Below are 58510 nucleotides of genomic sequence, written 5' to 3'. Positions count from 1 at the left end.
TAGCACAGGCATGAAAGAAAAGCATATGCTGAATAATATGCTTCACCAGGAAGCATATGACAAATATTCCTGCGGTGGGTTAAAAGACGTTAAAAGATGTGTCCAGTCTAAACTGTATGAGCTCATTTTGTGTATAAAACCATCATGGCGCTACACATAATGTGCAGCCTTCTCATTTGTCATTACAATGTATGATCAACATTCACTCAAACCCAATAAAGTGTTTGGATCTTGCTTAATTACCCCAGCTGGCTGTTCGCTGCAGCACCGCCAGCTGGGTTTCCTCACCTCAGATACAAACGTCCAGGTCAGTGCCACCGCGCCCAGCGCAGACCACCGTGCTGACTAACAACTGAGCGCTTTTCCATGCTGCTGGTGGTCTGAAGCACAAGAGCTTGCCATCTGGTGGCCCAAACTATTTCCTCTCCTTTACTTTCTCAGCCTTGGGTGCTTACACATAGCATGCCTGTTCATGGGGGCTTCCCGCTCTGAGCCACAGTTAATTTTGTCAGCTATTTTTATGTTTAGCCCTGAGATGAAAAGTTCACAAGAGATCCTGTTTTTAGTCAGGATTTAGTGAAATGAAACTTTTTGGCCTTGCAGTAATTACGGAAACCACGGATATGTCAATCAAGAGAAACCCTTTAATGTAGTTTTAGACAAAGAGATTAGTATTTAGATTGGAATACATCCAGCCGATTTTATGAAGAAATGGTCATGGAATTAATCCAGAAAATGATTAACTATGGTGTTGTCATAATGTGTTTATTGTAATTTGTACAGTACATAAACTTTGGAGATTTAAATATTTGGAAAACATTTGCATTCAACGGAAGCTCAACATGAGATATGGTTCTCTTGTCATCCAGTTCACGTTATATCACAAAAACTGAATGGGAGAAGGCACTCGCATGAGTCATTGAACCACATAAATTCCCGCATCTACAGTGAACTTTGCAGCCAAAGAAAACAAAACCGGTCTTAGTCTCTCTAACTAATTTATTGAACTATTCATTACAACTGCACTGGGGTGAGCTTTTATATAACTCACTTGGTTCAATCGTGTTAAGGCTTAAAGTTATACCAAAGTAAAGGCAGAGCTGCTTTACCCCTGCATCACCCGCCTCAGCTCTGCTCACGCACCATGTAGTTGCCCCATTTTTGAATTAGCTGGGAGATAGGAGGAGTCAGGCACTGCCAATATGGCAGCCATTGAGCCCCCATTGGGCTTCAAAACTGCTCTTCAGACATCCCAACGGTGACATCATGGAGGGTCCATCCATCTTTATGTACAGTCATCACTTCCACCAAGGAAACGCTATTAAAACTCCAAACCAGATTTCCACATGACAAGCAGTGCATAGAAAAGAAAAGAAACACACAACATCTGGTAACATGTGATTATTAATGATATAAATGTTACATTTAAGTTCCTTTCATGTCTTTTTTTATTTGAAATGCGTTCTCCGGAGTCAGATAACTCATACTACGTATGCACGCGCGTGTGTGTGCAAGGGTTTGTAATGGTAACAGCCAAAGACGCGCAGAACATCTGTGCCTTTTAAAGATTAGTCTACATTTTCATGATACAATGTTGGCTTGCCACAAAAGAGGAGATTATCAAGGGTCTTTTATTGTGGTGCAGAATGTCTGCTATTGTTTAGGGGGATGGGGAAGTGGGAGGATTATGCTGCATTAATAAAAAAAAAAAAAAAGAGAGAAAAAGAACATCTAGCACTTTGTGGAAGCAAATTAAGTGAAAATAAACCTTTTCTGCATTAAGAAAAAAATGCCATAGGACCATAAATGTTATGCTCCAGCTGATTCAGTGAATACCTGATATTCTTCATTATGCCAGCTGTAGCTGTAAAATTGTCCAGTGTGCGTTGATTTTTGTTTTATCCAATATCGGTCCAATCATTTATTCCTTAGCTAGACCCCGTTTATCTCAACTAGAGGCTTGCCAGGGTCTGGAGCAAATCCAGGTGGATGCTGCGTAAATCCTGGGGAGCACACATGCTCCCCTACGGCCACTTTACACCGATCAGGCATAACATTATGCCTGACCGGTCTCCCTTGTGCCTCCAAAACAGTTGTGACTCATCAGAGAATGGACATGGGCCTTCTGAGGGTGTCCTGTGGTGTCTGGCAACAGAATGTTGTTAGTGGGGGCCTTTGGGTCCTGTGGATCATTGCGCAGATACTTGGTCAGTTGATACATTTCTGTGTGTGCGCCTGTGTCATTGCTATGGGGTGGGGGTGCCTGGTCTGGTCTAGGTGGGTGCTACATGTCTAAGTAACATCCACATGAATCCCAGGTCCAAAAGTTTCCCAGCAGAACACTGTATTGTCACAAGATGGTCAATGTTATTCACTTCTCCTGTCAGTGGTTTTAATGTTGTGGCTGATCGGTGTAAAGAGATGCCAATTAATCCATGCTCAGGGAGAACAAAAACTCCACACAGAAAGATCAGTCAGCTGGCAGGCACCTGCAGGTGACAGCCATTAGGGTGATATTAAATCGATATTAAATCCAAAACAGAAGGAAGGACATGTTTTGCTGCTGTTTTGTCTTCTAAATATGATTTATGCTTCCTCTATAATTAGTTGAAGTCGTCATCAAATAAAACATTATGCTGCTCTCACATATTTTTTTACTCACGCATTGTCCCCCCATTGCCCAGTCCAAAGACGAGACGCTACACACAAGTGGCATGATCTCACGGTACTCTCAACTGATAAAGGAAATGTCTATAAAGAGAGCCACCTAGTGGTAGCCACTACCTCCTTCATCTTCAATCTTCATACAGCATGCTTCATACAGCATGCTGTATGAAGATTTTCACTTCTCATCTTAAACTATAGGCTGCAGTTTGTCAGGATTATGGGTTACAAGCTAAGAAACTCAGATTCCCTTTCTGTGCATTTTTTGTACATCTGATACAGGAAACAACCCCCACGCCGCCACCCCACATGCTGTACTGGAACATTTCCTGTACAGGAAATCAGTCTGTAGCCGCAGCTGTGTTTTTTCCCACTCAGATACTTGGGTCTAATTATTTTATCACTGTTTATGATGATCCCACCCAATGTCACTGTCTCTCTCCTGTTTCATTTCCAGCGGAAGTCCCGGTGGACTCTGAGGTGAGCTTGTCTTCCTGTCTTCCATCTAATCCACAGCCAGAGCCGTCTATATTGCAATCAAGAATCTTCTCAGTTTTAGCCAGGTCTTCCAGGTCTGCGGAAGAAGACAAGAGGAGGTTATCAAAGATGGCTTTTCGTCCAAAACATTTCTTTGATTTATTCCAGCTCTTTCCTTTTTGCAGTGTTTAGAAGTAACCAAGTCTCCTAAAAGAAGGAGGAGACAGTTGACCTCTTATATTTACTATCTTTGGCCACTTTATGTTCATGAAACTGGCCGAGAGAACATTTTTTCAATTACTTACATTTGACCACAGTTCTGTTGACAAGAGTATAGCCTTTTTCAGGGTTCTTGCTCAGGTCGATGTAGTAATAGAACTTCAGTTCCTGGGGGTACTGAGAGTGGGACAGGTTCTGAATCAGGGGGATCATCCTATTGGACATAGGTCCCTCTGACAGAGCCTGGTGCATCATATAATTGCACCAGTCGTCCTGCACGAAGCTGGGAGTGATAAGCAAAGCCCGTACGTGGCTGTTCTGCATGGCCTGGCAAAACTCTGTGGAAATTGCACCTCCTGGACAATTGTCCCTCTGCCACAGGTAGCACCTGAGGTTGCGGGGTGAAGTCTCAAGGAACGAGACCAGGCGTGTGGCCTCTTCAATGTCACTGTGGGCAGAGCTGTGGCACACAAACACGTCATATTTACGCTTCCACCTCAGGTCAGAGCTCAGAACAATCGGCAACTGTTGCTTAGTAGGACAGGTGGTCTTTGGTGGTGAAGGTGTTGAAGATGTTGAGGCAGCAGAAGTCCCTGAGTTTTTTGTCACTTCGGCTTCTTGTTCGTGTTGTGTTGATAAAGATACTCTTGCTTTCAGTTTTTGGAGCCATCCTGAAATAAAAAGATCAATCTATATATATTTCTTTCACTTGATGTGATATCTCAGAATCGTTCTAGTTTAGCAGCCATAAAGGCTGAAACAATTCCCATAGCATACAATTACATGTGCAAGAAATGTTCAAAAAGATCACGTTTACATTACAGAGAAATGACGGGTACTTTAACTTACCATGCATGTTTTTAACATCATCAGCTCCTCTCAAAAATACTTCCAGTAAATACATGGTCAATGCTCCATTCGAAGGGTTTTCGTTGACACATCCATAAATACTCTGAGGCAGTAGCTGAGCAAATAACTGTTCCAACAACAGCAAACACGGAATCATTGACCTCACCATAAAAAAGAGGAAGCTACAGACTACTGAAAAAGACACCTCCAAGTCTGTAGTCAAATTTCAAATGCAAAGTCTCGCAAACTTGATACTTCACTGAGCAAGTAGTTAACCCTTTGTCAGAATAAAAGGAAACAAATTAAATTAACTATACCTTTGCCAGGGTGATTTAAATGTCATTCTGTGTGCAGAAGTAACAGGAAGAATCAACAACTGATCTAAAACTAATCATCCAAAGCCTTCTTGCAAAATCCCTTTACTACGAGGGGTCAAGCCAATCTGTCAGAATTATTACTATTACTATATATGTTTATTTACTGACTATTCATTCCATCGCCTTCATCATGTTTGCCAGGTTAGGCCTACGTCCCGATTCTGTCTTTCACAATTCAATACATGTGCAAGCAAGATAGTCCGCAGTTAACAAGCACGTTTACCCTTTTTAAGTACAAAATAATAAACGGGGAAGTATAAAGGCAATCCACTTCTCAGGGATATACACATTTGCAACTTTTCCCAGAAAGGCAGTTAATATTACAATGAAACCACAATCATATTTAGAGACAAGAGGAAGTCAATACATTTAATTGAGGATCACATGCTTTTTAACATGCTTTTACACACATTAAGTGGCGGTGTAATTAGTTACATTCACTTGATATATTTAGTAAAAATGATTACATTTAATATTTAGTTTTGGAGCACAAATATAGAGTGATGAAATATGAAACGCATGTCAAACAACCATACGGTCATTGAAAGCAGTGCGCAAGCGCTAAAATTAAGAAGAAGAAAAAAATACCGGAAGAGTGCGTCACTTCCTCATTCTGCATCTGACGTGTCTAAAACAGTTTTGCGCTGGTGGTGGGTTTCACTCGTGAGGGGATTTACTGTCAGTTTAAGTATTTTCTGGTAAGATTGGATTGTTTCAAGGGCAGACACGGGCGTTTTAAAGATTGACAGGACCATTCATATATCCGTCTCACAGTTTTGTTGGGTGTATGAGCTTTGTTTTGTTTTTAAAATCCAGGTACGTGGTGGCAAGATGCTAGATTTCTTCACCATCTTCAGCAAAGGAGGGATTGTGTTGTGGTGTTTTCAGGGAGCCGGGGTCTCCGAGTCTTTCACTGGGCCGGTCAACGCTTTGATCCGCTCCGTGATCCTCCAGGTGAGCCCCGAAGACGGGTCAACTCCCAGTAACGGTCGCCTCTGGTGAAACAAACTGTCACTCTGGCTTGGAAAGCTAACGCTAACGCTAGCGCTAACTGTTAGCAAACGCTAGCGTATTGCGCACCGTTTGTATAGTAAACAGTTTACTTTTTATTGTGTGAAAATACCGAAAAACACCTTGTTCTAATGTATGTGTTGAATTTGAATTGTTACCAGTGACATAGTGACTTATATTACGTCTAGAAGACCCAGACGGCTAGCTGTAGCATAACCGTATGTTTAGCTGTCGTTTACATGTCACCATTGTTTTTACAGGAGCGAAGTGGGAACAATTCGTATACTCATGAGGCCCTGAGTCTAAAATACAAACTCGACAACGAGTTTGAGTTGATTTTTGTGGTAAGTCTCCCAATAACACAATGAATCAAATCAAACACAACTGAGGTGTATGCTATACTATTTTTGTTATCATTGGCTGTGTTGATTATGACGATCATAACCTCATTTCCCCCCCTTCTGTTTTTGTCCAGGTGGGTTTTCAAAAGATCCTGACGCTGACATATGTGGACAAGTTTATAGATGATGTGCAGCTTCACTTCAGGGATCGTTATAAGAATGAACTGGAGCAAAAGGGAGCATTGAAGCTTCTCAACAACAGCTTTGAATTTGAGAATGACTTCAAGATGCTGCTTAGGTAAAGACGGAAAGCTTCGCCCTTCCCAACAGCAAATTTCTCCAATGTTTTTTGTTTTAGTACCCACTTAAATTACATTTGTGTGATGTATTGTTATTATAAGTTGCCCCAGTGCATTTCAAAATCTGTCAGAAGTGGCCAGTGAAGCTAAATCAAAAACTGATCTCTACCAAAACAAAGATTACAGATGCTTCGTTAACCTAGTTTTCTTTTCATCCTGCCCATGCAACATCAAATGTTCAACAAAAGGCAGGCGGAGGACAGCTGCAAAGCTCGAAGCCCCGCTAATATGCGGACCTTTAAGGAGTCTGAGAAATCCCAAAAAACTGTGAAGTCAATGATTGAGACGAGGGGTGGAGACAAAGGCAAGGAACAAGGTGGCAAGAAGAATAAACATACCAAAAAGGAGGGTATGTTCCCTTTGTTGTTGTTAAAATGCTTCCGTTAAATGGATATTGTAACACGATTTCAGTCCCGGTTGATTAATAATCTAATCTTGTCCAGCTCCTGCAGCTGAGCCTGCCAAAGGGGATCAAGTCAAGGCCGCATCCCCTGGCCAGAAAACGGTTGAGAATGGTAACCAGGGCTTGACTCCTGATGAGATAATGCAAAAGAAGAGAGAGGAATTCTTCCGCAAGCGCATGGTGGTACCTGCTGAAAAACCCAGGTAAGGCAGCAGATATGTTTACATACTCTTATATGTACTTAACTTATGACAATATGTACTTAACACACCAAAAGCAGCGTTATAAAGAGCAGGCTCATAACAGTTGTTATCAAACGGAGTTCATCCTTTTTATAACACAAGCACAATCTGTTATTATGACCTCAGCCAAAATCTGGCACTAATCAAAGCAGAAGTCACACTGTAGATAGATAGATAGATAGATAGATAGATAGATGAATCCTTTATTTATCCCGAGGGATAAATGAACTGGGGCTGCAGAGTGGTGGTTAGCACTGATGCCTCACAGCAAGAAGGTTCCAGGTTGTCTGCGTGGGTTCTCTCCAGGTACTCCAGCTTCCTCCCACCGTCCAAAGACATGCTCATTAGGTTCACTGGTGATTCTAAATTGGCTGTAGGTGTGCATGTGAGTGTGAATGGTTGTCTGTCTCTCTGTGTTAGCCCTGCGATACACTGACGATCTGTCCAGGGTGTACTCCGCCATTCGTCCGATGACAGTTGGGATAGGCTCCAGCCCCCCATGACCCTTACAGAGAATGAATGAATGATAAATGAAGTCTGGTAACAGTAAATAATTAAAAAAAAAAAAAAAAAATGAACAAAAAGTTGAAAAATATCCCTCCCACATACATTTTAAACATATTTTCAAAAAGTGCTATTCATTTCCATAGTAAATTTGCCTTAACTATGGAAATAATGCATTTAATCGCTATTAAATATTTTTAATGTGTTTACAGCCATAGTTTAGTTAAACACTAGTATTCAAATAATAGTCAACAAAATAATCTGAAGAAGAATACCTAATTTAATATTTTTAATAGAAACAGATTGGCCTGAATTCTCAATGCGATGGAGAGTGGTGGTGTAACCTGTTGATAATCTGATCAATAGGGTAATATAAATTACTAATAACCATGTAAAGGCTAGATGTGATATTTCTCTCTTGATGGAATGAATACATTCTTTGTAAATGGGGCAGACATGTCAAGTTTACAGGAGGGGCACAAACAACCAAGTCTTTCACAGACGTGAACGAGAACATGAACAAAGCCAGAACTGACTGGTCAGCACCACTGAGCATATGTGGGTCTAGAATCTCTAATTAGAAAGATTAGAAACGGGTTGAAGAACTATTGTCTGTGTAAAGGTGGTCAGTGTTACTGGCTTGCTTGTCTGCGCTAGAATTAGAACCATATTTTAATAGTTTATTAAATAGTGTATTTTTTTTATAATAATGAATCATAATAATTAAGACTGTAACTGTGACTTTAAGTTATCTCAACTTGGTTAGCTTAGAGGGTTTCGGTGTGGTCTTTATCAAGGTCCATTTTCTCTCTCACTCTCCAGTTGTAAAGCATGTTTAGTAGCTGACTTCCGAATTGCGTTATTCTGATATTTTGTCATCCTACTTACAGTAAGTCCCCAAAGCCCCAGAAGTCTAAGGAGAAAAAAATGCGTGTGTGGGAGATGGGTGGATGCAGCACCAAGGACCTGGACTACAGCGAAAGGAACGGGGATGGTTCCTCCAATGGTGGCGAGCAGTCACTGGAACCACAAACGGACCTGGTATGTACCCACTTCACCCCTAAGAGGTTTCTAGCTGAAGAGACTTCTGCATTAGTCACGTTAATAACGTTACAATAAATGATGTGATGCCAAGTACTCAGTCTCTTGGATGTGCTTCAGGGAATGCAGCCACTCTCTATGAAGGGAGACCTGCAGTCTGTGGACTACGAGTCCAGTGATGAAGAGGAGATGGAGGAGGAAGACGAGGGAGTGGTTGTCACCGAAACAAGCAAGACAAGGTAAAGAAGTGTTTCTTTTTATATATTAACGTCTTTATACATTTTTCCTCAAACGTAAGCCATGCTGTGAAAACGTACTCAGCTTCGTTTGTTTTTCCCCAGCTCCAAAAAGGGCGGTGGTTTCGGAGGGATGTTCGGGATGCTGAAGGGCCTGGTGGGCTCCAAGAGCCTGTCCCGGGAGGACATGGAGCCAGTGCTGGAAAAGATGAAGGACCACCTCATCGGTATGACCCCCCTTTCTCTCACAGTCTTCATTTTGCGAGATTGGAAAGTTCCTGCTACTCACTGCCCCCTCCCCCCCCCCCCCCCCCCACTATCCCACAGCAAAGAATGTAGCGGCCGACATTGCCGCCCAGCTGTGTGACTCTGTCGCCAAAAAACTGGAGGGCAAAGTCATGGGCACATTCACCAGTAAGTACCCATTCACGTTGGTTTAATGAGTATCGATCCCCGCTCACTGTCATGAATTACTTTATGGATTAATGTGCTCTTGTTTTGCTCTGAGGGCCAGTTTGCATGCAACAGTAATGTGATTAGAGTAATGGCTTTTCCCAAACACTGTGTGTATGATCACAACAACAGGTTGATTTTGAATAGGATTTCCCCGTCAGTTTCATATACACAAATGCAATTTACAGTATTGCTCAGACTTTATTTTTACAAAGGCACATACAAACATCCCACTTATTTTGAAGAGAAAGGGGAATACATATCGTAAGAAAGAAATGTTGTAGATGTTTAATTCAATCTGCCCCTTATTCAGTGCTTCCAAACTTTTCATTATATAGTTAATGTTTGGTCTTACACTGTGAAGTTTGTTGTGGAGGTGCAGACTAACATGTAAGGAACATGTGTCAGTTGCGCTTGTTAATCCTTTTTTTTCGTGTGTGTGTGTAGCTGTGGCCTCAACAGTGAAGCAGGCCCTGCAGGACTCACTGGTGCAGATCCTGCAGCCCAAGAGAAGGGTGGATATTCTGAGGGATGTCATGGAGGCGCAGAGCCAGCGCAGGCCTTTCGTCATCACGTTCTGTGGCGTCAACGGGGTCGGAAAGTCCACCAACCTGGCAAAAGTGAGTTGCCACCATCCATGCGCTGCAAATTTACCATTTCCCCAAGTCCCCTGAGGGTGCTGTGGTTTGCTGATGTGTTACCCGCAGGAGGCTCTAAGATGGGTACTTTTCCTGCGGTGGGCTGTTGTATGGTTTGTGAAAAAACATGTGTAGCTCCGTTAGGCTGAGCATCTTATTGCATACAATGTAAAGCTCTTTCTCACTGTGTAAACTATATAGCTGAATCTGAAACTTTATAGATGAATCTGTCAGCCCAGCACAGTTTTGTTTTTACCTAGCTCACCTACATTAGTGCTGAATAACATGGAAAAAGAACACATTTCAGTTGGCATTTGGGGTGAGCTACACAATGCAGCAGTATTTTTGAATTACCTCAGCTTTATAGTTCACATGTAACTCTATTATTTATTTATTTAACTGGTGATTGGCATCTATTAGACAAAAAAAAGGGTGTGTGTAACTGAGGAGAGAATCATTAACATCAGTAGTCATGAATTGTTTTGAAAGACTCACTGCTGACCGCGTCGCAACGAGCCCCTCTCTCACCTTCGGCCTTCATAAATATGCTTATAAAACAAACAGATCTACAGAAGACGCCATCGCCACTGCCGTCCACTCGGCTCTGAGCCACCTTGGACTATCAGGCAGCTGTGTCTGGGTGCTGTTTGGTGATTACAGCTCAGGCTTCAGTTGCATCATCCTTTGGCATTTAGTTGGAAAATTAGCAAACCAGGGTCAAGGACTTTCTCTCAAAACGCCCTCAAACTGTGAAACTAGACGCATACCGTTCCTCCTCCTTCATCTTTAGCAGTGGCTCACCACAGGGCTGTGTGCTATGCCCTCTGTACACACTGTACACATTACACACACACACAACCCACCAAGGTTTATAAAGTTGCAGATGACGCCACCGTGGTTGGACTCATCCATGGCAGCGGTAAGACGGCGTACAGAGATGATGCGGCATGCTGCCCTGCAAACAACCTGTTCCTCAACACTAACAAAATAAAATATAAAGTCTGCTGGTCAGCAAACACCTTCAACCCGATTACAGTCATTTTAATCAGAGGCTGCTACATTCTTTGCTTTAGGATTGTAGAGGAGAACAACTGTTAACTGTTTACTGGGACACTAAATAAAATAATCCAATCAGAATAAAACTCTTCTGACTCTCCTAGCCCGGTCTGATCCTATTGAGGTCATTACATGAGACATTTTTGTTCTGATTGGACTATTATTATTGTGATTATTTGTGAAATACTAGTATCCATATAAACATAGCCATAGTAGGGAAGGAACAGGTGTTAGTAATACTCAGAGTGTCAGTGACTGTGAGTTGGTTTGATGTCTTGAGAGCACATTGTCACCTCATCTCGTCTCTCTCTTGTTCCAGATCTCCTTCTGGCTGATAGAGAATGGCTTCACTGTGCTGATCGCGGCCTGCGACACATTTCGTGCCGGCGCAGTGGAGCAGCTCCGCACTCATCAGCGCCGCCTGAACTCTCTGCACCCCCCGGAGAAGCACAGGGGACGGACAGTAGTCCAGCTCTATGAGAAGGGCTACGGGAAGGACGCAGCAGGAATCGCAATGGAGGCCATTGCCTACGGTAAAAGATTTGCTGTCCTGTTAGCCGACAGGACTTGTAGTGAATGTGACATCTCGAGGAGAAGGTGAAACACGCATTATTAAATCGCCCATATGCTATATTAAATGTACGACTTCTATGTTTGATCCCCGTAGCCCGCAACCAGGCCTTTGACGTGGTGCTGGTGGACACTGCTGGGCGTATGCAGGACAACGCCCCTCTGATGACAGCCCTGGCCAAACTCATTGCGGTCAACATGCCCGACCTAGTGCTGTTTGTTGGGGAGGCTCTGGTGGGCAATGAGGCAGTTGACCAGCTGGTAAGACTATCTGAACTTCTGATGTCAAAAAGTTGTTAATTTACAAATTGCTGATGAACTAATAATCTGCTGATAGAACTTGGTACTGACTTGTCAGCTTAAGCTACATGGGTATATAGGCTCGTTACCATAGGTCTTTAGGTTAGGGATGTGCTGGTCATCAGTCAACAATGAGAAAATGCTGCAGAAAGTCAAACTCCCCACCAGGGGTCAGTATTGTTCAGTTGAGCTGCTGTTTTGTTAAGCGGTTTGCTCGGATGTGTTTTTCTCCTCCTCCACAGTCCACTGTGCTTAAAAGTAAGCTGGAAAGAAGGAGCTCTACATATTCACTCTGTCCTAATCAGTTTTCGCCTGAATGACTCCTCTTCCTTGTGTCCTCAGGTGAAGTTCAATCAGGCTCTGGCAGACCACTCCATGTCTGACAAGCCTCGGCTGATCGACGGAATTGTCCTCACCAAGTTTGACACCATTGATGACAAGGTACATTTCATATTTTCACTATGATTCTGGCCTCTAACAGTATTTTGGTGAGGTTAATGATTCGCCCGTGGCTGCTTCCCGACTTATGAATAATTTGCAGTGGGAAAGCCGATAGCACTCACGCGTCACCCTCCCTCCTTTCGCAGGTCGGTGCTGCCATCTCCATGACTTACAGCACAGGCCAGCCTATCGTGTTCGTAGGCACAGGGCAGACGTACAACGACCTGCGCAGCCTCAACGCCCGCGCCGTCGTCAGCGCCCTGATGAAGGCTTAAAAGTGGCCACATGTTCTGCTGTTTATTCATCATCGCAAGGAAGCCAACAATACCTTTGTCAAGCTGTCACGAGATGTTCCAGCCCTGCTACCCTGCGTCCCTCATGCTGCCGTTCTGCCCCCTCTACTTTTGCCTCAAATGAACGAACTCATGTCACGCACAGGACTTCATTATCTGAGTACAGGACAAATGCAGGACATTTTGAAACAAAATCAGTGGAGCCTCCTTTTTCCTTATTTCGAAACCTTTGGGCCAAATTAGAAAGTACCTCCCATCAGCTCGAGATCTGAAACAGTACTGTCACACTCACATGACATTTTAGCTGCCTAAATGGACCTGTGTCATCAACTTACTGGTTTACACAGTAAAGATTTAAAAACAAATCCCTACCTGGCATTTTCTTAGTCAGTTTTCCACCCTTCATTTTTAAAAGAGGTCAGGTCATGAAGGCTTGCTGGATGTGACATTTCAACAGCTGCCTGTGCCTGAGGAAAGCTTAGTGACCATAGTGCCTATCAGTCTCCTGTGTTCGTAGTTGAACCTTTCCCCACATGGATAGTTACCCATGGTAGTTAGAAACTTCTCCTTCTAGGCTATTGGAGGAAGCAGTTTACAGTTCTCCATGGAACACTTATCAGGTCAGAAGATGATGCTCATGCTCAGTCAGAGCTGATCCTCTCTAAGACAGGCCAGGACATCATTATCTCAACACACTGACAATTGGACTAGTTTCAGATTGATTCCTCTCCAAAAGTCATCTCCCAGCGCTCTCACCTACCTAACACATTCAACTCATTGCCATTACAAAATGGAGACTTTTAACTTTCAGTTTACAGCTGATGAAAAAGTTGAAAGGTATTGTATGATTTCTTTTAGTTTGTAGGTGTCCATGGATGTCAGACACTTTATAAGTGGTCAATTGAAATTCTGTGGCCCTTTTAATTTATTTTTCCCCTCCGATTTATTCTTCATTCATAAGAGGTAATTAAAGTCTTAAAATATATCTTGCCCCTTTTAAATTGTGTTAGTGCAATATGAGAGAATCAAGAGTTATACAGAAGATTTGAGCTAATTTATGAGAATGTTACCATTTCTAAATAAAGCTGCTATATGCTATGACAGCCTGTAAAGTGGAACTTGTTCTGTCGTTGCTGCAGAGGCACATGGGCCGCATCCACGTTACAGACTGCTCCGTTATGATCATTAGACATGCAAACAGGACAAATGGGATACCAAAAGCTTTATTTTGAAAATAGTACTTATAAATACTAAATCAGAAAACACATGCAAGTATTAAAAATACAAAAAAAGGCTTACAAAGAACACTTTTATTTTCAGCACAGGAGTGGCAAAGAAATTGCTACTGGCAGAAAACTGCTCTGCTATGAAAACATACTTTTCTGAACTTACATTTTACAACAGAATCATAACATTAACAGATTTACCATCTATGCTGTGATGAATTATTCCCACTCCGTAGAGTGCAAATTAGGTTTTCTTTGCCTGGCTGCACGGTTGAGGATGGCCGGTTCAATCCTTCAACACACAACTGTTTTCAGTTAAGAGCATGTGGTGTGCGTTATAGCTAGCCCCTAGAGCGTCTCAACTCAGGGCGGCTCGGTCAAAGTGATGCAGTTTATTTAGCTGCATTCTTGTTTACAGTACGTCTGAACCCAAACAGCGCGGTCAACGTCAGTGGATCCAGATCTATCGTTGTGGTCCAGCTGATGTGAGAACATTTTGTCATCTGCATACCTGAAACTGGCAGGTAAAAGAACTAAAGGCAACAAATAAAACTAGCTTCTGACAAATACTGACGGTTTTTAGCTCTCCCATGGATATTTAAATCCTTTCATTACAATCAGACTTGATTATAACACAGAGCAGACAGGTCTCTCTGTGGAGCTGTGGGGGAAATGACTGATAGTCATCCCGACTGTGTGCCTGTCAAGAATGGTAGTCTGGGGCAAAAAGAAAAGGAAGGACTTAAGTGAACAGCTGGAAAATAAAAAGCATCAACTGAAACATTGCCACTGACAATATTAATACTGCAAAGACAGTTGTATCTGTGTGTAAAAGAATACCAGCAGCTCTTTTGTCACTGAAATCCAAGAACAGGCTTGGATTTTGTTTTTTAATCTACCAGCATGCAGTGAAAACAGAAGAGTCTTGGAAACGGCATTGCATTATGCTGAGAATGTCTCTCACAAGTGGCCACTGCTTGAAGTCAAAGAGAAACATTCAGTCCTAACCTTGAAGGAGGCTTTTCTGTGTGCTAAAGCCATTCTGCTCTTCCTCCCCATTTTGTGAGGGAGATCCTGTGGATGAAGCCAAAAAAAAAATATGAAATGGAGTCGCATTTTTCGTATCAGAAGAAAGAGAAAGCATGATCTGCCAAATGAAGTGTAAGAATATTCCACATTTTCAGGAGAGACACTGACAGAAGACATAGTATATTGTGAAACCAGGACAATTGACTACAGAATTATTTGGCTTTAGCCCATCTCCAAACTAGTTGTAATGCTTCAACTCTGGTTCTACCTGTGCTATAAGGTACCCTTCACACTGAAATATGTCCCACTTGTCTTTAACCTTCATTTCTGGACTAGGAAGTCAATTACTGCTTTTTATTACTGTAAATAATAATACTAGGTTTTTACTAATAATACTAGGTTATTATTTACATTTAACAAACCTAGAGTATGATAACAAAAACTGCACACGGTTTAATTAACTTGGTGCCAATCTAACAGTACTGAAAGCAATGAAAGTACTTCTAATTCCACTAGTACTTCTATTAAAGGGGAATTAACGTTTTTTAAAACCTGGACCTTTTTTCCGGCATAAAATACGATTGTTTACTCACCCATATAACTTTGGTGTCATTTGGAGTCGTTCGGAAGATATTTAGATCCAGCGGCACCGAAACGCAGCCTCTAAATAACGCATTATCTGCCGCGAAACTCGTTCATTTTACCAGTATTTTGTTATGATGCGCTAGTGCTATTCCCTATTGAGTCCTGAGTTACCTGTTGTCTATTCATGGACGCGCATCAGTCTGCCTCCACATCCTCCTTTCAACGAGCTCCTCATCCGTATACTCTGGCTCAAAACGGTAAGGTTGTCCATCATAAACAAAGTCGTCGTCCACAACTTCAGAATCGGAAAAATATTCAGCCATGTTGCAAAGAACTAGCAGAAGCAAATTACAGGTAAACAAGCCGACCATCATCCAGGCCAGAAGATGATAACAGCTAACTCCAGACTCAACGCGGAATAGCACTTTCGCAGCGTTAATGCGTTACTTAGAGGCTGCGTTTCGGTGCCCCAGTCCCTCCCACTACATGGATATACGCAGATCTAATTATCTTCCGAAGGAATACGAATTACACAAAAGTAAACGACTGTATTTCATGTCAGAAATAAGGTCCAGGTTGTAAAAACCAGTAGTTCCCCTTTAAATAACAGACAATCCAAATGGTCTCTCTCTCTCCCTCCACCTCTGAATCAACATGTTGGCTAAAAATTTGCAGACAAAGATCCGACTAGTGCCAACAACCACTAGGGCCTTTACAGGGCTACTCCAGAGCTTGAGGACTGCACATCTACCTGCAAGTCCAGTTCCCTTTGTTTTAGCTTTGGTTTTTTGATATTCAAGGACACCCAATAGTACATTACCTATAGTGGAGCTCACCAGTGTCTTTCATAAGCTCTTTCTCCTAATCCTGCTTCTTTATTGTCTTTACTTCACATTACAAAAGCTCATTTAAATATAGCCTACCAGTCATATAGTACTCCTGGTGATGAGTTCATCATGGATAAAACTGGAGTCCCTCATTAACACTTACTGACCATACTGTGCACTGTACAATGTGAATCATCACAATTAGCCAAGGGAAGATGAAAGATGTGAAAGATGTGAAAGGGCTGCTGTTGAGATGACAAGCATGATTTTGACCGATTAGCTTTCATGCTCCTTACCCCAGCCATTGGTGGACACATCCCGGTTGCAGATCTCATTGGCCAGCCTCTCAAAGTACTCAGGCAGGTCAGCATACTCGTCTCCATAGGAGATGACCTTGATGCCCTTGTCCAGCATGTTGTCACGCAGCTTCTTGAACTCACCCACGTCCTCCCGCCGCACCAGCATGAAGTGTTCCAGGTCCGACTTGTGTTTGACTGCCTCCAAGAACAAAGCTTGGAAGGTCGTGTCGTCCACTGTGCGCCCGCAGCCGAGGAACACAAAGGATTTGGTCTCGTACAGCTTCTGAATCTCTCGCTGTTGAAACCACCGGTAGTATGTGTTATTAAACGAAACAACAGCTAACCTTTCAAATACATCAATGCTGCACATTAGCACTCACCATAACCTCAGTGTTCCTTAGTACATTCTGATAGCCAGCAGGGTGCAGTACTATACCGCTGGGGTTAGTGTAAACACCGTGGATATGCAGCACACTTAACCTCCGTTTCTCCTGAGCCCACTCCAACACCTAGTCACACACACACACATACAAGCGCACTTACTTAACAGTCCATTGCACAAAATCCTGTTCTGGCTGGGAAGGGCGTAAAATCACTGAACAGCAGTGAGAGGATATTAGCCCTGATGGAAACGAGGCATAAATACCAGGACTGAGGGGCAAAGCAACAGGTCTCTCAGAAAACTCCAAACAATTCTCGCAAATTTGTCTTATACTTAACAAGCCAAGTTTAAATGGACTAAGGCGTAAATTACATAATTGGACAAGTGAGTTTACGCAGAGAACCCTTTCAGCAGTGAATCAAACCTATGTGTACTAGGAAAACATGCTTCCTCTTCAGGCCAGTCTCAAACAAAAAGCAAATATTGTTCAATCTATAAAATTTGCCACCAGATGAGTGATAGCTGGAACTTTGCCTTTCTTCCACACCTCAACTGAAAGCGTTATCTGTTTTTTCTTCAAAATCAGCAAACAATGAACTTCACTAAAAGGCAATGTCATAAAAATAACTGAAATTCACCTGCGATGTTCTTGTGTGGGCAAAGTTCAAGTAAGGTTTCAGTTTGAGGTAAGATCATATGTAAAATCAAACTTGAATTCAAAATTATTCTGCTACAGTTAGAGTGCAACATAAAATGCACATTTTAGCAAAGGCTTCAATGAACTTTGCACTTGTTTGAAAAAAAAGCTGACGACATGTATTGTGGCAGGAAAGATCAATCAGTCCCATAGCACAATCCAAGCACTGTTTACCTTTTTCTCATCTGTCAGGTCCAAAGACTCCAGTTTGGTGCCTTGGTGGGCTGCGTAAATCTCCAACAGATTGTCGAAGTTCGTAGTGAGGACCAGTGCGCCACTCTCCATTAACTGCAGCACAGACCGCAGTAGATGTTTCCCCGCATGCTCCATCTTACACTCCAAATCGTCAAATACTTCATATAGACAGTCTTTGAAGAATGTGGATCGCACATTGCCTGTTCTCTGTAAACAAAAAAAAACAAAACATGAGCATAGCATATACTAATTTACAAAACTGCACTATTTTTAAGAAACTTTCCTGTTAGGACATTTTTCTCAAACCTGCCTTGTAGATCTTGTGGTCAGAAAATACTGTAGAGAATACTTCAACTAAAAGTTACACAATACTTTTTTACATGACAGTTTGACTCAAGACAAAATGTCTTCTCATAACTTAGATAATCAATTGTCACCGAAGCACCTGTGAATTTTTCCTGAGTCATCAGCATTTAGCTGTTCAACTTTCACTGAATATAGGCATATCTGACTTGTCTGAACAGGAAAGAAAAGTCTGTTAGCTGTAGGGGTAAAACGTACATATTCACAAACCCACAACAGACAGTCTTTCAACAGGATTCACTTATGATACCATGTGACGTGAACATGTGTGCATCAAGTTTCTTTACTCTGAGATTAGACGAAGATAAGAGAGCCAATTTAAGGCCACAGTGAAGAGCAATTTCCTCTTAGAAATAGACATAAATGTATCTGCATTGTTTTCAACCTCTAGATGTGTAAAGAAGGTTCGTGTGCCTAGTTTCTATGCCTAAATTAATAGCTTAGTACTCCAGGACTTTCGCATGACAAAAATAGGTCAGAACGCTCATTTTGGTTCCAACAAACAACAACAATTCCAATTCAACTCGTATTTTAAGCAGGGCAGGGACTGTGTGCCATCTGCTTGAAAATAACTTTATTTACTACGGGATCAAACACATCATTACCCTCTATGATCCTGTCTCTAGCCAGTAGACTCCACATGAGTCTACTCAGGGATTATAGGCTCTAACTACATGGTTTAAATCTCTTGATTACCTGGCAGGACCTGTTGTAATTAAAAAAAAAAGGAAGAGTCGAGCAGCTAAGAATAGCAAAAGGTAGTGTAGAGATGCAGTGACCAAGGTGATTTTACCACAAGGAAATGCTCCGCTAGCTTCCACAGATTAAAGCGCTAATGGGCTAAACAGCAGGAGTCCTTTCCACAGGAAGAAGCTAATTATCCACATCCAGCGTCTACAGCACCCATCCTGATCACTGTGTCCTTGGATTGTCTCAGGACTTATGTAATCACCAACTGAAGCACAAGTAAACAACTCCACTTTCTAAATATCCATCCTAAACTAACTTATACTTTATATAAATTAAAAACACTCTTCAATTTACAATGGCAATGAGCTTGGATTAATGTAGTTTCAATTTGAAGCAAGGTCATGGCTTACAGAGGTGATTTTTTATGGTCAAACAAAGAAACAAAGTCACTTTTACAAACATGCCTTTCAACTTTAAACTGGAGGTTTTGCTAGAGATCACTGAGGAGCAATGCACGCCACTTAGATTATAATAGTTGGGTAGTCACTTTAATTTCACTTTCAACTATAAATGCAGCAGCCTACATTGGTTAGAACTTCTGTAAACTGTGTTTAGTAAAGTAGTGCGAGTTTAAAGGTGGTATTGTATTTGATATATGCTTTGCTCTTGTTGTTTAACATTAGCATCTACTTCTGCAGAACTGAAAATACATTAAATTTGACCTCTGGGTTGATAAAAGAAACACAACCCAACCCATCACCTACCTTCTAGTGTGGACATTATTTACCACTGCAAATAAGGGTGACATTTAATTAATCTATTCAGCAAACTATAAGGCTGTTTTTAGCATTGGATGAGATTTAAATTGAACATGAAACATCTCAGATTACAACCAAAATGATTATCAACTGATAAAAAATAAAATGGATTATTGCATGGATTGAGAAACCAAAACAGTCAGCAATTAGCCTTATTGTTGCCAAGGTTGAAGGTGTGACAGGATTTATGGCAAAAAAAAAAACCAACAACTTCAGATTACCCTCATTACTTCTACTCTACCTCATTACAGACTGCCATTACCCAGCTGACACACAAAGCTGTGAAAGTGGGTTAAACTTTCTCAGTCCACTGTTGCTGGAATTAACTGAACAGACGGCAGGTCTCTCACATCTTTAGACATTTGGAGGTATTAGCATTACTAGGGCAGTTCAACATCATAAAGAGGGTCCTCGTCTAGTGAAGCAAGGATGACATAGTTATGTGTGAGTGAGCTGAATTTAGTATTAAATTGACCTAATTAGGACTCATACCTGGAGAAACTCCTTTTCTTGAGTCAGAAGGCAGTAAAGCAAACGCTGCAACAAGGGAGAATATTTGCATATGGCTTTTTGTGAATGGAGTGGAGGCACACACGTTTCCTCTGATTTATTGTATGCTTGGGCGTTGTTTTAACTTTGTCTGAATGGAAAATCTAGGCTGGGGGGGGGGGGCAGCTGGTTCACATTATTCCATGCTTGTTTATTTTCCTCAGCATGCTGGTCCTGCTGTGTCTGTAGCCAGTGTGAGAGGGCCAGTGTCTGCACGACTGTGGATTGAAATAAACACGATGGATAAAGCCATAAAAGCGCTGTTTGTTCCCTTTGTAACGACAGGCTGAGGGCTGAGACAAAACGTGTTTTATCAATGTCAAAGGTGCGATGAGACATGACTAACACAGGAGGCAAACGGTATTAAGACTCCCATCTGCCAACCCCGCTCCAGACTAGACTGGTTCAATAGTAAGAGGACCGAATGATATGCGAAGACAAAAAAAAAGCAGAAGAAACTGTTAATGAGTTCTCATGAATTACCAACTTCAGTGTTACTTCCGTACTTACGCAGCCTCTGAAAGTCTATAAATATCTTCTGCGTAAAGATCGTATGGTTATGTGGTTGAGTGGCACACATTTTCTAGCATCTTATTTTTAGGTGGTATTAACCTACAGTCTTATGCTATTGACAGTATTGTGCTTTTTGCTATCACGATTAACTTTAAATCATAAAGAGCATTCACTGTAGAGAATATGACTCAAATGATTTTATCAGGATAGGAGTTGAAAACCTTGTATACAGCGTTGTTTAATGTTCCTACCACACTTTCTTTTGTTATATGTTAGACAGGTTATAACTGAGGCTTTAAGGAGACATTATGAATTCCTGCTGTGATAGAAAAGATCTTTATGAGAATAATACATATGGATTGCAGGTATGACACTGTGCTGTGGTATGAAGTGAAACTGGTATTTAGATGTAGCCTTATTTGAGAAGTCCCATAAGTCAAACTTAATATATTTTAATTTCTGCAGAAGTTATTACTGGCATTAGCAACAGAAACAAAGCAGAAATCAAACTCAAAAAAATAACTTCCGAAAACTTGTCACTACTTCAGCCTACATTGGTTGGAAGCTTTCAGAAGTTCCTGCTGCATTTGAAGTTAAAACTGAAATAGTGGCTGGACTATCAAGGACAAAATAAAACCAAAGTGGGTGTATGTGCATTGCTCCCCAGTGATAAGTGCCGTGGAGCACTGTGCTGTAAATATGCTGCTAGCCTTGACGAAAGTGGGCAACAGCGGGTTAAAATAAATACCAAAAAGAAAAAACAAACTAATGTGGTTCAAATTGCCTGCCTTCATCTCTATTTGTTTAAGACCCCTGAAGAAAGTGCGGTGCTATTTTTAAACACTAATTAATGAGAAACAAAAATATTACCTGTTCAATGCACATGTGAATAATTTCCATAAACTGACTAAAAGATTTGATTGTATTTACAAAAATGTATTTCTAAAATCCCACATGTAATACTCAAGCCATTACTTATTGGTGTCTTAATTAGATAAGGCTCAGATGTCTTATGTCAATCAATGGAAGTTAAAACAAAATGTTCTGGCTAAGGAGAGGACAGTGAGCTCAGCTGGCAGCCTCTCCAACATGTGTTTGTACATGTGCGACAGGGTGGAGCAGAAAAGAGAAGGAAAAAAGGCTGAGCAAGTCTTACCGGGGAAAGTTTCTGAATGAGGTCATGGGCCACATGCACCAAATTCTTATCTTCCTGCATGTGCTTCTGGAAGCGCCGACTCTCCTCCTCTTCCAGGAGGTCAAAGTCATTGGCTGCATCAAGCAGGGCCTGGATGAGACCTTTCCAAGAACGGAGAGCAGGGACCTGAGGGGCCACTGCAGAGCTTACCCCCGTACCGATCACCAGGACAAGCTCGGGGGCTCGCTTTGTCTTCAGGCTGGGCAGCAGCTTCCTTTGGGGCAGACAGAGTTTGAGTAAAGACGGTGTTTCCCCAAATCCCTCCAACACCATGAATCATCAGAAACTAAAACCCACCTTTATTTATTTACCTGGCAGAAAGAAGACATTTTAAATCAGCTCTTATCACAGAACTGATGAATGAGTTAGGGACATAGTGTGCAGCTGGATCCAAAGCTTACCTGGGCTTTTTAGCATTTGAGTCTGCATCCTGAGAATCGGCTGCAGGTCTCTTCTCAGTTTTCACTGCTACAACGGAGGCCATTCAGCTCCTGTGACAGATACATTATCAACCACATGTTTTTTTGTTTTGTTTTGTTTTGTTTTTTCTAAAAGGGCTTGGTCTGTTAAATTTAAACGATGACTAGTTCAGCAAACAACACAAACTGTTCCGCATACTAAAGGCTGCCACACGCATCTGTTTGCATAACGGATCAGGTCGAAAAAACAGTGCCATCCAAATGAAATGTTGCTTCTTCTCCTCCAACTTAGTGCTCTTGGGAAATAAGGAACCGGACGTGATTCATATATTTGTTCCTGGCAACACACCTGATAAGACATGCTGTTACAATCATACACACGACAGCAAAGTTATGGAACAGGAAAACTGACGTTATCTAGTTTCTTCTTCTATAACAAATCCTTTACTTTAACACTATTAGGGCCAACCTCAAGTACTGCATTCATGCCAACATTTATCTGCGGAGACACAAAGCCAGTAACACAGCACACAGTAGATGAGGCGCTACCAAGTGTGTGACGTTACTTGATAAGCTAACGTTTATATACAACGTAGACCAATTAGCTATTACCATTAGCTTACTTACCCTGGCACAGGTAAGGTAACGTCCAGTGTTGACTTCTGTTAAAGGTGGAAGTTAACTCAAGGCAGGTTAAACAGCTTGAAAGACGTTGTGAGTTCAAGGCTTTTGGTGATATTAATGCTAAGCGTCAACGTCAGCGTATGGACATTTAACCGTTACCGAATAACCAAATAATGACGAAGCTCGACCAACGCTAACTTAACGACTAGCTTTTTGCTTTATGCTAAGTTGCTATCTCTGCGGTCGTTAAAAGCCAGACATTGCTTTTGTTTTAATTGCCATGCTGATGGCAGAGTAATTACAGCGGTAAATATCGGTTGTTTATAATTTCGTTTAGCTAAAAAAAAAATGCTGTAACTGGATTTCTGTCGAGTACTTTTACACACCAGAAACGCTCTCGACCAGCTGCCCTCGCCGCTATTCCACACATTACCGTCTATGTTTAAGTTTTGTGGAGCCGTTAAAGTCGCCGCCTGGAGTGATGTGAGCCGGGTCTCATGATGCCTTCATGTGCTGCACGAAAAATATCACATGGCTTCCGGCAGAATAAGTTTGGCTGGCAGCCCGGTGAAACAGGTAAATAAAATCAACAGTCACTGTCGATGTTCGTATAAAACGAAAGAAAACAAACATTAGCTAGAAACAAGAAAATCTGTTACAGAATAGTCAGGCGCTTTATGAAGCCCACGTCAAATTCAAGCTTGTTTTAGAACCCCAAACCCCCTGGCGACGCTGAAAGTGAGATGGATTTACATGTACATAACACATAGTACATATAGTACATGTAGTTATCAGTTCCAGTTTTGCAATATATTGATTATGTTTACTTTTACTCATTTTTTACTACAAAACAAAATGATTTACAATTTCCAATGTAGGAAGCGGGGATTTACAGAGAGCATTTGAATGCAGCAAAGTCCTGACCCTTGCTGACCGTGTGATGTCAAACTGGGCAAGAAGCTACAGCAAACTACATGACAGTAAAGTCTGATGTTTGCACTGCTGCATACACTATAAACTGTTTACTCTGGAATGCTTGCAGATGTTAAATAAAAAGAGACAGCGGCTCAGTTCACTTTCTGATGCCATCCTTCATCATCCCTCAAATGGGATACAGTTCAGAAACAAACAAACAAATCATTGTTTTCAAGCTCTACTAATTAATAATAAATAATAACAAGATATAGACTCTGAACATTCGACAGGGCTTAGTATACACTCACGTTTGTGTACTAGCTCACTTTTTCGGCCACAGCGGTCATATTTGAGAATCGTTCAATATTTTGTATAACAAAGCTTCAGTTAAACTTATTGATAATCTCACAACTCATATGGCCTGTTTTGTCCTACTGTTTCCATGGTGTTCTCCCATATGCTAAAGAGGAACACGTCAGCAATAGACTTGGTCAGTAAAACTATTGCGAGACTGCCATCTCCTGTTTACAATACAAATGGCATGTTTGGGGAAAAGTCACAGTCCACCATGACAAAAAAATCTTTATAATGCTTCTGTATTTGCTATTTATGAGCAGGGGTTGTGTGTTACATAAAAATATACCAATAATCAAGTCTATTGATAAGTGAATGTGTAAATTACTTTGCAAGCATTAGATAACATGTAATACAATTTTGTATTACAATCAGCTGGTGCACCTCTCACCAATAGCAGTTAGATAATAACATAACCAGACAAAGACATTTTACGAACCCCACATCTAAAACTGAAGTGGGTGCTGATTTTTACGACTCAATTTGTACAGAAGATATCCCAGAAACTCTGGGACTCTCTATACTTTGCAGGATTTTCACACTACAGAACAGAGATGCAATAAAGACAATGTCCTGCTGTCTCTCATCTAGCAATGGTTCTGCTGATGTAAAGAGGAAAAAAAAAACAACTCTATATTGTAGATCTTACCAGATTTTCAACTGTGATGCTTATTTTTCTTATAACCTATACCAGCTGGCCATCTTATTAGGACACCTATTCAGCTGCTTGTTAATGAAGTATCAAATCAGCCAGTCACACGGCAGCAACTCAGTGCATTTAGGCATGTTGACATGGTAAAGGCAACCTGCTGAAGTTCAAAGCAAGCATCAGAATGGAGAAGAATGGACATTAACCTCCAGTCACCAGACCTCGATCCAATAGATCTGTAGATGTGGAGAAAACAAGAGATTTGCAGCGGACATATCTGCAACTGCATGAAACTCTCACGTCAATATGGACCCAACGTTCTGAGGAATGTTTCCGGCACCTTGTTAAATCTATTCCAGGTAGAATAAAGACAACAGGGGGTCCAACCCAGTACTAGCAGGGTGTATCTAATAAGGTTGCCAATGAGTGTAGTGTTTTGGATCATAAAAAAGCAGACCAATTACTTTCTCTTTTTCCAGTTTATTTGAGAATTAATCCAACTCACCGTTTCTTTGATCAAAATATTGACACACCTCCCCAAAGTACCAAACAAAAGTCAATATACACTGCAGTGAAAGGACTCAAGTGTGTTCACCTGGCGAGCAGATAAGTTATAATCATAGTGCAATACATATTGTGTATAGGCATATTTTAAATGATAGCCCATATCACTGCATACAAGTTAGTATTAAATATAATTTAAATATATAGAACAGAATCAGCAGACACATTTTCAATCCATACATATCATTGTATTTGAAGATACAATCAAACATTTAAAGGCATATCATTTGTTGCTCGTCAACATTCAAAAACATTCCAAATCATTAAATCCCCAAATCATCGACTAATTAAGAATATTACAGCTATTAAATTTCCTGCATCCACGTAAAAAGGCTCTGCGTTCATGTCAGAACAAGAGAAAAGGCATACTGGTCACATAACCTAAACCAATGCGCTCTCTCGTGAGTGATTCCCTGGTTTATTTGCAAAAGTTGTCATAGGCTGTTTAAAGGTCAAAAAATGAACCCCCTGGGAAGAACCCTAAACAAAGCACAAGTTCCCTTTTAGTCACTCTTTCCTTTTTTTTTTTTTTTTAAATGCAGCAGTTATTCCTCGAAGTAGCACAACATGAACCTGAAAGTAGCATGAAGCACAACAAAAGCTTTCGATTGTAGGCTGGCAGATTTGAGGCTAGAAACTAAAACAAACACGCAGTAATAAACTGGCTATGAATAATAATGAAGATGATGGTCATGACTGATGAGTTATTGGTATTATTTTACTCATCTGATGAAGAACAACTAATGGCTCATTAGCTGTTCTGTGTTGTCAGCACATTGTTAAGTGATTTCTCTTACCAAAATGAAATATGGCTTTAAGGGCACAAAGGATTAGCAGAGTTCTAGTCAGGGCTGGACTAAACAGTATTCTCTTATTTGGTGATATCATCTACAGAATGATGATGAAAGTGAAAGTCAAAGAATTAGGCCAAAGTTAAAGGAAAAAGAAAACAATGGGACTGTAAATGCACACTTGCTCTATACAGAGATAGAGCCCTCTCTAAAGTTGGTCTTCCCTATCAGAACATTGAGAAGAGTAGCCTTGCCCTCCTGAGTCTCCCTCTGAGCCTGTCTGATGATATCGCTGAGCCTGTCCTCGTCTTCACGCCCTATAAGGTAGCCCTTGCCGCCATAACCATCTGCCACTGTGTGATAATCTGCAAAAATAATAAGACAAAAGACTTGACATTGTACATTAATGTAGAAGTATTCTGTATAGGATATAATTTGTGCCTGTACTACAAGCAGTCACAAAAGAAAGGAAAAGAAGAAAGAAAAGTGCACCTGTAAATGCAAGGCCACATGCCACGTTGCTGCCAAGGATGGGAACCTGCTCTCTGGATATCTGACTCCAACATGCATCGTTTCCCACCACTGCTATAACTGGTGTCTGGGGGGAAAAAAGCAAAGAAAAGGAAAATGTGGATGATCAGAAGAATCTGAAGAGAGGGGACACTCCTATAGTTCACCTAGTTGAGCTGGCACCCCATAAACCCAGGCTTCCAGTCTACACGTCGTCCACTCTCTCACCCATATTTCCTCAAATCAAGCCACATTTGGTCTGTTCCAAACGGGTACTGCACTAGTACACACTGTAAATTCTGCGATTTGTGATTTTACCTTGTGTCTCGTGAACGTGTCAAACTCCGCTACAGTGTATCCCAAGGAGCCGTCACCATAGATTATCCACACCTGAAAAGCACACAAAATTGCAATTTAAAAATGAACGTAATGATCGGAAAAAAGTACTTCTGGAAATCAATATAATACCTCAGATTCAGGCCTGCACAGTTTTGCCCCGAGAGCAAAGCCTCCTCCAACTCCCAGAGTTCCAAAGGCTCCTAACGCAACAATGAAGTGTAAGATTATGACACTATGACTGCAAATAAAGCATGACTGACATCAGAATACAATAGTAGACGAAACCTGACATGTGGTTATGTAGCTTAAACCGATGCATACTTACCAAAACAATGAAGTGTACTTACTGTGTATCAAGTATCTACAGACTGCTGTATTATCTTTGGGATCTTACCTGGATCTAGCCACCGCAAAGGTCCTCTTGGTCTCATTATATAGGCAGCACTGCCTACAAAATCTCCCCCATCTGCAACAATGATGCTGTCTTCAGCCATCAGCTCATCCACACGGTGGAGGACTTTCAAGGGATTTAAGTGGCGTTCAGTCTTCTCATCTGCTTTAGCACTGTCAGTGTAGTAAATTCTTTAAGTTATTGTCTGGAAATTAGTCTTGGTAGCACTGAAGGCTTTAAAGCTCATACTAACACAGACACGAGGGATCACCACCTCTGCTTACCTGTTTACATTTTCTTTGGTCATATCTCCAGCTTTGAGGCTCTGAGGCCATTCCTGAGGACAACGATGGCCTTTGAGCCCTTTGGAAAGCCGTACTAAAAATGATCCAGCATCACCTAGAATACGCAAAATGTAATATTTTAATGTATACTCACGAGACAGTTCGTTGGGTACAGTAGTTAGAACAACTGCATTCAAATGCGAATGCGTGCATTGAAGTGCAAGACAAATGAAAACAGTCCAACACTAAATCTCAGCTTTTTACAACCCTGTTTTAGTCAGTGGCGTAGGCTAAATAACAGAAACACTTGAGTGTTTAATTTAGTCCAGATTGACAGCACCAGAAACTACACCCTCTAAAATGATCATGTAGCCGAATCACCACCTTTATGACGCTTCATGAAGAAGATTTAGTGCAGGAATACTGTAATAGTATGCCTTTGTTTTTACTAATGTACCTAATGTTTTGTCAAGTAAGTGTGTATTTCGTTCTCATGTGCAGAAATAAATTATACAAATTACTAGTGCAAGTTTAAAGCCGCAGAAACAATGAATATCACACATACCGTACTTTGTGATTATAAATTAACAACGAATGGCAAATTATAACTTAATTGTAAACTCAGATGATGGTGATGATGACGAGTTGTGAGCATACCCTGAATTGCTATAGTTGGTTTCCAGAACATGTCTGAGTTTTTCAGAAGCTGTGTCTTGTCTCTGTTGACAGCGATGATCTTGCTGCGTCTGTTGAGAACTCTGCCGTAGCTCAGCCGGAAGTCACACACAGTTCCTGCGAACACAACACACAATGTTAACATTTTTCAAGGATTTCTCAATAGCCTGCGGTTTAACCAGACTACAGTGAACTCAACCTCCAACTGCCTTTCAACAAACACAAAACAACTTCAAAGATTAACTCCTTTAATCCAGGAGCATTTTAAATACCTATCAGTTGCACTTATCCCTTGTCATTTTCCATTGCCGATTGTTTGCCTGACCTGCTAAGAGCACCAAATCCGCCTCCTTCAGAGCATCTCGTCTGTTCTGTCTGATGTGGATAGGGCTGTCTTTACCCAGCATGCCACGGGACATTCCCCCAAGAAAGCAGGGGATACCCAGATCCTCCAAAGCCTTCCTAAAGCAGGGAATACAGCATTTTTCACCAGTGAATATGTCTATAACAGTACAAACAGATTATATTTGAATACTAAACATAAAAATAATATAAACAAATTTCCCCACAGTGGGATAAAGGATTATCTTATTTTGTCTTTAAATAGTATTTAACCACATTTTAAGTATTATTTTTGGTTTCAGCAGTGAACAACTAAACAGTGAAGAGTGCCAGAAAAATAAATATTACACATCCAATTTAATTCATGCAACCATAAATAGGGCATACAAATAACAGCTACTACATTTAACATTTAATTCAAGGCTAAAACAATAAAACCATAATCAGTACTATTAATAACATAAAATGCCCAATGAACACAGAGGAGACAAGCCTGTGCTGCATGTTGTTCCATGTTGCAGGTGCGTAGAAACTAGATTTTTAAAGTGCAGTAAAAAAAACTGCCATATGCAAAGTAATGCAATCATTCAGACATGTTCAAACAGACCTGCATTAAAGGACAGCAGGAACTGTGAGGTGGTAAGGAAAGGGCCTTATGCATTAGTAACATCCAGTGTCTTGTACTTTACCTGATGTCATTGACAGGTGTTGGGGGTAGCGTTGCTTGGCTACCCAGCAGAATAACAGGTTTCTTGGCTCGACTCACCAGCTCTATGCACTTTTGTACCTGATTGGTATTTGAAAAAGCAGCAAAACGTGTAAATCTGGTCGATCCTTCTTAATATTATACTAATGCGTTTATGACTGTGAGATCTACCTGATCATCTCTGGCTTGAGGGATGTGAACAGGAAGTGGAGACACATCTCTGGTCTCCCAGGCTCCAGCAAAAAGATTCATGAGGTGGTTGTGGAGGTACCTTAAAAGAAAACAACCCATTCAAAATGTATGAATGTTTATTTTAAATGACAGTAGCTCTTATCTTTATAAATCTTCACACAGCTTAACTTTATTTTATTGTTTTTTTTTTTACAATACACGCAGCATATAGAAGATGTGTGAATAACATACCATGATACAATTTTCCCCATCAGGCCTTTGGGAGGGTTCTTTACACCAAACTCTTTGGACACCAGGTGGTAGGGGTAGAGTGTATCAATGGGAAACTCTATGAAAACTGGACCAGGCGTTCCTGACTGAGCAATGGCCAGGGCCTTCCTGACCGTAGGCACAATCTCCCTGATGGTCCTGATGGAGGCACAAAACTTACACAGCGGCTTGAAGAGAGACATCTGGTCGATGTCCTGCAGTGCTCCTCTGCCCTGAACCCCAAACACAGTTATCAGACATTGAAACTGAGAACAGTATACCCCATTTACAAGGCTATTACACACTGCATCTGGCAACAGCACAGATCACTGCTCCAAACTGAAAACTATTTCATTCGTTATTTGATTCTCCATGCATATTCACATCACATTTCCATCCATATTTGAATATAATCTACCTGAAGCAGTGTACCAGCAGCTCCTCCCAAGAGCAGCAAAGGAGATTCAGCCATCTGAGCATTCTTCACTGCCGTCACTGTGTTAGTGAGGCCCGGACCAGCTGTCACTGCTGCTACACCAACAGTACCTGGTGAAGAGACAAGCCGAAGCAGCGATCAGTTAGGCCTGCCTCAATTATTACATATTCACAATTGTTTGAGTGGATTAGCTTGCATAAGCTTTAGAATTGTTTCTGTTCACCTGTATAAAAACAGCTGGATGAAACAATTGAGGTCGTGTGAACGCAATGCGTCCGAGGTCACATTAGAGAAAGCATATACTTTTGAGTTTTGCCTCATTCATTCAGAAAAACAAACAAACATACGGCCGCTATTATAAATGATCTCCTGAAAAGGAAAAAGCACCCTAAGTGATGTTTGTTCTTTAGTAATGAGAGCCTAACTAAACTAAAAACTAAATAAAGCTAAGTAAGAATTTACAAATGAAAGTACACCAGTGTGATTCTGTGTTACTGATGCAGTCATGTTGATGGAGCCATGTGTGGTTAAGTTACGTATTTCCTCAATGTATTACTGGAGATTATTGTGTGTAAGGGAACTTCCAGGATTTGGAGTTACTGTATAATCTGAGTTTTGTGCAGGTCTAACTAACATCAGGGCAGAGATCAATAAATAGCTTAATTCGTGAAGCCAAAGTCATGGCGCACACATACATAAAACTGCGCTGTTCTCGGTTCTGGAGCAGCGGTAGAGATCCATTAGAGACAGTCTACTGCACCCCGTGGGTCCTCATGTCAGGGAAACTGAGATGCAAGGTCTAAACACACGTACCTAAAGCTGGCCACTTTCAATCGGATAGCTTAAATCGGCTCTTATTGTAAGGTCTGAACAGACCCATTGAGACAAAACTCACAATTAGTGGCCTTGGCCACTTCCAAATGCGGCAATCAAGATATCATATGGATCCTGAGCGGGTTTACACTTTTCCATAAATCTGGTCACTTGCGATCAGATTAGTCAGGACACTTGTTATTTCAAGGTCTATACAGCCTCACAGTTACTCCTTGATAACTCATGAATGGTGCAGTGGGAGGAGAACTCTCCCATGCAACACACCATATAAGGCTGCAACACACTACCACTATCTTTATTCTAGACAGGTCAACACTATCCACCGATCAGGCAAAACATTATGACGACCTTGACCCTTGTGCCTCCAAAACAGTTGTGACTCATCAGAGAATGGACATGGTCCTTCTGAGGGTGCCCTGTGGTGTCTGGCAACAGAATGTTGTTAGTGGGGGCCTTTGGGTCCTATGGCTTGAGGGGAGGGGCCTCTGTGGATCATCCCACAGATACTTGATCAGTTTGGGATCTAGTGAATTTGGAGGCCAGGTCAACACACACGTTCTCAAATAAATACTTAAATCTGCACCTGAGAGCCTTGCCACAGCATCGGCAGCGAAGACAGCAGTGGCCTCGTGCCTGGTGTCCACTATGCGGATGCCCACCTTCTCGCAAGCCACCAAGATAGGCGAGATGTGCCCTCCGACCAGGGTGAAGAGGTACTTGACCCCGTGGGCTCGGAGGACCTCTGCCACACTCTCTCCACCATGTCGTGGACTCTTTGTCTCAGTCTAAAACAAATAAGATGGGAGAAGACAATGCAGAAATATTGACACAGCTGTCCTTGCTTCACTGATTTTACAGAAGAGTAGCAAACAAGAAAACAGAGCTTTGTCACAGATAAACAACTGTCACTGTGAGTTGATGGCCCCTCCTAAAATCACCTGTCTCTTCATTCCAACCGCCATTCACAAATGCACAATAACCGCATATTGTTCAGGCCTGCAGGGTTGATGTGCCTCTTGGCTTTGTGCAATCCCACTAACAAACAGGGTGCTTTGATAACCGTTGTGCCTGAAAACCATAAGGCCGGTCAAAGTTTACGTGAACGGGCACCATCTTGGGTTTCACCTGTGAGAGCCTGCAGGATATAGGTGACTTTCTAGGGAGTGGGAGCACATAACACTGGAACATTTGGCTGGGCTGTGCAGCGGTGCTTTAGAAACTATAAATACAACAGAAGAGGATGCCACAAAGATTGTTTTTACCACCCTGGTCTGTGAACACTTACCTTGTGAAACAACTGGTAGACCAAGCCAAGTTTATATGCTGCAAACACAAGCCCACCCAGAGCAACACACGCAGAGCACCCAACAACAGTGCCAACGGCTCCAAGGGACTCCATGTCAGGATGCAGAAGCGAACTCTTTTATTTGTTAAAAGAAAAAGAAAAAGAAAGTTAACTAAACTTAATATCAAAACCTACTTGAACTCGTCTGGTTCAGCTGCTCATTGGTTCAGGCTAGGCTAAGACAGTGTGGAGCTTCCCCTACAACTGCTACACACCCCTTCCAAACGTGCACTTTTACTAATACATCCGTTTGAAAAATATAGATAATGTAAGGTTTGTGAATAAAGGCGTCCAATGCCATTCAGTGGACTCTGCAAGTGCCCCTTCCGCAACTGCTGCGCCGACACAAGCAGCCAACCCAACGGACATATCCCGGATATTTACAGGTCAAGTTAGCTAACAGTATTAAGTCAACTTCCGAGTTTTATTTTCAAAATAAAAACCTTCTAATAAAGCGCACACGTTCCCACGGGACGTGTCGGCAGTGTGTACGTATACTCATCTCTGTTCATTCATATCAGACAATAAAAATAGACTATTACGGCTGCGAATATTATAATGCAACAAAAAGTATCCAATACCAAACATCATTGTAAAGCTTTAACTTTTATTATGAAAGTAAACACACATTTCCTGTTAATATGCTGTTTTATTTCTGTAATACTGATCGGAATCTGGTTGGATGTCTTTTGTGACTGTGATAGCGTCGTTCACGTGAAGGACAAGCCTCGGGTCCAATCAGAGGGTCCGTGAGGGTGAATCACGTTGACAAAGGTTCCAACTGCGCTTTTCTTCTATTGAGGGCAAAGTTCATACCTTATATACAGTGGTTCATAAACAAGACAGATAAAAAGGAAGTGCGTTGAATTGTAATTCGATGGTTTATTTGTAGTTGGCATAAGGAAATGAAAATCAATACCAATAGCATTTAAAGCACTGAATGGAATTTAACATACTGCTGTATATTTGAAAATTAGTGCAGTATTACTTTAATTCAAGTAACTGTCAGTATTAATAAACTGTCCCTTAAAGACCCAGTGTGTCAGATGTAGTGACATCTGGAGGTGAAGTTACAGATTGCGATCACCTAAATACCCCTTAAATAACCATCCCTTTTGATGATTCGAGTGAGCTGTAGTTATATCCGAAACAACCATGGTTAATTTATGGAATTAACAGTTTGATTAAGAGTCAATGGGTGTGACAAATATTTTTAACGTGAAGTGATTGTGGATAGCGGGTTGATAATTTATGATTTCATGCAGATTTTTCGGTTGTGTTAGAGATGATCCACACATCATTGATGTCGGAGAACCTACAGTGGCACTCGGCAGCCTGAGCACTGCCATGTTTCTACTCATTGCGAGCTAACAAAAACACAAAAACTACTGATAATTAAATGCAATCACACATTAATGAGAACAAACTTCTGAATACTACCTTATATTCCATTTCCACCAAAAGATCCCAGTAAATCTTACACACTGGCTTTGTAATTGGTGAATCTGTATGCATGTGCATCTAAAGGTGTTTGTTGAAGTCCGTTTTCACAGCAGTGTGCAAAACGGGAGTTTGTAGACGTCAATAGTCTTTCCATGATCAGTGTTTTCTGCAAAAAGTATTTTGTCGTCCGCTTTTTGTTCCTCAAAAACGATGACCTGAAAGAGAAGCGAAAAAATACAAAACATAATGAATGTAACAAAATATAGACAATATAGGCTGAGTATCATTAAAATCAGCCATGTTTTATACTAAATATATATACCTGATTCTCTCCACTTCTAAGCCATGGCCCTGGGAGATAAAGAAAGTGCTGGGGACCAACACACCAGTGACGTCCGAGGTTCCGCCCATTGACAAATACGACTCCTTTACCCCAACCCTGTGGATGATTTTACTGTTATCAATAAACTGATACTGTAGCAAGTCCATTTTAAAACACTAACACAATTACAGCTCTGCATTTGTTAACCCACAACTCTTGATCTACTGGATGCAGTTTACCGCTCCATCAGATGGGCTACTCACAGGGAGTATGATGAAGGTGTCCTTCGGAGGGCCGTCCACATGGAGTCTGGCCTGGAAAAATCCTGGGACAATGGTTGACCTAAAGTCGGTTTTCCACTGACCTGAATTCATTAATCTAAAACAAGATCAACATTTATAACTGACATGACATTTGAAAGTCAAAATAATCTTGTTTATAAGCTATATTAGAGGGACTCTTCCATTTAGCCTACTCATAAAACAGTCCATTTGTCTAGGAACAGATCTCGTAGTCTAGACATTAATAGACTTTGACAAGATGGAAAATTAAATAGAGATAACAAACCTTTTTAGAAAGCCTGGCTTCATGTCTAAACAGAAGATGGTAAATCCTCTCAGAGGAGTGTGATTCAAGACAATGTCTCCCACAATACCTGGGACACATTATAAGGCAAATATATAGTCAGAACATTTACCGCCATAGCGGCTGTTTTGAATAATGTGAATAGATTTTTCACATATGGTAAAATGAATGACTTAGATATTCTCTAATCGAAATAGTACTCAAACAAGCAATGCACAATGACTGAAATAATGTAATACCAGTTCATCAGCATGCATACACTGAGCATGCAGCTGATACGTGAGGGCGGAATACCTTTGCGCTGTTCATCCAGAGCTTTCCCATAATTCACTCGTCCACAGTTCTCCACAAGCAAGCTCAATGTCCTCCCTCCCTTTGAGGCACAAAGCCCAAGCATCACTCAGAAAATTGTTCAGAAAAGAAAAGTGATCATAATGATGCAGTCAAGTATTTCTGCTTGCGAATGTTGGTGACCCTATTCTGGATATAATTTAAAAATATTTAAGTGATACTTAGATAATGGCACATATAGCTAAAAACACAGTCAGTACCTTGCCATCAGGGAGTGCAAGCTCTTGAGTCTTGTAGTCCAAACTACCGACACATTGTCTGTCCACAAAAACCTGCAAAACATTAACAGTCACAAAGACAGGATTATGCTCTTTAAAGCTGAAAGAAACATATTACACATGTTAAGTCGATGTATCTGTATGTCCTCACCAGCGCTCTGTCCCTGATGTTGTTCCTGGAGTTTAGGGCTCCTCCGGTAGTGATGGTGGTTTCATACAGTGTGTAACCATATGACTGGCCATTGTTGTTGTTGACAGGGAGGTTTTCCATGTTCACCGGCCGCTCTGACCTGTACGGCTGGATAAACAGTCAAAGATCCTTACAAGAATTCACAAGACTTCACTCTGTGGTACTAGGACCTCACCACTGAAAGTTGCACGAGATGTGTATGTATTCATCACAAGAGTTCACATAACAGCACTTGTCAGATTCATCTATAAAAAGCAGGGGATGTTAACACCTTTACGCATGACCAAGCCTGAACTGCCAGGTGTGAGGCATCTGTCTTGAGCATAAGCAGCATGTTGCTAGATCTAAGCAGACACATGGTGATAAGAGAGATGGCCTGACGTTCACCGCACTATGTTGGCTCTCCCTCCAGAAGCAACCCTATATTTATCTGATGATATGGTTTAGTTGATATAACATTTTCCGTTATGTAGATTATATAATCAGCTGTCACACCAGGCAGGTGCTTGCCATCTGTGGATTACCTTGTCTGTGAAATGCAAGCTGTCCCACAGTGATAAGTGCTGCCGGATGAAAACAGGGCTGTATGCTTTCCTCTCCTGGGGTGAGGGCACTTCAGGAAGAGGCTCAGCTGGAAAACGAGTTGGCAAACACATTTAATTAACGCTAATTGTGCCTGGATCAGTTATTCCAGATAATTAAGTTCTTAAATAAATAGCCAGGTGTGTATAAATTCATATAAGACGTGTAATGCAATCACTACTTAGGGATGCTTAGGAGGACCTTACAGTGGTACTGGCTGAATAAATTTCTCAAGAGATGATATTTTGTGGTGCAATCTCCAGCTTCAGACAGCGGAGCGTCATAATCTGCCAAGAAATCAATCACAGAAATAGTATGAAGAGATGCATTCACAAACAGTTTTAGATATCTTGGCTCTGAGGTTATCCAGGTCCTACCATAACTGGTGACCTGAGGTTTGTAGGTGCCAAAGTCCATTGCTCCATTCATGAAGCCAAAGCTGGTTCCACCGTGAAACATGTACAGATTAATTGAAACACCCCTCTCCAAGACTTCAGACACCACAGCTAGCATGTCTGTCAGAGGGGCAACACACATATGACTCTCTGTAACACTTAGAAATGAAGACATAACAGTCTAAGAGCAGCATGCAGCCTTGAATGGGTTGTGCAGTTACGCTACAATACTCTTCTCTGGTCCTGCTCTGGCCTGGTACTAACATCTTTCCTGAGAAATCTAGTCAAAGTGACCAGCTTTAAGAACAAGTGTGAACACACCCAGGACACATTCTGGATGTGTTTGAGATCCATTCACTCAGACCACATTAAGGGCTGTTTGTGTGAACACACACGTGTCCTGGGTCACACTAAGGACCACTTACTCAACTGGCATGCTTTTGCGTAAGCAGAGTTTTGTCTCATTCATTCAGAAAAAAACAGACACACAACCACTATTAAAAGGAAAAAGCACTGTAAGTGATGGCTGTGCAACAGTAGAGAAAGCCTTTAAATGTATTTTATCTTTGTAGTTGTTAACTGACTAAATAATATAGGCAAGAATAAACATTTTAAGTTATAGAATACAAGTAGACTGTGTGTAACTCCATTATGAAAAAGGTGTCTGCATGTTTTTAATTACCGATGTGCAAAGCAATTTGTGTATTTCCCCTACAATCATCACTGTCTCTAATTACCTGTAATACTGGATAATTTTCTTTCACAGCTGCAAACAGCGCAGCTTCCAGAGGTGGAGTTATAATCTGAGCTCTGTGCGGGTCCCTAAAATAACTAACTTTAGGAATGAGATCAGTAAAAAAAAATAATAACTTAAGATGTGTGCTTGCTTTGTGAGAGTGAGAGAGACATTAAAACTTGTTCCAAAATTTGTATCGTGTCCCCAAGTCTCCATGTCATGATGCACACACAACAAAGAGCACTGTCTGTGGTTCTCATACAGCCTTAGAGATCCATTAGAGAGAAGCTGTTTCAATATTCCTCTGCTGGTCAAGTGATGTTGGTATTTATTTGCGTACCAGGTGAAAAACTGTAATCGGATCTTGAGTGCAAGTCCGAGACACATGTGGAGGCCAGGGGTGAACACATGTACTTTAAGCTGGATACCTGACATTGGGTCACTAAGTGCACAGGTTAAGACTATGTCTGAACAGGGCCTCTCTCTGCTATAAAGCCAACATGCAAATGCACCTAAACAGATCAAAAGCAACACTCATAAGATCAAATATACAAATAAGTAGATTTTGTGTAACATTAATGTGGATAATGGAATGAATGGGACAGGTAATCATGTTGGATGTTGACCGGGGAAATTCATACCCTCAGCATGAAACACGTGGTGATGCTCTCCCCAGACGTCAAACCAACCAGACCAGTACTCCATCACCATTAGAGGCTTCTGGGGCTACACAGAAGAGAACGTGTAATAAACAAGCTTCATATTTTGCTGTCAATTTGTCAGTTAATGCGTATTTTACAAGCAACCAAACTGCAAATGGCAGACCGCCTTAATCATCAAGGACCACACGTTAATATCACTTACCTGCATATCAGCTAAATGCTGGATCGCCCCAAATGACAGTCTCTGAAGGTTTATTGTCTTTAGAACTGAAATTAGCAAGATATTATATTCTCAAACATGCAAAATCATCCCCCCACAAGCAACTAAAGTAAATTTTGGATTTATTTTTTTTGATATTTTTAGCCTAAGGGTTACTTTTTATGTCTTCATTACCTCCCTCCATGCCTTTATATCTCAAGCCTTCCCAGTTGTCTGAAGTCAGAAGGAGCTCATTGATTCCTCTGGACTGGAGACACTGCAGGAAAAAGAGCAGAACTATACTACCATGTAATGTGCACATTTCAGTGACAAAAAAAGGCCTTAGTAAACTCACGTTCTTTATAAATGGCATGTAGTTCTCATCTTTTGCGTACGATCCATACTCATTCTCAACTTGGACTGCAATGATTGGGCCTCCCTCTTCAAACTAAGAAACAAACGGTTTCTCTGTGAAATCAATTATTTATTTATTTTTTTAATTAAGGCATGAGACATAATGACAAATTACCATCAGAGGTTTGACAACTGAGAGAAGCTTGTCAAAGTACGAGTTTACAGCATCTACAAATCCAGGATAAGTTGTCCTCAACTGCATGTCTTTGTCTTGTAGCAACCAACTGAAAAAATAAAACAATATTTCTTATATAATATTTTCACAGTCATTCTGCTCCGATGGATGAATTGTATAGTAATAATTGGATGGCATTACCTAGGCAACCCGCCCATGTCCCATTCAGCGCAGATGTAAGGTCCAGGACGCAGGATCACAAAGAGACCCATCTCTGCTGCTAAATTGACATAGGCCCTAAAAAAATGAAGGTATAGATACCTTCTGCTCTGTTCAAAAATAACCAGTGAGGCGGTCGACGTTTTCAAATACTTTTGCATTCCCACGGAAATCAATAGAAAGAAAAAGCATACGCAAGCCTTACTTTAGGTCCAGCTGATCCTGAAAATTGAATGCTCCTCTCTGAGGCTCGTGCAGGTTCCACGCAACGTATCTGAAAAAGAAACCGTCATTATGTATCTTTATTGCAGTGGCGCAAAGGGATTCTGGTATATGGTTTGTTTTTATTTTACTTGAAGGGAAACTGTTTCATAAAGGCTTTTCATGCAACCATTTCAGAACGGCAATAACAATCAAAATTGTCCTGCTTTACGGAATACAGAGCATGAAACCCCCAGAGCAAGGGTAAAGGCAAGGAAAATTTGCCCTTTTAGCAGGAAGAAACACTGAGCAGAACCCATCTTATATGGGGAGTCCTCTAGGCAGGTAGGTAGAGACAAAGACAAGAAAAAGAGCAAAGTAGAAAAGAAGAAAAAGGAGGATCGGATCAGAAGCACTTAATCTGATCTTTATGTGACCTTCCTTGGCAAAAGGGCTGTGAGATTCCTGAGATTTGAGGCATGTGTCTGGTGGGAGCCTACGTTGTGAGAGTATTGAGGCCACAGGCTTTCATCTTGAGCAGCCGGTCCTCCCAGTAGGCTCTCGGGACACGGAAGTAATGAATGGAGCCTCCCAGGATGAGGAAGGGCTCTCCCCCCAGAGTGAACTGAGATGAGTCGGCCCTCAGACCCTCCACACGGCTCATTCTCTCCACGTCAAGGTGATGTCCGATGGGGAAAAACTGTTAAAGAATAAATGACGCGTCTGAGAATCACTGTAGCATGAACATTGACTGCACAAATACACATTTATGAAAGTACAATGAACTGAAAAGCTTACCAAGACTTACTGTGGAAGCCCAAAATGCTGGAGAATATCTAAATTACATGAAACACATTGTGAGAGCTGTGCCTCGAGCTGAGCTTACCAGAGATCATTTGCAGGGTGGATGGTGCTGGGAGGCCTCAAACACTGTGGATAAGGGAAACTATTGTTACTCTAGAACAAAAATATAACAGTGCTCCCTCTCTAGCCTCTCTCTCTAGCCTCTCTCTCCCTCTCTCTCTCTCTCTCTCTTTCTCCATCTATCTCTCTCAGTCACTCAGTCAGAGAAGAGCATCACAGTGTACATTGCACACATTGACAATATAGTGTATGCAATTTAAACCAAGAATGTACTGGTGCCCCCTAGTGGCTCTAAATGTAATCACAGCACGCAGGCAAGGGACTGTGTGCAACATTTTGAGCATGCTTGCGAGTTTGGCCTTTTGGTCGTTGCCTTATAGAAAAAAAAATCATATAGACATGCAAAATCCTGACCCTTCCAGTGGACATTTTGGACACCATGGGACATTATTCAGAATTAGGACCTTCAAATGCAATCGATGGATCGAGAAGAAGGAGGGGGTATAGACCTAAATGTATGGTGTGAGGTGACAAATCGAAGCAGGGACTTTTTGTCAAATATGTGTACATAATGTATTTTTGTCATCCATGGCAGGAATGCAGGTTTTCTTCTGCGCTGACTTCCATTTTTCCGAGCTCGGTCTGGAGGCCACGCCCACATCCTATATCCAGTCTTGTAATAACAAATTCTGACTGCGTTACTGACAAAGCTGGTAATTGTGCGACGGCCCCGAAGAGTAGTAGTAGACGTGTAGTGGGCACACACTTTTGGACAACCAACGATAGCTATATTTACTTGCATAATAGCGAACTAACTATTATTTTTCATAGACAATGCTTAGTTTTTTTGTTTTTAATAATTAATCCCGGAAGCACGTATCTCGGCTCAGTTTTATTGGCGTTATCATGTAATTTTGACAGGTTTCCATACGTTATTTCATATACTCGTCAAACAGTTTGCAGAAGACGTCCGGGCTGTTAAATTATGCGTTTTAATTCGCTCAAACACACTCAAACAGAAACCTACGTGAAGTCGCGCTGTATTTTTTGCTAATGGAAAGCTCGTCGGTGTTTGGTCTTCGTTTGTCTCTAAGACAAAGATATGTTGTACTACTCTGCATTTCTGCCGCAGTCATAGTTGCTTATCGGCTTACCAGGTAAGGCTAACTCACAATAACTTGTCTTCAACTCAAGAGTCCTGCTTGTGTATGGTCGGACACCCCGCCCACCAAATGGAAATGTTTACAGTTCCTCGTGGCTGCTGCGCCACGCTGGAGTGTGTTTCCTTGGTTATATATTACTGTTTAGTTAGGAGTTTGGACTTTGTTGCAAAGGGACCAACGTGTTACCTGTTACCTGGATATTTACTGTCTTGTGGACATTGACTCTGCACGTAACAGGTGAGGATACCTGATACGTGTTGGACTTCAGTCCCTGTTGGTCTCAGGTGTGTTTTTTAAGCGACCTGGGTCTCGTTTAAGATCCTTTCCACCGATTAGAAGGGGATTGAGTTCATGTACAGACAGTCTGCTGAACTGTGTGGGTATATAGAGAGGTCTGCAACACAACTGATTAGCTGTCAAAGTCTAACATGAACTATTCTGCCATGAAAGAGTCTTGCAAGATGACCAACGACATGGTTTTAGTATTAATCCAGGGGTGTGGCTTTCCGTTTATGATGCATTCAAATGCAGTGATAGCACATGAGACACGCACACAAGCTACTACTTGCCACCTGTGAACAAGATTTCTGAACAGGTGCGACTGAACCTTAATATCTGGCTTAATATCAGACGTACAGCATGCGTCTGATGTCATAGCTTTTAATCTAGCTGCACCAGTTCAGCAAGTTCTTTTTCATTTTGGTCCACAGGAACAGCCCCGAAGTGAGAAGAATGAACCGCGTGGAGGGTCTGCGGGCTGACTCGTCTCAGTTCACACTGGAGAAAAACCCTTTTCGCATCCTGGGAGGCTCCATCCATTACTTCCGTGTCCCCAGGGCCTACTGGGAGGACCGGCTGCAGAAGATGAAGGCCTGTGGCCTCAATACTCTCACAACGTAGGCTCCCACTGCGATTTACAACTGCAATGAACACCACCAGATAGCCGTTTTCTCTGAGACGACTGTACATAAATGAAATAAAATCAGTGCAAAGCGAAGTAGAACAGTTGCGGTTGTATAAAGTACTTTTGTATGAAATGACCAAACATTGAAATACTAAAAGCACACAAAAATCAGTTTTGTATCTTTTTTTTTTTTCCAGGTATGTGCCGTGGAACCTGCACGAGCCTGAGCGAGGGGTGTTCGACTTTGAGGATCAGCTGGATTTAGAGTAAGGACTGATGAGGGCAAGGGTTCAGTGGTGCTGTTTGAGAGTAGATGAACTCCTGCAGATGGCACTGTTGCATTGCAAAAGAGTTTAGTTTTCCCTGTCTGGAAATATGTGATACTGCTGAGAAGGTGTACCTTTTTTGATTCATTAATTCTGCAATTTCAGTGTCAGTCATTGTTAATTTGTGGATTATGATGGCATCCATCCATCATACGTCTTGCCTGCTGTCAGAGTAATATTAGGAACAGGTGTTGTGTCCCAATGGGAAAAATATGAGCTGGAAAATAAATTGAGTGATATATTTTAACATGAATAATATATCATTTGAAATTGAACTTCGGCTTTATCTTGACTTGAAAATGACAGTGTGTCCCCACTTTTTATTGACTATAGTGAAGATTTCAAGTTGACTGATGAATAAATGGCGCTGACAGCACATTTTGCATCTTTCTTCTAGAGCCTACCTCCGCATTGCAGCCGACCTGGGCCTCTGGGTGATTCTGCGTCCGGGGCCGTACATTTGTGCTGAGTGGGATTTAGGGGGACTACCCAGGTAAAACTCACAGAGATGTAGTGAAGTGTTGCCTTAGACATGTCTTATCTGGCTTACAGCTAGAGTAACATTATGATGCATTATTTTAAAATGGCCAGTGGGGTGATTCCTTATTAAATTGGACTGGAGATTGATTGTTCAGCCAGGTAATCTGTTGATTAGCTATGACTTTACTGCGGGCTAAATCCATTAAGCTATTCTAATTGAAGAAATCATTTTCAGTTTAGTCATGTGAATTGTTTTGAATGTGCCAGTTTTTAGTTTCACCAGCTGTGTTTCTGCTGGAAAGACATTATTTTGATTGTTCTTAGAGGGCGTTTTATAAGATACAACAAGGCCTCACATACAGTGACTTACACAGCAAGACATAAAGAATAAAGAACAATATATTGTACATCATATAAGTTACACTACGTCTACGCAGATGAAAGTCACAGATTCCTACCGCTAGACTTTTAGTAAGGCATCAGAACAATAATAATATCTGACAGGCACATCTCCCTGAAAGGAAGAATTCATTTACTTCTGTAATTAACATAGATTAAAGTCAGGTAATTGTTGGCAGAAAAGACTGGAAATATGTATGTAAAGATTTTCAGTCATTCAGTTTCTTTGTCTAAATGACGCATGGAGAGTTTAGGTTTATGTTAGGAACATTGGGTGAGTGGTGCACGCTTGAAGTTCACATGATTAGGGTCTTTTTAACCACCAGACATTCACCTTTTTGGGGGATACATGTTATAACTGTGTTGTAAGTGGCTGATAAATTGCGTCTCAGTCCACCTTCCCTGTTCAGTGAGTTTTTTTTCCCCACATAAATGGCTGGAAGCACTGCAGGTATTTTCAGAGCAGACATGTCCTCGGGGGATGTGAGGTTGATTTGATAATCATCCAAACTGAGTGTTTCTAGGGACACAGCGAGGCGCGACTTCTTCCGCTCCACATTTTATGATAGTCACGCTCAGGTTGGTGTGATTATCTTTAGAAACCTAAATAGCGTTCATGGCACTGCGCTGTACTTAAGCAAAGTATGTAAAATGTTTTGGTTTGGCTGTGATATCTTCTTAGCTGGCTGCTACGAGATCCGAACATGAAACTGAGGACGACCTACTCAGGATTCACGGATGCAGTCAACTCCTTCTTTGACCGGCTAATCGAGAAAGTCGTTCCATATCAGGTTGGTTTGGTTTACTCTAAATTTTAAAATACACGGATGCTAACCTGAATAACTAAATACTCTTAAAATGTAAGAGAATGAAGAAGAGAAAATGAAATGTGACAAGATATTCTGGTGTAAGATCCAAAGCAATCCTAACCCAAATGTAATTGAACTAAAATGCCAACATTTGTAGCCACACTATTCATTCATCCATCCTGATTATGCCTATTACCACCTTCTAATATACTGCAACATCCTTTGGTTGAGCACATAGTAACCAGTGTTAGCATTTCTTCCAGCGGTTACCATGCACACTTGAATTGCTTTATTTGCCCTCTGTCAGCTCCATGCATCACTGAACCCTCTCAGATTTCTATTTCACAGCGTTTATAAAATTCAGCTGCACTGAAGGTAGGAATGGTCCAGAACTGCTGCCAAGCTCTAATATGTGTCCTCTATTCATTGGCTAATTATTGTGCAGTACTCCAAGGGTGGCCCAATTATAGCAGTTCAAGTGGAGAATGAATATGGCTCCTATGCTAAAGACCAAGAGTACATGCCTTTCATCAAGGAGGTAAGAAACACAGCTGTTAGTGTTTTCAGTAATAATTTGTAGCTCAGAAATGATACTGCTCTTATTGATTTTGCTCTCCCTGCTGTCTTCCTCTCACTCGCACTCATCGTCAACAATTATATTTTCAGAGAGAGCCTCTGCTGTTTTGCTTTGTTGCCTCTTTAATCCCTCTTCTTTCCAGGCGTTACTGTCAAGGGGCATCAGCGAGCTGCTGGTGACCTCAGACAACAAGGATGGGCTCCAGCTCGGAGGAGTGAAAGGAGGTATTGTCAGACAGGTTGACAGACAAACAAGCCTGTGCATACACACACACACACACACACTTTACAGTATGTTGGTTAGTGTGTGTTGTTTTCATACACAATGGAGAGAGCTGTGAGCCAAGAGGAGCTCAGTGTCATGCAACTGCAGTCCAGAACCAAACTGTTGACACAGAGGATCCTGTGCTGTACTCGAGACTTGCTCTTTTGTCGTTGCATAAATATTATGGTAAAAGAAAAATCTGCATATTTTTCTTTGACACATGCACTTATATAACAGACATGCATTAGTAACCATTGTTTATCGGCCTTTATAAGGTTGGTCTAGCTATTATGAAATATTCTGTATTCACCACACACACTGCATTAATATATTTGATATAATTACAGGACACAACCCACCACGTTATTTTATAATTGACTTTTCACAGGGATATCATGATATATTGTAATACATCTTTTATACAATGTACCAATATCTCATGTTATATACAACTTTAACAGTGTAACCAGTGATGCGGTAGCTTACATTGGAACTATTTCCAGCCTTTTAGCTTTGTGAGTTTAAGGATGGTTTAGTTTAATAGGGGCATTGCAGGTGGTTTGAATAACCACAAACAGCACTGTGTACAGAACTATGTGAGTTTTTGCATAATTCCCATGAACAATTGTTGTCATTTCTGTGTTTTATAACACAATATTGTACTTCTCTTTTTGTTGGAAGCACTGGAAACCATAAATTTTCAGAAACTGGACACAAATGACATCAAGTATCTGGATAGGATACAAGTGAGTCAAACTCTGCACTGGATAGACACATAGTTATGAATCATTGCTCTATTCAGGTAAATCTAATTGGAAATGTATGGTAGCTACCTTTCTTAAAATGAAGACTTGGAAACTTGCAAGAATCTTGTACAGAATGTTGTACATAATCTATTCAACATGCGTGTTACTACAGTGTATAGTAAAGGAAAAGGACATGTCATATACATGGACAGAGCTTTGATTTAGCCTTGTTTGTGCTGCTTTCTGAAACTGTCAAACTATTAGTAGTACTAAACCAATTTTCTTCACTAGCCTGAGAAACCCAAGATGGTGATGGAGTACTGGTCTGGCTGGTTTGATCTGTGGGGAGGCCTTCATCATGTATTCACTGCTGAGGGTAAGAGAGGACGTATCTTTTCTTGGTTGGAGGGACATACAGGGTTTCTCAGAAGAGAAACAAGTATACAGACGAAGGAAAGGCAGGATTTCTGTCTTTCATGAGGGTGAAACTGTTTCTTTGTGTACAGAGGATCAGTCAATAATACTGGCTAATTTGAGACTGGGGCAAGACAGCTTTTGTGCTGCAAGCTATTACACAATCTCTGAATGTAAAACAGAGTGTTTTGAGGGTAAGACAGTCTCAGTGCCTCAGGGTAAGAAAGATCGACCTTTTTAACTAAGAAGAAAGTAGTCTCTGCACCAGGGGAAAGACTGGCAAAGGACAAACTCCCTGCTACGGGGGTTGTGAAAGATGAATTCTTCAGGCAAGACGGTCTCCCTCACAAAAGGACACAGAGCACACTCAGTGGAGCTGATATCCTTTGCTTAACACATGGTCTTTTTTTTTAACTTGAGATATGATATATTTTACAAGCATGGTATGTTCTGAGTATCACAAACCACTGTCCAATTCTGTTATCACTGCCACTGGACGTTTGATGATCAGAGGACACATTTTCGGATACTTCCTTCTTCAGAACTGTTCAAAGATGTGCACTGATTCTCACTCGCTGTGCTGAACAACCACTTCCGCAGCATCCACATCCTTCTATTTGTTTGAGTTACACACACACATTAGTGCCCTGGCCCTTGACTGGATTAAACTGCATTGCTGTTCATGGAAACATCAGTATGTTTTTTTTCTATCAGTTATTTTTACCTATGTTACAAACAAAGAGATGTTCCCAGTCATGTTTCTGCTGCCAAACTCCATGGTGTGCATCCTTAAACTGTCCATAAATGTGTTTAACATATTTTTTTCTCTCATAGAATATTTGCAGAGATGAATCTGAAATATAGATTGCTAGCATGGTTGTGCTTCTTGACCTTTGTTGAGGCACTGATATGGATTATGTGTTATGTCAGGCACGTGCAGTGTTGGAAGAAGTTCTTAAATCATTTAACTAAAAGTAATGATAATGTTCCGTATCCAAAGTAAAAGCACTGGTGTCATGGAGGGAATAACGGCTGCATTCTGCTTATTGAAGGTCTTGCTGTTCATACATTCACTATCACGTCTTACTGTGAAACTTAATGGGACTGAGTCATCATGAATTCCTTACTGTGACTAGTCAAATTATCTGCTGTGAAACAAGCTGATTGTGTTGTACACACCAGATAATTGGACTGTTGTTATTATTAACACACCGATGTGAAAGTATCATGTTACTGTTGTAACTGATCGATACTGAGCTAAGCACTTATTGTGCTGTTTGACACCTCTCAGGTCTAACAGTGCCAAAGCTTCAATCTTCAATATAAGGTTCCAAAAACCTTATATCCTGAACACAATTCAAATGAACCTCTCATAATAATAATATCCTTTAAGTAGTATCTTTGAAGAAGAAGTGTAAGGTGTGTTGATGAACTAGAATTAAACTAATAAAGAAAGTACAATTAAAAACGGGTGGTAATATTCATCACATGTTCTACATTCTAAACTATAGTGTTTTAAGTAGGAGATTTTGCAGAGAATGAAGCATCACAATTTTATTGTAGATAATAAACAAATGTCATGAAGCTGAAATGTAGTGAAGTAGACGTAAAATGTTTATATTCAATTGAGGCATTCCTTGTAAAATGTGCCAGTCAATTCTCTGTTTATTGAATGATCAATAACTCAGGTTGTTGTTTCAGTTGGATATCACCAACACCCACGGCATTAGCATTAGCTTTAGGTGGATCACCTTGTCCTCAATGTTGCTACGGGCCCTAAAAGTATAAAAAGTTCAAATGTAATATTCATATGAAAGAGTCAGTGGTTCATTAATGTACTCTCCACTTCATGCCACATATCAGCCATATAACATGTTCCATGTGTTATAGCCAAGGAGGTGATATTTTTAGCCTAATGTACAGCCAGGACATGAATGATGGCACCTTTTTCATAATCATAAAGATTAATGGCAGTCACACTCCCTGTTATCACCATAATGTGGACATCTTATTTCAAACATACAGTACAGAGCCCCCTTTTTTTACTCCTGTCATTCCCAGCAGCCATTCACATCTTAACAAAAAAAATGTTCTAAAAATGAAAGGGCCAGCCGTCTCGCTTCCATATGCACTTTCTCCTTGGCGAGAAAAGGAGAAGAATAAGACCCCTCGCTGTGCAGAAAGCGTCAAAGTGATAAAATGAATACTGGAATATTCAGAGGGGATTCATGTCCTTGACAGTTCAGTGCTCTGCAGACTGCGGCACGCCCAGCAGTTGGTCACAGCTAGTACCGCCACCATGAAACCAACCGAAGCCGGCTCTGTCACCCTGCGCAATTGTTATTCACTAAGGCTCATGCCCTTGATTCAAATCATTAAACTCAGTCTAATTTCACTGCTAAAGTTCAATTTGAATACTTAATTACTTGATCTGCTACGCTCACTGCAAAAGGTAGGCAGCTAATTCATCCTGGGATGTAGACTCTTTTTATAGGTGGAACATTGCCTCGTAATGAATTATAGTAACCAGTAATAGGGCGTGTGGCTGAGGTTCGTCTATGTTTCAATTGAATTGGAATTGAGGGCAATAGGATTATTGAAACATTTGCTCTGGCTTGTTAAAGCTGAAATGGAATAGATTTTTTTCTTTTTGCTACTCTTAAAGACAAACGAGTCTTTTCTGATTCACTTATTGGTCCTAATTATACTAAATTAAACATATCTTTAATTTTATTTTTTCTATTTTTTCAACAGAAATGATACCGGTGGTCACAGAAATTCTTAAGCTGGACATATCCATCAACCTTTACATGTTCCACGGCGGGACGAATTTCGGCTTCATGAGTGGGGCATTTGCGGTTGGCATACCAGCACCTAAACCTATGGTCACAAGCTACGGTATATGTGATGAAACTGTTTTTCTTTCCTGTGTTTCTAAAGCACAATTTTATTTTTTCAATAATATTTATTTAACACTGAATAAAGACTAAGGAGGAAAATTGGCTTATCCTGGATTGATTGGTCTGACTTTAACTTTAGGGTTCAGCACAGATATGTTCTTTAATAGCCAGACCCATATTCTCAAGTACTGGCACTATTGGTTTTATTCTAATTTTCAAAGCTGACTGACTCTGAGCCACGGCAGGCTACAATATGCATGTTTTATGCATTTATCAATCAATAATTAGACTGAACTAGAGATGAAGTGTCTGCAGTATACACTGAAACCCGATTAGGGGTTTTAAAATGTCCGTAGATGGCACTGTCTTTTCTCAGCAGCGTCTGACCTTCTCTGACTGCTTAGCAATTTGAATATGCACTGCACACAAATGAATTCATTACCTAATAAAATGCACGGCAAATGTAAATTAAAGATGGTACAATGGGTTTTATATCCACCTCCATTATGCTTTATACTGTAACGACCTTGCTCTTCAGAAAGGAGGTGAATTATGAAAACAGCTCAGTAGGCAACACCACCTCTGACCTTGACAGTCTTTGTACCTGTGTTTATCCCTCTGAATGCCTTTTACCTTTTTGACTCAAAAAAAGAAGAAAAAAAAAAAGAGAGGAAAAAAGGCTCCATTTTCTGTCAAGATAAACCGAAATGTGTCTCGGCCCACTGCTGTCTCAAGATGTTTGATAGGGGAGCGCAGTGAAAGCATCTGCCACGGTAAGAGGCATCCCTGCCTCTCTCTGGCTCCTGAGCCTGCTGTTCTGATAGCGCATTATCTTTCAGATTACGATGCTCCATTATCCGAGGCTGGGGATTACACCACCAAGTACCATCTTCTGAGGAATTTATTCAGCCACTACCACAGTGAGTGTTGTGTGTTGTTGCCGCGACGGGCCCCACATCTTCTGTCTCTCTTTCTCTCCCCTTCCTTTCATCTTCCCATTTAAGTTAATTCTCCTTGTAGAACCTGTTCTCAGTTGGCTAAAGCGGGATAACTTTGCATATGATTACAAGCACGGATTGGATTTGGATTTGTGTGTGTTTGTGCGTGTGTGTGAGATTCCTACCCAAGTCAAAACCCCTCAATTACTGCCTAATGTGAAAATGACATACTATGCCTTCTATTGAGTTTATTGTTCATGAATTTTCCCCTATTTGTAAAACACAGATTTTGTGGTCCTATGTGTTCTGTGGCCAGGTCTAGCTTTTGGCAGTCTGGGACTGAATCCAGAACAACAAAATAATAATAATTTGCCCAGCGCCGCGGAGACTGGATATAGTTTGAAGGGCTACTTGCGCGTGATTCATCCTTATGTTTGTAGTCTGCTGAACAATGAGCAGTGGCCTGGATATGAGAATATGTGAGGCTGAGAATCATTTGAGTTCTACTCTGCAACCACAAACACATGACCTAATTCTTTAATTAGATCATTTTGATATTTGGTTATCGTTGGGTTACCAAGTCAGGCACTTTGTGTCAGCAGCTCTTTGCCCTTTGGTGGTGTTTTTTTTTTTTTTTTGTTGTTTTTTTGTGCGTAAATTGGCGTGGATTCAGGCGGATCTGTCAAAGGTCTAACACTAATGATGCCTCTTAAAATAGATCTTTGGGGTTTTCTTATTATTTCACATCTGGAAGAAATTGTAAATCATACAGTATGTAATTGAAGTAGCTGCCTGTCTGCCTTGCAATACTCGACCTCGCTATGTAACCGTTTTATCATATTAACGTTCAAATGATTAATTTAGGCGTTGACACGCTTCCAAAGAATAGGCCAAATATAAAGGAAATCTGACTACTACTATTACAGTATTCTGTTCAATATTGGATTTAAAAATGTAGCTGATTTGCGATAATATGTTGTATAGGGAAACAGTGACTTAGTTTCATAAATGTCATTTCAGTCTTCTTGTGTTCAATGTGAAAGGTGACATTTCTGAAGGCACTGACTTTTAAGCGTTGCAGAGCTGCTTAGAGGAAGGTGTTGTCCATTATCCTCAAAGCTTCCCTTAAGTGATCCAGCTGTTAGCAGTTGATATAGAAAGACTGTCAAGCCTTTTCCAGCGGGACTGCTGGTGTCCATTCATGCTGTAACACCTTTTAAAAGCAGTTGAAGGGTATGGGCAGCCACTGCTAAACGTTGAAAAGAGAGAGTGTTTTGTAAAGTGGAATATAGACTGGCTGCTGCTATGGAGGGCATGTTGCTCATCCAAGAAGACTTAAAAGCAGTTTCCAAGCGACACTTGACTTTTAGAATTGGTACTGAGTGATCCATATGCTGGAGAATATAAAGTAAGACACTATGGAAATTACATTACTTACTACACTTACTTTGAAATTTGGTTCTTCTCTCATTCAAAGCAGCAAAATGATCAGTTACTGTCTCGGTGACTTTGGTTATGTTCCTGAGTAGTTCTCTCTCGGTAGAAAGCATGGCTGGTGTCTTCAGACATTCGTGACACTTTGTTTTTCCCAGAAATGTCTTGATCACTAGCCAAGTGGCTGCTGCTGTGATTGGAAACAAACAAGTACAGAAAAAAGACCACCCATTCAGACTGCAATGCAGCGTTTGCTGTTTCAAAAAAAAGAAAAAAGAAAAAAAAGACCAGCAGCCTTAATATCTGAATCAGTCTGGGCGATTTTCAGCAATTTAAATATTACCCAAAAAGGGGCATGCCAGCTGCACTCTCTGGAACATGATTGGACGCTGATTGGAAAATATTCAGATGCACACGAGCAGTCTACAGCAGTCAGTGACAGCTAGACAAACACTATGGTTGATTATAATAGCAAACAGATCCCTTTCTTTTTCACTTTGGCGGGGTGTTGTCTTATCACCCCAGTGGAGAAACCGCCCATGGCGTGCAATAGGCCAGACGGTGATTAGTCACCTTCCACATTATCATCCCCCTCTCTGTCTCTCTCACTCTCTGTCAGTGTGTGTAGATCATCTAGACTTCTATTATACACCACAGAAAGTAGCCCAAACCAAGCCACCTCTAAAACATTGTAGGGGAAAATGACTGCAGATATACTTTATAGTGGAACCCAGGAAACTGAGTCTGCTGCATACAATTTATATTTACCCAGCTGTAATAGGGAGAGAAGGTCGATAAAAGCTGTGGTATAATTGAATTGAAGTTTTAGAAATGTCACATTTACAGCTTCAGTGGGGGTTGTGCATCTGATTTGGGCTGTTGATTATGACATACTGTATTTTTGGGCTGTGCGGACTGGATCTCATAACAGCGGATGAGTATTAAAAAACCCTAAGCTGCGCATCACCAGTCCCCTGGGTAAATAATGGATAAGGACAAACAGAGAAACTGCAAGCTACGCTCATTTTTCCTCCTTGTTTTTCAGCCCAGCCTCTCCCTGAACTGCCCTCTCTCCTTGAGAGGAAAGCGTACCAGCCTGCTGTCATCCAGCAGCACCTGTCTCTGTGGGACTGTCTGCATTTCACTGACAAGGTAAGCTATAGTCGCACAGTGTGCCACAATCTGAGGCACAAAAAAAAAAAAAAACACTAACATCTTTTTGTAAAACAAAAGGCTTCTTTAACGCGTAGCAGAGCCACAAGGTTGTTTACAGCAGTAATACATGAAACAGTCTGTGCATAAGGAATTCAGCCAAACCAGTGAAACTAAATTAAAAGGAATATTTGCTGGTAATTATGTGAAAGTACAACGAATCAAGGGCATGAGCCTTAATGAATAACAATTGCGCAGGGTGACAGAGTGGCAGCACTGGCTGTGACCAACTGCTGGGCGTGCTGCAGTCTGCAGAGCACTGGTCTTTGTAAAACCTGAAACTATGCGTTTTTCTGCTCATTGTGCTGTTTTGCACATGAGGTTCTCAACTGTTCTTCCTTACAACTGTCCAAAGCCATAATAGAAACAAGGTTACAGTAATATAATCACTGTGATCGCCCGTGCTTGGTCCAATTTCCTGGACCAAGTGAAAGGTTTGAGTGGCGAAATGAAAAACACTGGTTATGTTATTTTCAACAGTTTCACCCTGACTACACTAGTGGCATTCTTAGGGACCGGCAGGAATCATCTGTGTGCTGCTTTATGACTGTAAAGCAGATTGGTGTGGATATAAAGTCTTGAGTGCAACAGAGGATCTTCCCTGTCCAAAGAAAGGAAAAAACAAAACTATTAAGATTGAAGCAACCAGGAGGTGACTGCTAATTTTCTTGTCCAGCAGCCTACTTCAGCTATGTACACCTTGTTCTTGAGTGGCATTTATAATCAAGCCAGATGCAGCACGTCTGGCAGTTGTTTACAGCATTAATTATTCACTCCCCATCGTAATGATTTCCTTCCCTCCGACACGACAATTACACTGCACCATGTACCCTCTCTCAAAAAGAATGGTTTCTCTCCAGTGGCTGAGAGAGAGGGGCTGAGTAGAGTTTGGGATTGTGGCTGCATGTTTGGAGGTACAGTATGTGGTTTATTGTGCCGTAGTAGGCAGTGTTTATTGTAATGTGAAATGTGCGTAAAGCACCTCCAAAGGACATGCAAGGTAATGTTACTGAATTAAAGAACGCAAGGCAAGAACGCTTCATTAGGTTTGATAAATTCTCTCTCTTATTCAAGCCATCATGACAAGCAGGAGAATCACAAGATCCCATCTGCACAGAGAAAATTCTTTTGAGGAGGCTTGTATATGAAACATTTAAAGTGGTGAAAGGTATGAAGAGGTACATTAAGTTCCATGTCTTATTCTCTTCTTTTGCATATTTTGTAGCCTTCGAAGTCAGAGAAGCCGGTGAACATGGAGAATCTCCCCGTCAACAATAACAATGGTCAGTCCTACGGCTACACGCTGTATGAGACCATCATCACCAGTGGTGGAGTCCTCAACTCGAAGAACAACGTCAGGGACAGAGCGCTGGTGAGGACAGACACAGAGATAATGCATCCACAGTCACACCTTTGAACGTTGCTTCACGAGCACATTTGCACTCGGCAAGCTGCAGAAATCACACCCCTGGTCGGTGTACTTGTGGAGTACAATTAACATGCCATGCATGTCATCCACACGCTTGCTTGTGACTAGTATGTTACTCGTACTACATATTTTCTCCCCTTTGTATCTTTTCTGTGTGGTCACATTAACATATATCCTTAAAATGATATTGTTTCTATTCCTATTTTTCTAGGTGTTTGTGGACAAACATTTTGTTGGTGTTCTGGACTACAAGGTGCAAGAAATTGCACTGCCTGATGGAAAGGTACCTTGTTAGCGCATGTGTCCTTCTGTATGTATTTTAGAACCAGTCGGGTGTTTTCAAAAGATGTGTTAAGCCAGCAGGAAACCATCAAATCATCTGATTAATGAGTAGTGAGCTTCAGCCTTACACACCCAGACCAGCCGTGATCAGGTGCTAAAATCACACCAGTTGAAATAGATTTTTGCCACCTCAGTTTTTTTTGTGAACTCTTTGCATTGAGGACCTGTAAACTATTTCTGTGTAATGCCTCTCATGTTTTATGTTTTCTTCCCACTGAAGGAAAAAAGAACTTTAGGTTTGCTGGTGGAGAACTGTGGCAGAGTGAATTATGGGAAAACCCTGAATGAAGAGCGCAAAGGTACAAAAAGTTCCTCTTGCTTTGTAGATGTTCCAGTCAACACAAGTCCTGCTGAAAGATCTGTTTTCATTAGAGACCTTGAAAGCAAGAAACTGAAAGCAGCTTTGACTCACCTTTCAGGTCTTGTTGGAGATGTTGAGTTAAACAAGAAGCCCCTCCAAGACTTCATTATTCATAGTCTGGAAATGAAGCCAAGCTTTGTAAACAGGTTTGTGTCTTTCAATTATTATCCCCCCCCCCCCCCCGTAACAAAAAGAACATGATAGAAAAATTTAGGAACCAAATAACACCTTGCTAAGACAGTCTCTCACGTCAGACATGTTAAGATTATAAACAGAACAGTGGCTACAGTACGTTGCCTCTCCGGGCTCATTAAAATCAGCTCTGTAATTTGCAAGAGGTTCATCATGACAGAAGACATTTTAATGTTTTCTCTGATGGTTTATTTGGCATCAGAAACAGCGACAGGACAAGGTGTTGGTAATATATTCTACAGTACTTACATAATTATGCAAAGTAAAATCTTAAACGCCCGATGGACAAGATAATAAAATTGCTTTTAATAAAAAATGTAGTTAGTGGAATGTGTCTGCTGACAGGAATGTTAGGGCACAGGCACAACAAACCAACATCAAAGAACTACCTGCAGTGAAGGCCAACTGTGACGTCACCTCGCGTTGCCTGTGCCTGGGCTGAAAAGTTGAACACACTGCAAACATCACAGCCTGCTGTACAACATGGTTTACTTCTTTGTGAAAAGAAACAACTCTTCCTGAAAAACCATTAGAGCCACTTCCAGCCTCTCGCCTGGTTAACAGTCTGTTAATTTCTTAATGATGATGGCATTGTGAAAATGTTTGTTTACAGTATTTTGAATGTTCCGATTAGATATAAAACAAAAAAACCTTCTGTGCGCCCTTTGAACTTAATTTCAAAGTAATTTGTCTACTGAGTGTGGGAAAACTAGGGCCATAGACACTCACTGTCGGCCTGACACTGGAAAATGTCCAACCGGTGGCCTGTCGTGTTATGGCCCTAGGATTGAAAGGAGAGGGTAAATTAAAGCCTCAGTGTGTAGAATTCAATGGACATGGTGACGCCATGACAAATGTACTCCCTATGTAACAAAGTTGCTGTTAACAAGCACTTATTTTTAGATGCTATACACAAAATGAATGAAAGCATAATTATGAATATTGTGTTCCATTTCTGCTAACAGACCCTGACTGAAACTTGTGGAACTTTAATGTGGCGTTAACAAGGTTTCAGAGTGTGAGTCTAAATGTGTCACGTAGACTGAAAACCCAATCAATGTTGCTGTCACAAACAATATCACAGCTTTATGCCAAACTGACTTGATCAGCCAAGGTGTAGCAGATTACTGCAAGTAAGCCTTGAACATGATGGGCTTTGAACACTACAGTATATTTACTGTACATTGTGGAACGTTTGTTTACACCGTGAGTGCACAAGCACAGAACACGGACAGCTGTGCAATGGAAAAAATTGCCTGAATCATTTCAGCACGCACAAGCCCTGTTGTGTGCTGTTAAATGTGGTGAGAGACCTTTAATGTGACACCCATCCCATAATCGTCATTAGGTCTGGTAGTTTCTACACATGGTAGCACAATGTTCAGACGTGATAAGGTCATATCACAGGACTCGTTGCACCCTAAGGCGTAAGAGCTTCTTCTTGGTGATGTTCCCATATGAAAAGACTGTAACGCCCCTCCTGTGCATTATTAATGTTTTTAACACTTTCTCATAAGTTTCGACTTGTATTAAGTGATTATTTTTCCACAGACTATGACATTAGTTTGTTTAAAGGTTTATACTTGACACTAGAGGTATATACACAGTAGATAAACTTTATTTTAAAGCCTTTTATAGTTACCACATAGTACTACCCTGGGATTCTCCACCTCATTCTGAAATGTTGAAGCCTTGAAGCCCTCTGTGAATGAACACTGAAAATTCATACCTGAGGAAGAGATTCTGGTCTTGCATTATGGCAACCTTTTCAATTTCCTTGACGGCAAAACTACTAGCTTGTGTTAGTGAACGTGACCATTACTCCTGCCATCCATGTCCAAACTTTCTCTTGACATTTACCGTAGACAGTTTAATATTAGACATGATACAGAGCCAGCGGGCAAACAGGCCTCCTAAAAGTCAAGGCTGATGGATCGTCTTAATAAAATTTGCAACGGTATGTACCTAAACATAATATTTGTTCCTTTTATTCTCCTATTACAGACTAATGACTTCAGGTCAGTGGAAGCCTATGCGCCAGCAGCCCTCCTTCCCGGGGTTTTTCCAGACCACGCTCTACGTGAACAGCTCCCCTAAGGACACCTTCATCAAACTCCCTGTGAGTAGGACAGCCAGAAGAGATGATGGTCTCAAGAAATTAAAAAATCCACCAACAGAAAAAATAGAATGTCAAAACTTCAAAGAACTTTATTTCTGAATAACATTACAGACTTTTTAGCAGGGTTTTAACGCTATTTCTAAATATACATTACAAGTTTTACATCTTACAAGCTTTGCACTTAAAAGCTGTGGAGTATACTAACTTAATACTACTCCTGTAAATTCATTTTACCTGAGTTGGACCCTTGTCCTACCTATCTTATTTTTTAACTCAAACCTCAGTTATATTCCAGTGAGTTGTGCTCTACCAAATATGAGCATCAAGTCTCTGTTTGCATGGTCAGGTGGATTCGATAAAGCAGGTCTGAACTAAATCAACAGTTGAAAGCTTTTCTTCACCCCTTTCCCAGACGGAGCTGTTCTAAATGTAAGCAAGACATTCAGTTTAGAAAAAAATGCCTTTTAACAGCTCAGTGTTTCGTTCCGTATCATTCCTCCATTAGATAAAATCATAGGATTACAGTTGACTTTTGGTTTAGTAATTGATGTTAGAAATGTTGATTGAATTAGTCATTAATTCATATTTACCTAACAGCAGACATCCCCCAGAGAAATAGCTCTTTGTGCAGCTTTATCGAGTGCTGGCTCACTTGTAACTCATCAGATAAATTTACACTATAATGTTATTCCCTTACTCTGGTTATTGATTCACCAGTCATTCCCTCCGGTTGTACTGTACACTCTACCACCTCGCTGAGTGTTTTCCTTTTTATTAACATTTTTTTTTATGCCAGTGCTGGAGTTTAGAGAAGTTAAGAATCATTGTATTACACATCCCTTTAGAGAGGATGCTTTGCCATGCGTTGCGGGCAGTCAGCAACATGTTTCAGTCTTGAAATGTTCAGCGCTAACTGACTGTGTTCACAGGGTTGGAGCAAAGGAGTTGTATTCATCAATGGCAAGAATTTAGGACGCTACTGGTCGATTGGTCCTCAGCAGACTCTCTATGTCCCAGGCCCCTGGCTTCACCGTGGGGACAATCAGGTACTGTGTCTTATCCACACACACACGTGCTTACCATTTAGAAAATGGATTTAAGTTAGGGCAAAGGCTAAGGGTATGTTTCTGTTTGTTGTGTTTTATTTTGCTGATGTATGATATGTGCACTGTTCATTTACAGTAGGCATGCATAACCTGCTACATATGGGACATGTTTTTTTACACCCCCCCCCCCCCCCCCAAAAAAAAAAAAAACAATTTGAGATATTTCATTTTCATGATAAAAACAAAATTTTCTATTTCATATAACTAAAAAAAAAAAATCACTAGAGAAGTAATATTGCAGACATTTAGGAGACAAGAGCACCAATGAAACCAGTCAAACCAGCTGCCATGGTGTTTGTGTGGACAAACCATCTGCCGTAGTTTATGAAAACTGATCCAATGTTCACTGTGATAGCAATGACACTACTCTGAGGGACTGCTACCAGTGACTTAGTCTGCCAAGTATGTGACAGATGTTACAGAAATGATTTCACATTA

General features: G+C 41.0%; 5 protein-coding genes across 8 annotated transcripts; 2 read left to right on the top strand and 3 right to left on the bottom strand.

Moving 5' to 3' along the window:
* The first annotated feature begins 5185 nt into the window (after positions 1-5185).
* srpra (SRP receptor subunit alpha) lies at positions 5186-13577 on the top strand. The gene is made up of 15 exons (XM_084575329.1): positions 5186-5284; positions 5403-5540; positions 5858-5941; positions 6073-6236; positions 6486-6646; positions 6741-6903; positions 8337-8487; positions 8608-8726; positions 8829-8950; positions 9051-9137; positions 9624-9796; positions 11190-11403; positions 11538-11701; positions 12083-12181; positions 12328-13577. Exons 2-15 carry the CDS (start codon positions 5418-5420, stop codon positions 12454-12456), a joined length of 1953 nt encoding a protein of 650 aa, XP_084431455.1. The 5' UTR covers positions 5186-5284; positions 5403-5417; the 3' UTR covers positions 12457-13577.
* A 116-nt stretch (positions 13578-13693) lies between these two features.
* Positions 13694-24406, bottom strand: fam118b (family with sequence similarity 118 member B). 3 transcript variants are annotated; one of them, XM_084575330.1, is made up of 8 exons: positions 22889-24406; positions 22244-22333; positions 21804-22056; positions 17694-17921; positions 16821-16949; positions 16438-16735; positions 14709-14774; positions 13694-14417 (listed from the first exon to the last, which is right to left on the bottom strand). In XM_084575330.1, exons 2-8 carry the CDS (start codon positions 22324-22326, stop codon positions 14404-14406), a joined length of 1071 nt encoding a protein of 356 aa, XP_084431456.1. In that variant the 5' UTR covers positions 22327-22333; positions 22889-24406; the 3' UTR covers positions 13694-14403. The 3 variants fall into 3 exon arrangements, with proteins under 3 accessions (XP_084431456.1, XP_084431457.1, XP_084431458.1); XM_084575331.1 differs by having other exon boundaries at positions 23272-24406; XM_084575332.1 differs by lacking the exon at positions 22889-24406 and having other exon boundaries at positions 22244-22340.
* An 814-nt stretch (positions 24407-25220) lies between these two features.
* ilvbl (ilvB (bacterial acetolactate synthase)-like) lies at positions 25221-33230 on the bottom strand. Its single transcript, XM_084575337.1, has 14 exons — positions 32402-33230; positions 31700-31901; positions 30265-30392; positions 29829-30079; positions 29577-29676; positions 29389-29486; positions 28683-28819; positions 28340-28474; positions 27683-27797; positions 27402-27571; positions 27137-27207; positions 26987-27058; positions 26651-26756; positions 25221-26523 (listed from the first exon to the last, which is right to left on the bottom strand). The coding sequence occupies exons 1-14, from the start codon at positions 32513-32515 to the stop codon at positions 26345-26347; spliced, it is 1878 nt and encodes a 625-aa protein (XP_084431463.1). The 5' UTR covers positions 32516-33230; the 3' UTR covers positions 25221-26344.
* A 216-nt stretch (positions 33231-33446) lies between these two features.
* Positions 33447-39757, bottom strand: LOC311509888 (beta-galactosidase-1-like protein 2; the record flags this gene model as incomplete). Its single annotated transcript, XM_084575327.1, has 18 exons — positions 33447-34119; positions 34227-34343; positions 34490-34604; positions 34794-34881; positions 35106-35184; positions 35363-35434; positions 35532-35678; positions 36095-36201; positions 36359-36439; positions 36530-36667; positions 37925-38009; positions 38148-38212; positions 38340-38421; positions 38500-38592; positions 38674-38782; positions 38875-38970; positions 39098-39166; positions 39594-39757. The coding sequence occupies 18 exons, from the start codon at positions 39755-39757 to the stop codon at positions 34009-34011; spliced, it is 1818 nt and encodes a 605-aa protein (XP_084431453.1). The 3' UTR covers positions 33447-34008.
* Positions 39758-40509: 752 nt separating this feature from the next.
* On the top strand, positions 40510-58125 carry LOC311509894 (beta-galactosidase-1-like protein 2). 2 transcript variants are annotated; one of them, XM_084575335.1, is made up of 18 exons: positions 40510-41114; positions 41831-42016; positions 42222-42290; positions 42748-42843; positions 43912-44020; positions 44484-44576; positions 44758-44839; positions 45561-45625; positions 45917-46001; positions 48794-48937; positions 49779-49859; positions 52357-52463; positions 53749-53895; positions 54164-54235; positions 54515-54593; positions 54714-54801; positions 56852-56966; positions 57896-58125. In XM_084575335.1, the coding sequence occupies exons 1-18, from the start codon at positions 41011-41013 to the stop codon at positions 58064-58066; spliced, it is 1893 nt and encodes a 630-aa protein (XP_084431461.1). In that variant the 5' UTR covers positions 40510-41010; the 3' UTR covers positions 58067-58125. The 2 variants fall into 2 exon arrangements, with proteins under 2 accessions (XP_084431461.1, XP_084431462.1); XM_084575336.1 differs by lacking the exon at positions 40510-41114 and adding an exon at positions 41123-41715.
* Positions 58126-58510: the final 385 nt, after the last annotated feature.

This window comes from Chelon labrosus, assembly GCF_963514085.1.
Source record: "Chelon labrosus genome assembly, contig: SCAFFOLD_80, whole genome shotgun sequence".
Taxonomy (NCBI): Eukaryota; Metazoa; Chordata; class Actinopteri; order Mugiliformes; family Mugilidae; genus Chelon; species Chelon labrosus.
Note: the sequence above shows the minus strand (reverse complement) of the source record. Positions and strands in the feature narration are given on the sequence as shown.

Coding starts and splice junctions, on each gene's coding strand:
- fam118b (XM_084575330.1), bottom strand. CDS start 22,326: ATGGCCTCCGTTGTAGCAGTGAAAACTGAGAAGAGACCTGCAGCCGAT. Junction 17,922..21,803: donor TCATTCAGAAACTTTCCCCG/GTAAGACTTGCT, acceptor TTTTGTTTACAG/AGAACAGGCAATGTGCGATC. Junction 16,736..16,820: donor TAAGGAACACTGAGGTTATG/GTGAGTGCTAAT, acceptor TGGTTTCAACAG/CGAGAGATTCAGAAGCTGTA.
- srpra (XM_084575329.1), top strand. CDS start 5,418: ATGCTAGATTTCTTCACCATCTTCAGCAAAGGAGGGATTGTGTTGTGG. Junction 8,727..8,828: donor ACCGAAACAAGCAAGACAAG/GTAAAGAAGTGT, acceptor GTTTTTCCCCAG/CTCCAAAAAGGGCGGTGGTT. Junction 11,404..11,537: donor AATGGAGGCCATTGCCTACG/GTAAAAGATTTG, acceptor TGATCCCCGTAG/CCCGCAACCAGGCCTTTGAC.
- ilvbl (XM_084575337.1), bottom strand. CDS start 32,515: ATGGAGTCCCTTGGAGCCGTTGGCACTGTTGTTGGGTGCTCTGCGTGT. Junction 31,902..32,401: donor TCTACCAGTTGTTTCACAAG/GTAAGTGTTCAC, acceptor TATTTGTTTTAG/ACTGAGACAAAGAGTCCACG. Junction 27,059..27,136: donor TGTGCAGGCCTGAATCTGAG/GTATTATATTGA, acceptor TGTGCTTTTCAG/GTGTGGATAATCTATGGTGA.
- LOC311509894 (XM_084575335.1), top strand. CDS start 41,011: ATGGAAAGCTCGTCGGTGTTTGGTCTTCGTTTGTCTCTAAGACAAAGA. Junction 42,291..42,747: donor GAGGATCAGCTGGATTTAGA/GTAAGGACTGAT, acceptor TCTTTCTTCTAG/AGCCTACCTCCGCATTGCAG. Junction 54,594..54,713: donor CCTGAATGAAGAGCGCAAAG/GTACAAAAAGTT, acceptor CTCACCTTTCAG/GTCTTGTTGGAGATGTTGAG.